Source organism: Citrus clementina, unplaced genomic scaffold, assembly GCF_000493195.1.
Source record: "Citrus clementina cultivar Clemenules unplaced genomic scaffold, Citrus_clementina_v1.0 scaffold_3, whole genome shotgun sequence".
Taxonomy (NCBI): domain Eukaryota; kingdom Viridiplantae; phylum Streptophyta; class Magnoliopsida; order Sapindales; family Rutaceae; genus Citrus; species Citrus x clementina.
In genome coordinates this window covers 45,928,841-45,987,154 of record NW_006262339.1, presented here as the reverse complement: position 1 = coordinate 45,987,154, position 58,314 = coordinate 45,928,841, and the positions used below count along the sequence as shown (strand labels likewise).

The 58,314-nt window shown below is 33.9% G+C and overlaps 8 protein-coding genes and 1 pseudogene across 8 annotated transcripts; 4 read left to right on the top strand and 5 right to left on the bottom strand.

Moving 5' to 3' along the window:
• Positions 1 to 9,432: 9,432 nt before the first annotated feature.
• LOC18050258 (protein ALP1-like) lies at positions 9,433 to 12,032 on the bottom strand. The gene is made up of 4 exons (XM_024189271.1): positions 11,818 to 12,032; positions 10,313 to 10,809; positions 10,001 to 10,226; positions 9,433 to 9,905 (listed from the first exon to the last, which is right to left on the bottom strand). Exons 2-4 carry the CDS (start codon positions 10,703 to 10,705, stop codon positions 9,466 to 9,468), a joined length of 1,059 nt encoding a protein of 352 aa, XP_024045039.1. The 5' UTR covers positions 10,706 to 10,809; positions 11,818 to 12,032; the 3' UTR covers positions 9,433 to 9,465.
• A 769-nt stretch (positions 12,033 to 12,801) lies between these two features.
• LOC18050257 (epoxide hydrolase A) lies at positions 12,802 to 15,890 on the bottom strand. The gene is made up of 3 exons (XM_024189272.1): positions 15,359 to 15,890; positions 13,848 to 14,086; positions 12,802 to 13,405 (listed from the first exon to the last, which is right to left on the bottom strand). The coding sequence occupies exons 1-3, from the start codon at positions 15,821 to 15,823 to the stop codon at positions 13,159 to 13,161; spliced, it is 951 nt and encodes a 316-aa protein (XP_024045040.1). The 5' UTR covers positions 15,824 to 15,890; the 3' UTR covers positions 12,802 to 13,158.
• Positions 15,891 to 18,762: 2,872 nt separating this feature from the next.
• LOC112100010 (alanine--glyoxylate aminotransferase 2 homolog 3, mitochondrial-like) lies at positions 18,763 to 19,882 on the bottom strand. The gene is made up of 4 exons (XM_024187576.1): positions 19,769 to 19,882; positions 19,059 to 19,365; positions 18,888 to 18,974; positions 18,763 to 18,806 (listed from the first exon to the last, which is right to left on the bottom strand). The coding sequence occupies exons 1-4, from the start codon at positions 19,880 to 19,882 to the stop codon at positions 18,763 to 18,765; spliced, it is 552 nt and encodes a 183-aa protein (XP_024043344.1).
• Positions 19,883 to 27,216: 7,334 nt separating this feature from the next.
• LOC18050256 (probable pectinesterase/pectinesterase inhibitor 7) lies at positions 27,217 to 29,234 on the top strand. Its single transcript, XM_006444331.2, has 2 exons — positions 27,217 to 28,250; positions 28,383 to 29,234. Exons 1-2 carry the CDS (start codon positions 27,251 to 27,253, stop codon positions 29,075 to 29,077), a joined length of 1,695 nt encoding a protein of 564 aa, XP_006444394.2. The 5' UTR covers positions 27,217 to 27,250; the 3' UTR covers positions 29,078 to 29,234.
• A 4,934-nt stretch (positions 29,235 to 34,168) lies between these two features.
• LOC18050255 (probable pectinesterase/pectinesterase inhibitor 20) lies at positions 34,169 to 35,996 on the top strand. The gene is made up of 2 exons (XM_006444330.2): positions 34,169 to 35,177; positions 35,302 to 35,996. Exons 1-2 carry the CDS (start codon positions 34,169 to 34,171, stop codon positions 35,994 to 35,996), a joined length of 1,704 nt encoding a protein of 567 aa, XP_006444393.2.
• A 4,850-nt stretch (positions 35,997 to 40,846) lies between these two features.
• On the top strand, positions 40,847 to 42,762 carry LOC18050254 (annotated as a pseudogene).
• Positions 42,763 to 46,052: 3,290 nt separating this feature from the next.
• LOC18050253 (probable pectinesterase/pectinesterase inhibitor 20) lies at positions 46,053 to 47,889 on the top strand. Its single transcript, XM_006444328.1, has 2 exons — positions 46,053 to 47,058; positions 47,195 to 47,889. Exons 1-2 carry the CDS (start codon positions 46,053 to 46,055, stop codon positions 47,887 to 47,889), a joined length of 1,701 nt encoding a protein of 566 aa, XP_006444391.1.
• A 2,070-nt stretch (positions 47,890 to 49,959) lies between these two features.
• Positions 49,960 to 50,316, bottom strand: LOC18050252 (putative invertase inhibitor). Its single transcript, XM_006444327.2, has one exon. The coding sequence runs from the start codon at positions 50,314 to 50,316 to the stop codon at positions 49,960 to 49,962; it is 357 nt and encodes a 118-aa protein (XP_006444390.2).
• Positions 50,317 to 51,978: 1,662 nt separating this feature from the next.
• On the bottom strand, positions 51,979 to 53,229 carry LOC18050251 (RING-H2 finger protein ATL64). The gene has a single exon (XM_006444326.2). The coding sequence runs from the start codon at positions 53,074 to 53,076 to the stop codon at positions 52,276 to 52,278; it is 801 nt and encodes a 266-aa protein (XP_006444389.1). The 5' UTR covers positions 53,077 to 53,229; the 3' UTR covers positions 51,979 to 52,275.
• Between the last annotated feature and the right edge of the window lie 5,085 nt (positions 53,230 to 58,314).

Genomic DNA, 58,314 nt, shown 5'->3' with positions numbered 1-58,314 from the left:
AACGATCAAAGGGCAAATTTAAAAATTCATATCCTAAATATTATTTGATGATGATAAATTAAATTTATTTGATAATTTAATTAATGAAATTATTATTAATTACCTTTAAATAAAATTTTTTAATGTAAACATTAATTATTAAATTAATATTTTATCTCATTTTATTTTTCTCTAATTCAAGATAAGGGGTATTTCGGATATTTACTTAAATTTCAAATAGCTCCATTAAACATAACGGTCAAATTAACGGAATTGAGTGTGGAGTGAGTATTTTCGAAACATATGGGTGCGTGGCGAAAAATGTTAAAACAGTTGGAGGCAGGACAAAATTAACCCTAATAAAAAAGTAAATAATATTATATTATATTTTTAAAAAAAAAAAAAATTAATAAGTAATGATTATATAAATTTTTTATATATGTACACACACATTAATTAATTATATTATCTCTAATATATTTTAAAAATTATTTCAATATATTTTGAATATTTTAATTAATTGCTTAAAAATATTTGTAAATTAACTGTCAACGATCGAGCGCATATATCTTTATATGTGGATATGTTAAACCACGTCCACCGAGCAAATTACATATGAGGACAATTCATTTCTTCCATATCTGCTCACAGATCAGCAAGGGCATAAATATCTGCGTTGTCATTTTACACTTCCTTTCGAACCTTGCGGAGGTTGCGTACAATTAAGACCGTTGCTAATAAAATTCTTCCGGTGTGCCCATTCCTGCAGAAAATAATAAAGTTTATTAACGAAAAGGGATTTATAAGTCCTTTTTAAAATGTTGAGGGGTTTTTTATCCCTTTTCTTAAATGTTGAGGGGTTGAATGTCCTTTTCCCATTATTTGGACACAAACCTCTCAATTTCTGACCCGTTATTTATGTTGTGTTTACTTGCTGGAGTGGGAGTGAGGAGTGTGGATTCCTCCCACTCCAGCGTTTACTTCATCTAAATGGGAAGGGAGTGGGAATCCCACTCCGTGGGCCCTACCCATTTTTGGAGTGGGAGTGGATTCCCACTCCCACCTCTCCCTTTTTTACCCTTTTATTTTTTTTAATTTAATTTAATTTAATATTTTATAATTAATAAAATAAAATAAATATTATTATATTTATTTGAATAATATTATTATATTTATTTGAATAATAATATTATATTTAACTAAATAATAATTTGCATTGATTCTAAGTTAAAATTATTTTAAAATAATATTATTATATTAATAGAGAATTAATAAATGTAATATTATTATATTTATTTTAAAAATAATAGTATTATATTTATTTAATATTAATAATAATAAATAGTTTATTCTAAGAAAATATTAATTTTGTACTAAATAATATTATATTATTATTTTATATAATAATAAATTTAATATATTATATTAAATAAAATAAAATAAGGTTTCATTTTGTATTAAAATTAATAATTTATTGTTCATAATTAAGAATATTAATAATTATAATAAATTTACAAATATAATAAAATAAATATTATTCATTAAATATATTTTTTATTAGTTTTGTAATTAAAAACTATAATTCTTTAAATAAGGATAAAATTGTAATTTGAAACTATTTACTCTCAATCCAAGACAAAGTAAACACATAAATTGGATTCTGATCTCTAATCCATACTTCCATTCCAGTGTAAGTAAATAACCTACTCCCACTCCCACTCCACATTCTCAATCCTAGGATTCCCACTCCTTAGGATTCCCAATCCAATCTAAAAAGTAAACGCTACCTTAGTGTTTTCCTTCACAGTAAAACATCTATCATTTAATACCCACTAAATTAACAACCTCTATTACATAATAGTTTTTTTGTTTTATTGACTTGGGCCGAAGAATTAAGTTAATAGCTTTAATAAATTAGTAAGATGATATTTTTTTTAAACTCTTACACAACTTAGTGGTCTCATTCATATTATAAATTAATAATTTACTGAAATTATAAATTTTATTATTTTATTATATTAAATAAAATGTAACTCTATTATTACTTGTTTTTTCTTTAAATATAGTTGGATCTCATATCTAGTTTCACTTAATGCTTATAGAAGCTTTGGAATTGAATTCTAAAATTGCAAGAACTTTATCTTTTTATTAATTTGATTTGTATTTAGTGGATTAATTCATTTTTAATTTATTAGGTTGGTAAAATACAATGAATTTTAGTTTATTATAATGTACCTTCAATGAATTGTATATACAATCTATAAATTATTAATTTATTAATTTATTGATTAATTAATACATCTTTAAATTAATAGGTTTTGTATGGTTATGAAATTATTAATTTACAGACAGTGGCGAACCCATATACTTAAATTGGGGGGAGGAGGTGAGAGGCGGCGCGGGCTTAGTTCCAAAAATTTTATTTCAATTTGAGAAATTTTTTTAATTGTTCATTTGAATATATTTAAAATTAAAAAATAACAACATAATTTATTTATTTTAAATTGGACTACCATGTTTCAAAAACCACTAAATAGAATTCTTATGATTGAACTATAAAAATTTTGTTTTGTAGAAAATGGGGTCAAAATTTTTATTTGACGCTTTTAGAAGGGGCTTAAGCATACTTACATGAAAAAACAATGGCATAAAAAGAGCTGAAGCACTTCATGAGCCTTGATGGATCTACCTATATTTATAGAACTTTCAATTTTAACGGTATCTTAAGCTCATAAACACTTAATTATTAATTGTTAATTTGATTTAAGAATAGTCACTTCAATGCACATTGATATTCAGCACTAAATATTAACTAAGGAAATTTTGCTATCAAATGCATAAATGAGTTCATTTAACGACTTTCCACACCCAAATGTCCTTTTGGTGTTCATGATTTTCAGGTTCCAAATTCGTAGTACTAAGAGTTTATTTGAGATTGAGGTTAGACAGACTAAGGTGTTTGGTAAACACAAACTGCTGTATCTTAGAAGTTATGTTGATGTGATTTTTTACTTGTATAATGAAAAATATATTATATCTTTAATAATTTTATCAAAATTATTATTTAAAATGTATATTTATTATATAGTATTAACTTTTGCTTCATAATTACAATTTTTTTTCCACATCAATTATAATTTAAAAGTTACACCACCTCAATTTTAAATATGACCTAAATGTTACAAGATGTTTGCATGCTAAAAATAGGCAGCCAAATAACTAATTTGTTGAAAAAGGCTTTTTCCTTTTTTTGGGAGTATTTAATTAGACTGAAATGACATATACAAGCTAAGTATTCTGAAATCTGAAAACGAATTAAGTAATTGCAATTGTAAATATATTAATAGAATAAAGGGGTGGGGTTGAAATTGTAAGTTTTTGATTAAAGGATTTGGACGCCGACAAGCCTTGCTCTGCTTCCTCTTATATACTTGGGGAGGTGATATTTTCACCAACAAACCGACCTCACTTTGAAAAAAAAAAAAAATTATTATAATTCTATGTTATTCTTTAAAATTATAAATAAAGGAAGAAACTTAGATATTTGATCAAATAAAATTAGATATCTATTTATTAGAAATAATAACATATGCTTTTTCTAAAGTAATTTGATTATTTTATATTGCTATGATAAACTAGTCAGATAAAACTTATCTTAAAGCAATAATAATAAGTAAAGATACCTATGTAAAACAAAAAAAAATGAATAAGAAGGATTTAATTGATTAATTATTATAATTTTTTTTGTTGATTTGTATATTTTAAAAATAATGTAAACTTATGACATTTATATTTTTAAATTGGGATGGATTTACATAAGTAGTGGGATAGAAATATCCCAACCCTTGTAATTGGCTATGAATTGATTGAATGTAGTATCAAGGAAATTATCAAATTATCAATGTGGATACCTGATTTGTTTTCTTTTTATTTATTTATTTATTTATGCAATAACAATATTTGTAAAGAAAATAGTATAAAAAATTAACACAAAAAAACATTATTGTTTCACTATTTTAGCAAGTGTGGGGATATTTTCACTGCACTACCTGTGTAAACCCACCCCACTTCTAAAAAATATTTACTGCAAGTTTATATTATTTTTAATAAATATAAATTAATACTGAAATTTTTTCATTTACATTTCTTTGACTATACAACTTGCTTTAATATAAGTTTTATTCCACTATTTTACCCTCGTAAATAATATGAAAAATTGGCCCAATAAATATATATTTTTGTATCTAACAATTTAGGTACTTAATTTTGTGACCTATAATTAAACATTTTAAAATAAAATATAAAAAATTATAATATCCTATATGTAAATTATATAAATTTGACAATTCAATAATTTACATGAGTATTACACCATAAGTCGTTATATTTTTTAATTAAAGATTGATGATCATACTAATAGTATTGACACATTATTTAGAAATAATGAGCTTTGTATAAAAAATAAAAAAGTACTATTAACGTTAAAAGCAAATTATTGGCACTTTTATATTATAAGGGTAAAATAACCAATTTCAACTTAGGTTAAAGCAATCGTAGTAGTCAAATATAATTAAATATCTAAGTTACAAAAAAATTAAGATAGATTTAATTAATTAATTTTCTAAAATTCTTCTTTATTTGAAAATTTTAAAAATTATTTGAACTTTTTATAATTATTTTTTATTAAAAGAATGCAATATATCAAATGACAAGAAAAAATATTGTAATCTATGGTTTTACAAATTTATTTTTACAAAACCGATCATTTTACTACATTTTTGTTAGCACTATTAGTTGACTAGTTAATTAACTAATAAAATAATAATTTTACCTTTTAATAAAAATTTTTGTCCAAAAAAAGCAAAGCACTACAGTATTGAAATATTAGTCAATTAATTGGTCAATTAAAGACACTAAGGAAAACATAATAAAATAACAGATTTTATAAAATATAATAATAAGATGATAAATAATAATATTTCTTGTACTAATTTGATATTTTATAATTGTTAGGGTAATTAAACAATAATGACACTCCCCCACACCGCACACCGAAAAGGACATTTCTTTTTATCTTTTGTTGAATTAAGGTCCACCCACCATCTTTCATGGTCCAGTAAATTATGACTTGGGCTTCTAGTACATGTGCGGATGTGCCCATGTGATGTCTTGTCGGGAACTGATTCCGCCACAATTAACTCAAGGATTTTGCCACCTTAGGTTTAACGTAAGACGCAAGGTACAGCCCCTCACACAACCGACCCGTGAACCCCACTCGTAAGGTAGCAGCTCCCGTCAGTCAATTGAGCAGTGATGGCCCTTCCCGGCTTCCCATTTATGTATTCAGGAACCAAAACAAGTACAATTTGCAGTTTTTGCCCATATACCACCTCCAATCTAATAGATTCTGACCCTAACCAAATATTATATTAGCCGAACCGATTAGAAAATGCATGTGATCGGATTAATTTCAGACTGAGTGATTGTATACATTCATGCATGCTTGATTGCTAGGATCAGGACACACTGTGTTCAAGAGAGCCATGGCGCAGCTGTTGTAACTTGCAATGAGACTGCTAGAGTAGGTAGCTTGGTTATTTTCCTTGTCTAGAATACAGCTATGATATGTACGAACTTTATTTAATTTGTTATTGTTTTCTTCTGTTATTTTTAGCCAAATTCCTTTTCTGGAAAGATGAAAAAGAAAGAGCAACGACGCAGCACCATTAGTTTGTGACCACTGACTACAATATATGCAATTAGATTAACATCAATAAATGCATGTGCATGGTACGATAGTTTGTTTTTAGCTATATTTCTTCTCAGTAGTAGATCCATCAATCAATATAAAAATATTAAGAATTACGTTATCATTCATGGCGTACTCCAGCTCTCAGCAGCTATATATATGCAGAAAGCATGTCAAAGTTATGTGAGCAGACTCTGGGAAGTGAACTGGGAACCCTATACATGCAATTACATTAGCATTGATCTGATCACTTCAGGTCTATACTCTGTAGTAGCTCTTTCCAATTGAAAGGGGCTCACAATTTGCCTAATTCGGTTTCTTTTAGGATAAATTATTGCGGGAGTTAGGACTGTTAGCACTTGCCTTAGTTTTGAAAATGCCCTTGTTATAAATTATAATTTCTTATGGGCCGAGCTACTTCAATTTTTAACTTAAAATTTTTACGTAAATTTTGAGCCACAAATTTTAAACAATTCAATGGTCGACAATGAAATTCAACGTAGTATTTAATCACGACTATCATCCACCGTTAGATTGTTTAAAATCAATGGTTTAAGATTTGAGTCTAAAATTTAAGTACAAAATTTAGGTTAGAATAATATATAAATCATTTCTTAATCTAAAAATACCTAGAAAATACAGTTTTTCTTCCCGCAACTATAATACAACTAATATGGCTTTGACATGCTAAAAGCTTTCTTGTTGAATACTGTTATGTTGCGTTTACTTTTTGGATTGGATTGGGAATCCTGAGGAGTGGGAATCCTGGGATTAGGAGTGTGGAGTGGGAGTGGGAGTAGAGTGTTTACTTAGACTAAATGAAAGTATGGATTGTCAATCAGAATCCCAATTATTTGTTTACTTTGTCTTGGATTGGGAGTAAATTGTTTTAAATTATAATTTTATCCTTATGTAAAGAATTTGTAGTTTTTTTTAAAAAAATGAATAAAAAAATATTTGTACAATAACCTATTTATTTTATCATTAATTTTAATTATATAAAATACTAATTATTTTTAATGACGTAAAATAAATTTTTTTGTGAATTTTATTTTAATTTTAAAACTAAAAATTATTGGTAATATTTATCTGTATAAACAAAAGACAATTTAAAATGTTAGATTATACTATTACATTGTGCCATCGTCAAGAAAATTATTTTTCACAACTTTAATTTTTCCATCCTGTTATTTTTTATTTATTTATTTTTTCAAATTTTATGTGCATACACAACTTGTTCTAAATATGAACATATCAAGGCATAGGGCAGCCATCAGTTTTGATGCCTGGAGCTACAGGCCATTTTGGCAAACAACCTTTCTATCTTTTCCAGTGGCTTTCCAGTAGCTAGTTTTGGTGGCTCTATTTGGTAATTTCGATCCCTAGGACAGAAGAAGAACCATTCCATATCTCGTTTTGGAAGGAATGATTTCTCTGCAAATTTACATTTTGTTGAATTCTCAAATCAATAAGATTAAGGTAAACAGAATGACCGAATATAAAACAGCTACTCACTGTTTTTTTTCTCATTATTGTACATGAAAACTTAAATCCCATAAAATTGGCTTTTAGTACAAAAAGTTAAGGCCCCATGTGAAGAAAGATTCTAACAGGAATCAAATAAATAAAACAAATGAAAAAGTGCTTTACAAAGCTAAAAACAATTCCTTGTTCACATTAACTTTCAACTGTCTTTGATCACTAAAGCTAATTCATGTTTTTCATGACAATTAGACAAATACAAACATTACACGATTAAAATCTGAGGTACTTGGTAACTCCCAAGGATCAAATTTGTACAATTAGACCACATGAATACACAACTTGTTCTAAATATGAACAAATCAAGGCATAGGGCAGCCATCAGTTTTGATGCCTGGAGCTATAAGCCATTTTGCCAATAGTAATACTTGGTAGAATGAAGTCCCCACCACTATGGTCCAAAAATATCATTAGACTGCAGTATAAAGTAAATCAATATAGCCATGAAAACAAAATTAAATATTGTTCATTAGTTCGATATAGTTTCGAACCCCAAAATATATTACATAGCACCTCAAGTCCAAGGTTCCAAAATAATATTATATAAGAACACATCTCTAAAGTTCCAAAATAGTGTGTTCATTTGACAAAACACAATCCAAATTTCCAGACTAATACAAGGACTGCATCTCACAAACCACGACCAATCTTTCGAAGGATATACCCCTTTTTTCAGCTCATTGGGCAAGTTAAAGAACACACGTAGCATATCATGTTTGGTTGCCAAAATATCAATCACATCTAATATTTCTTGCTCGCCTAAGCCTTCAATCTTACATATTTCACCATACAACTTAGCTTGTAAATCAGATAATTCTTTGTCAGCAGTAGAAAGTACGCTAATCAACCCATCAAGCTTGGGTACAATGGCTGAAATGGAGTCTGCCATTGCCCCCATATTTGAAGACATATTTTCAAATGTCTTGTCCTTGGTTCTTCTTTTCTTCTTGGGATGGCTGGAATTACTTGGAATGCTTTCATTTTCATTAGCATGTGCATGTGATTGTGGAGTGTGTGACATATCATCAAGAATATTCTCCATAAAAGTCTCATGAGTGGAATCATTTCCTAAGGTGAAATTAAAATTGTCTTCATGACGTACCTCTTCTTCGTCATCATCAGCATTGCCGGCATTTGCTCCATTAGCTCTATCACGACCAAAGATCTCACTCAATGTGTAATAATGGGGAAATGGTTTGAGAAATAACCACTTGCATCCTTTTTTTTATGGTTGGGGGAATACAAAAACAAAGGAACATGAACAGCACAACAACATAAACAGGGCAACAAATGATTGATTAATGTTAAACAATCAGTGCCCTTTAATCTTAAACGAACATAAACAACAAATATTTAACAAAGAAACAAGATCAACACATCAAAAGAATGAAGCCTAGAAATAATAATGGAACAAAGAAACATGAACAGCCCATCAACATAAACAGCCCAGAAACGGAGTCAAAAACAGAGCACGAACATCCAAAACAGCCCAAATGAAATAAATCAGATAGATAAAGGACATTATAAACTTCAAAACCAATTATGATCTACTCCCTAACTCTCAATAGAAAGAATAAAGTTAGGTATTTTACCTTCACATACTCATCGTAAACACTTTTATCACATACGATCATCGACTTCTCTGAATCCCAACCAAACCCACTTAGAGCTAACATGTCTGCCACAACATTATGTTTTAGCTTGAAATACTTAACTCTAGATTCAATATGGGGAGATGCTTTCAATCCACATCCTGGAATTTTCAACTCCAACATACTTTCAAGTTGATTCAAGTATCCAGTTTTGAACCCACAATCTACCCGCCACATTGGATTTTGACTCAATTCATACAATGAATCTACCAATGCATCATCTTGGGCTGTTGTCCAGTAATGCTTCGACAGCCCACGACCTCTTTGACTCATTCTATTTACAATAAAATAAATTTGTTATAAAAAAAGTATAACGTCAACTACACTTGATTGTATAGTTAAATGCAACATATAAAATGAAAATAAATGGCAAAAATAATTCATCATAAAAAATAATAATAAATTGCATAAACAGCAAATATAAAATAATACATTGTCAATTAAAACAATCACATTTTCATTGAAGGAACACACCAAACAAATACATTGTTAAATACCATTAAAAGTGATTTAACAAACTACAATGATAATAAACGAATGTCCTCATGCATTCCTCATGTTCCACATCTCTTGAGCTAAATTATCTCTCCAAGCAGACCACTCATTTGAAGTGTCAATTGACTCAATGAATTGTGCTTCGTCAACATTGTCCCCTATGTCATCATCTATTTCTTCTTCCATAACATCGATAGACATTTCCGTTCTTATGAAATTGTGCAACATACAACAAACGGATATTATACGACGTTGTGTTATAATATCATAAAAAGCGGGACTTCTAAGTACAGCCCATCTCTTCTTTAATATCCCGAAACATTGCTCAATCACATTGCGAGCACTAGAGTGTTTCATATTAAAAAACTCTTTTGGTGTATGAGGTTGGTGTCCATCACGAAAATCGCTCAAATGATAACGTTCCCCTCTATATGGTGAAAGAAAACCCATCCCATTGGTATAGCCAGCATCAACCAAGTAATAATAACCTATAAAAAGAATAAGATAACGTTGTATGAAAAAAAATCATTCGCCAAGTAATATACTCTCACAAGCTAAAGAAAAATTTGGTTAAATTTATTACCATGAGGGACTTTTAACCCATTTCTTCTAGTTAATGCATCTTTTAGCACGCGCATATCATGAGTTGAACTTTCCCAACCCGGTAAGACATATATAAATTGCATATCTTGTGAACAAACTCCCAAAACATTTGTTGCAATCTCATTTTTTCTAGTTCTATATCTTGGTTTATCGGCCTCCGAAACATGAACTTTTATATAAGTACCATCTAAAGCTCCTAAGCAATTCTACAATAAACCATTAAAAAAAATTAATGAGTCAATGTACAAAGTGTATTAGAGAAGACACAAATGAAACAAAATATTATACTTACCGTAAACCACTTCCATTTTGGGTCCGTTGAGTTGTTTGTAATTGGCTCAGGTTTCTTCCAAAATTCCTTTTGACATCTAATCATTGCCCTTAAACACTCATGAAAACATTTACTAACTGTTCTTCTGGATCTCTTAAAGTTAAAACCGACAACCCGATTTTTGACATGATGTGCTAAGATTGACAAAAACATTGCAACCATTTCCTCTGGAGACACCCTTTTACTTCTAACCAAACTCCCTTTCTCACAAAGAAGCTTACATAATTTGAAAAATGCTTGTCTATCCATTCTTAATTGTGACAAACATTTTATATCACTTTCAAACACCAAGCCATGCAAATGTGACAGTTGTTGGTAAACTCTATAAGCTGAATTCACAAGATAAGTAAACATAGGAATACATAGCAGCACACACAGCCATAATCATTTGCAACATGACAACTAGTTCTTGTATAATTACCAAGATTTTCTGCTTTCTTGCTAACAACCGTGCCATCCTATCGCTTAACAAAAAAGAAAACTCGATAAATAAAATGGGCTGGAAAATTAATTTTTATTTCTTTATGATGGAACCTCAACTAAATGAGCTGGAAAATATATTAACTAATCCATCAGTTATATAAAATAAGCCAAAACCAACAAGAGGAAATTGATCAAATCGAACAGCAGCAAAAACAATCTCTTTCATTCTCTTTCAATTACTTTTCTGTTAAAACACAGACAAAAATAGCTAATGCTTGGATGCCAGAGGCATAAAAAAGGTCAAAATTTTGCTAAAATAATAATAAGTCTAATTATTTTTCAACTTGTCATTGATCAAGTGTTTTCTCAATAGTCACAGCAAGAGGAAATAATAGCTTAAATAAGAGAACAAGAATAAAGTAGACTATGTAATTATCATGCCTTATCTTTCCCAGCATCATTATATTAGTCAAACATGTGGAGTCAATAACTAATCATTATGTCCAAGTAAGAACTGCAAAAAGTTTACATTCCAATATAAATATAAACTAATTATATTGCAAAAAGTTTACACTTGTTGAGTTCCCTTCGAATATGTTTACATATTGTAACCATAAATAGTTGTAAATTATGGACCCTAATCTTACACATGGCAAAATCTTAAATTGGCATGCATTAGACTAATTATGGATCTGCATGTACACGATCACTGCTCTCTTGAAAATGGGAGAAAAAAACCAAATCCATGCATTAAATTTTCACAACCCAGAATGGAGAAATTTTAAACAAAAAAAAAGAGCTTCCACATGACCACTGAACTGGCACCACATCTTGTCTCTATACGCAGTAGGAGCAAAAGCAGAGAAAAAGCACTTTCAACACACAAAAGAACTTCCTCTTTTATTTTCACTTTTTGACCAAAAAAAATAAGCAAATCGGTTCGAGCAACACATGTAACACAGAGATAAATTAATGACAGATCGTTGCATGTATGACTCAACAAAAACTAGATCAGCGGCATGAATGTTATTAGAAAACATTACCTTGGATGATTCGAAATCGACAAAAGAGAATTTTTAGCAGCGTGGGTAGTGATTCCAAAGCCGTGATTGAGGCTAGTTCATGTATTCTCTTTTCGCCGGCACTGGTGACCTTTTCCAAGTGAAGAAATCGAGCAATGATTTTGGGATTTCACGAGTTAGATTTTGGGATTTCACTGGTTAGGGTTTGATGAACTTGAAATTCGTTACCATTCAGTCTTTTTTATATATGGTACAATTGTAAATTTTGATATTGTTTAAGGGCGTTTTTGGTATCAAAGGAGTGGGAGTGGGACTCCCACCTCTCCCCACGGGAGTGGGAATCCCACTCCCCACTCCAAAATTGAGTGGATCCCACGGCGTGGGAATTCCACTCCCCCTTCAAAACTTGCAAGTAAACGCTGGAGTGGGAGGAATCCACACTCCTCACTCCCACTCCAGCAAGTAAACACTACATTAATGTGATTCTTGGTGATTTTATAGTAGAGAATATGACTAACCAAAATAATAGGGTGGCTTATGACTAGAAAATGCAATTCATAAACGGCGAGATCGGGATTGGAATTATAGGAGAGACGGGCCAACGCGGTTAGAAATTTCTGATGACGTAGTAGATGTGCGCACTGGTTTCGTCTGGCTTTTCTTGGTTGAGAAAATGACAGCACAACTTGCTGCAAAGCTGGAGCATCTTTCTTGAAGCCACCTGGTCCGATAAATGTAGCATCCAGATCCCCCACGATTGGGTATTTCGATATGAAAACCCGGTTCATGGAGCAATTGGCTCCCGGTTTCTGCAAGAACAGAAAATTAAGCCTTGTCTCACATGGTGAAATATATATCATAGTCTCATTAGTCCCATTCCTGTCTAATTGTCTCATATGGTGAAATATAAATAATAGTCTCATTAGTCACATTCCTTTGCAAGAAGACATCCTTCTTGTAACAAAATATTGAAAAAGGTAACATACTAGATAATTTGCAGTCTTTCTATTGGGTATAAGTTGATAAGCAATTCCGACAGATAAAACTGTAAGGAAAAGATTTACTTACGACCAACATTTGAGTTTCGATGTTTGATTAGACCGAAGCCACACTCTGTTAATGGTATTTTACATCTTCCATATATTCTCATTTAAGTCCAAACGGGCATATTCTTCCTTTGTCTTAGATATGGCAAGTCCTACAACTACAACACATTTATTCAGAGACAAACAGAACAATACAAGATACATAGTCTGGAGTAGACAAGGCCTAGACTGTTGGTATGGTGGAATTAATGAAACTTTAGATCATAACTCTTATGGAGATGCATGGCATGCTGAGATGGTCAATGACAAAGCTACATCAGAACTTCTTGATGAACTCATAGATGTGTGCACCGACTTCTTCTGCCTTTTCTTGGTTGATAAAGTGAGCTACCCCTTCCATGACAACTACTTCCTGCAAATATGGTACATATTTCTTGAAGCCACCATCGTGTATATATTCCTTCATACCTTTGTTGTTATAGACAAGATCCTGGTCACCCACGATAAACTTGACTGGTACTTCGATTTGTACCCCAGTCCATGGCGCCATCAGCTCCCAGTTTCTATAAGAAAGAGAAAAATTACTTAAATATACCGTACTCCACAATAGGCAGCATATTGTTTTCATATAAAGTATCCAATAACTACACTAGTATTAGTAAAATTATGTGCCACCTAGATACCAAAACAAGATTTGAAAATGGGACATCCATAACATGTCCTGATACTTCCAGCCATGAAAGTAGTCATGAATGTGTGAGTTCGGTGTTTCATATCAGTCTCAGACATGGATCAAAGATCACCAATTATACGTAGATGAAATAAGAAATTTCTAGAAAATAACAGTAAGGTACATGATGAAAGGCAAGATTGGCCCTACATAAAATGTATTCATCGACTACTAGAAAATACTGTCAAAAAGATTAATCGCCAATTTGTCCAGATAAAAGATTGATAACTAACTCTTTAATTATGATAGCCATGGTATAAGTTTTTGGAACATACAGATCCGAACATCGATAATAATTCACTGGTCCTGTGAAGCCTTTCTGGTTAAATTTGGAGGCATAATAATTGACATCTTCTTCTGAAAGCCAAGAGGGCAAGGCTGAAGGATCCGGTACAGTACTGAGTCCCGTATCTTTGGGTATACAAAGTGGTTTTGCAATGCGCAAACACAGAAATTTCTTCATAAGTCTTGCAGTATCAATCTGAGCAAACTCTTCTTCAATCTCTCCAGGTTCCTACAGCAGAAGTTAGAAATGTTTTGAACGAGAATCAGCTCATGAGATTTGAGAATGATGCACTCAAATAGATGCTTCTAGAGTACGAATACTGAAGATTAGAGCAACATTTGGGAACTATTCTAGAACCAAAATCAAATTACAATCTACTTCAGTGTCATTGCTTCCAAGTATAATGGTTTTGCTCACAATTTTAACACTGATCAAGAGGATACAACCACTGTTTTCATGACTGGAGGAAATCAACAATATATTGCAAAACATACCCATGGCACACATTTTGCAATGCTTGTACGTTTAATCTTCTTGGACTTAACTTTAGGAATATCACTCGTCAGTCAAACAAAACAAATTCACCTTCATTGTTACTACCATGCCTATCTGATTGAAAGAGAGATTTATTTGAGGGAATATCTAATTGGAATAGGGAAGGGATCTCTCACATGTGCCACCAGTAGGTTATTTGGTTCAAGATTTCTGACAAACTTCTGACATAATTTAGTGTTTTGGATAGATTAATGAGAATAAAGGAATAATGCCAAGTCATTCCTTGGTACCGACTGACGAGAGAGAATTTAGGTGATCCATCAATAATCAATTATCTGTCACTAAAGCACACTTAATGAGAATTTGGCATGTAGGACTTGTGAGGAATAACACTCTTGTTCATCTATTTTGGACACTCACAAAGACAAATATAGAAGAACGCATCCATCTACCTAAAGTATGCAAGGTACAAATTTGTAATTTCACAAACCCGCAAAGCAGATAATAGTTTTCCATGCTTCGAAAAGCAAATGCATACAGCAGTTTAGAATATGTCTAAATAACTTGCCTACAGTAACATAGTGCCATTGTGTCTTCTTTACGGGGTTTGGCCCCGAAAGCCAGTTTTTGTGTGAAAACACCATATTCAAGTCCATGCTTACAGCAAATAGTTAATGGTAAACAATCCCAAAACATTGTACATATTGAATAATCATCACAAACAATAACCAAGTGAACAGCTAGAAAATGGGTTCTTCCCAATTTCTCTTGCTCTTCGTAACTCCAGTGAAATTATGTCCAAAATTATTGACGCAAATCATTAACAAATGCATAAAACTGAAACATTTCATAGGCTAAAAAGATGAATTTAAGCAAAATTATAGCACAATTGTCAATGAAACTAAATTCAAGTGCATTACTTTTAAGGAATTACTAGAGCAACAATAAGAGTTATTTCTTAATACATGCACAGAAATGTTGTTAAAGAAAAAAAGGAAAAAATACCTGAAATCTGCAGATATAATAATCATCACCATAGACAGCCCTGAAGTTATTGAGAGGTCTGACAGCCGGGTTTCTGGGAGGAAAGGGGACGCTCATGTTGACTAAGGCCTTGACTCTGTCCGGCCTAAACAAACAAAAATACCAAGCAATCAAAGCACCCCAGTCATGACCCACTAGGAAAACTTGATGGATACCCAATTTATCAAGAAGGCCGATGAGGTCACCGACGAGGTGGAGTGCCGTGTACGACGTGACCGAGGGCGGGGCGTCGGTGTCGCCGTAGCCGCGAAGGTCTGGGGCAATGGCGCGGTAGCCGCGGGAAGAGAGATAGAGGAGCTGGTTGCGCCAGGAATACCAGAGTTCAGGGAAGCCGTGAATGAAGAGAACTACTGGGCCGGTCCCTATTGATGCCACGTGCATGTTTATGCCGTTAGTGCCCACTGTTGTATGCTCTATTTTCTCCATTGTTTGTTTGTGTTTTCTTTTGGTGCAACTCTGAAGTCTGAAGGTTTCAGGATTCGGCTCTGTTTTACTTGAATGAAAGGAACGTGAAAGAGGACGGCTCTTGTTTGACATTTATTAACTTTTATTATTATTATTATTATTATTATTATTATTATGGATAAAATTGTGGTGCAACTGTGGTACCGTGTCATAATTACACCCAACTGTTGAATTTTCACTTATTTAAGTGGACCCCACTCATTTGAGTGGATCCAACGGCTGGTGCAACTATGGCACGGTGCCACAGTTGCACTGTAGCCTGACCCTATTATTATTATTATTATTAAATTTTATTAACTTTATTATTTTAGTTATTATTAATTATTGTTATTATTATTTTTATTAATATTATCATTATTAATATTTATTATTATTAAATTTAAAAATAATAAAATGTTAATAAAAATAAAAATAACAATAATAAAATATTAATAATAAAATCTTAATAAAAATAAATATTAACAAAATCTTAATAAAAATAAATATTAATAAAATATCTAATTTTAATAATAATAATAATAATAATAAATGTTAATAATGATAATATTAATAAAAATAATAATAACAATAATTAATAATAACTAAAATAATAAAGTTAATAAAATTTAATAATAATTATAAAATTAATGATAATAATAATAATAATAATAATAATAATAACAACAACAATAATAACAATAAGGATAATATTGTTAATAATGATAAATTAATTATTTTTATTATCATTTTTATTGTTAATAATGATAATATTAATGAAAATAATACTAATAATTAATAATAACTAAAATAATAAAATTTAATAATAATTATTATTATTATTAATGACATTTAAAATAATAAAATTATTTATGATTTAAACAATGGTAATTTAGGAAATATAAAAAAATTAGAATAATAGAAAAATAAATTTATATTTCATTCTCATTCTCACATTTTTATTTTCAATCCCTCATGGAAATGAGATTCTAATTCTTTATTCTTAAATTATGTAAGACCCATATATTTTATTTTCATTCTCAAAATATATTTTATCAAGTTAATTCTCATTCCTTCATTCTCATTCCCTAAACCCACAAGTAAACACACCATTAGAGAATTGTAAATATTTAGTTAAAAGGTAATATAAAAAAAAGCCAAAATTTTTGGGAATTTCCTAAAAATGGGGGAGTTAGGGCAGCAAACGGTGCCGTTTTCGTCTCTGGGGAGTCGTGCGGCGGAGGATTCATTTGCGTCGCTCAAAGAGCTGGTGGAGAAATCGAAGACCGGCGAGGAGTCCGATACCGATAAGAAGATTAACTTGTTGAAGTATATTGTGAAAACTCAGCAACGCATGCTCCGCCTCAATGTTCTTGCCAAGTGGTGCCAGCAAGTTAGCGACTAATGAGTGGACTTGACTAGCTTACAGAATCTGTAAGCTACAGACTGCAGCATCAGCCGTTGGATGTGGAGTGAGAAACTAAACAATAGAAAATCGGATGGTGGGATGACGGGAGATGTTTGTTACAGAATCTGTACCATAGACAGGTCCCTAATGAGTTGGTTGGTTGGTTAGTTAGTTATTTACTTAGTTGCCGAGTCATTCATTAAAATTTTAAATACAGCTCTCTTGTGCTTACTCATTTAGTCGGGTGACATCTGTCCGTCTAATTCATCTTATCCATTTCATATTTAGCTGAATCATCAAACAAGAGCCGTCCTCTTTCACGTTCCTTTCATTCAAGTAAAACAGAGCCGAATCCTGAAACCTTCAGACTTCAGAGTTGCACCAAAAGAAAACACGACACTCCGCTAAATATGAAATTGGAATGACAAGAAAATCCAATTTTCTTGTCATCGGTAACGCAAGCACCGTGGTAAGTTCCGCATATTTTTGTCTTTTGCGACGCTAAATTTCACTTGACCCCTTGCTTCCTTTTGTATTTACAATTCATTTATAAGTATTACCATAATTTCATTTGCCTATTTCTTCTTAAAAAAATTCAGATTATATCATTATCATTGGTATGAAAATGTAATTTTATAAATAGAAATTTAAAAATACAATAGTAGTAGAAATAATAAAGAATGAGGTTATTTGAATTCACTAAAATACTTATTAAACTCATTAATTAAAAAATCCACCATAACAATTTGAAAATTCATATTTTACTCTACAAACCTATCTAGATACCAAATAAACCCTTAATAAACTTATGATTACAAGACTATTTTTCCTGAATAAATATATTTTATGTACTTTGTTTTCTAAAATGATAAAATTTCTTCTCCTTTTTTTAATTAATTGTATCTTAATAAAATATAAATTGGAATGGTGAATTAATTATTTTGGCATCAATGTTTCTTTTGTAACTGATGCATGGTGGTTACACATGTTTTGTAAATATTCAAAAGTAACTGAATATATTCGGTTGATGATAATCTTGTACTGGGTTTGAGCTAGGAAATAAGAGAGTTTTAATGAGTAATTCATTTGTCCATTATTATAATTTAGTCTGTAGACATTTTAGAAATAAAAAATTAGAATGAGTTTTTTTCCCTTTTTATTATCTTCTGCATTGATGCTTTCATGTGCTAATTATTTTACAGTGCTCACTTTCCATCCCGATATTCTCAACCAAATGCAAAAGAAATATGAGTTCAACAAGCGAGAAGCAAGAGAGACAATGTTCAGAAGCTAATTCAAGTAAAACCAAGAGAGTTTGAGAGCGAGAGACAGAGTGTTGTTGACTCATCGCTTTTTAGTATCGTAGCAACAAGCTAGATATTCAAGCAGTAACCTATGCGTACTAATACTTTTACTCACAACAGATATTAAGTAATACAATTTTAATACAGTTTTAATTTAGACCAAGTTGTGAATGATCAGATACACTCTTTTATCCACACTTACTTCGAAGGCTTCACTTCTTCGTCATTGAGCAGTCCATGACATCTACAAGGTAATCTGAAACCAAAGAAACACATGATATATTCACATTGGGCAGTAAATGATACGAGGCAACAATATGGGTATAAAAAGACCTACTAGCATCTTCTTTTGTGAAGCAAAGAGGAGGAGCAATTCTGAAAACATTTCCATAAAATCCACCTTTGCCGATCAATACTCCCATTTCTATAACAAAGAGGTCTCTATGTAGCTAGAATCTTAAAGCAATATGGCTGGATTATTGCTGAGAGAAGAAGAAAACACATATACGTTTCATTTTGTCCATTACATCTAGAGTTTCAGCCTTTCTCAATTGGCTATCCGTGACAAATTCAACTCCAAGCATAAATCCCCATCCCCTCGCATCTCCAATAGTTCCATATTTATCCTTAAGTGCAGTGAGTCTTTCTTTCAAATAGGATCCAACAACATGGGCATTATGCTGAAGCTTATCTTTCAAAACAGCGTGCCCCGTAGCTGTACATACGGGATTCCCACCAAAGGCGTTGAAGTAACTGCCACGAGTCAAGGCCTCTGCAACCTCTGGAGTAGTTACTAATGCGCACCAAGGGGAATGCTATTTCCAATGCCCTTTGCCATTGTCACAACGTCAAATAACCCTTCCAATAAGGAAAAAAAAAAAATCCTCTCTTGATATGAGCTCTTATGAATTTTTAAAAATCTTGTAACATATGTCTTTAAGTGATAGTGTATTGATAGAATTTAACTTTTTTTATTTTATTTATTTTATTAACTATCAATTACCACGTGTATGTTTGCTCAGGAGGAGATCAGATCAAGAGAAAATCATGATCCTCCAATAAGATAAAAGCTAAAATTTTGAGAGAAATTATAAAACTCTTACGCGAATTAGCATCAAATTGCAATAAAAAAAATCATCAAATTATTAAGAGCTAACCGAATGAACATTAATTTCCCAAAATCTAACTCAAATTGATCTCAATCTACCAAACCCTAACCCAAGACCGAATTGGTTTCAAATATCCAAACACTAACATCATCATTTTAATAGCAGCAGCAACAATAATTTGGAGAAGCAATGGTTGTCCCGCTTCATGGCTGCTCTGCAACATGTCACGGGCTCGCTTGGCACTCAAGGTGGATACACTTAGAAGTGGGGGTTAACTTAGAAATTGGGCCACCAAGACAACTAACTAGCTGGGGTGCACTTAGCAAAACCCCCACCAAGGCCCAAGGGTCTAGAACTCTCTACATATTATCCATTCACTAGAACTTTCTAGGACTCACCACTTGGGTCCCTTAGTGTTTTGCCACTTGTAATAGAATTCTCTAGAATTAGGCATTCCACCCCCTATAAATATGGGTGAACACCCATCATTCACACAACCACCAACACACCCACACAACACACCTAGCACACTAGCTCTCAAGCTCTCTTGTACAAACACTCTTGTAATTATTCAAAGTGCAATACAATCATCTTTGGCCATTCCACTCTTACTACCCTTAACATTTTCTCCAAGTGTGTGTGCTTGGCTTGTTTAGGGAGTAATCTATGCTTACTTGGCGACTCACACGCTAAGGTCGCTCAAGTGTCGCACGGGAACTTGCTGCGCAAAACTATCACCCCGTGACAAACAGCTGACTTTGCAGCGTGGTTTGACATTGTAGCAGCAGGTGCGCGTGCGGCATGGTTTTGCAATCTAGTGGCAGCCGACCGTTGATGTGGTTGGTAATAATGACTTTCTAATGGTACCAGCGTGTTTGATTATCTCTAATCAAATAAGGTTAAAAAAAAGCAAGTTAATGATTTTTAATTGTCTAATTGTTTATAATTTTAAAAAATCCAGACTTATATGTTAGAAATTTATCTCTTTAACTTTTAAGAATTTTCATAAGCAGTAGGGAGTATAATGTTAAAATTCAAACTAATACAATTCATCCGTTTTAACTATTTTTTTGGTGGACCCGATGGTGACGGATTGAAATTAGAAAAAGTTCAAATTGGTGGTACCTTGCAACAGTTGCAAGGTAGGTGAATCCATCCTATTTTCTTATATATATTAGCTGCGGTATTATTTTCTTAAATAATACACAATTTACATACTAGCTGTTTTCATATATAATTCTCTAAAATATAAACTTGATATTGGTAATATTTTCTTATCAGTCCCCTCAACCAAATCTCCTGTGTTTTTCACTTTTCACTAACAAATGTAAAGAGTTTGCAAGAAGTAAAAGACGTATATTACGCTCGTGGGTGGGCTTAGACGTGGACGGTAAGAGTTATGTGAGAAGGAGAACGGAGGGGTTTAAGAGGTCTGGTAATAGTACTGCCCTTATTACTGGGGACTGCATATTTTGAGTTCCTGAAGAGCCTTGGACCACATATGCCAGTTGCGGTCAACACTACATCTCTGCAATGGCCACTGTGAAACCAATGGGCCTGAAGTTTCTAGAGCCCAAGCTCTTGAAAGCTTCCAAAATCCAAAATATATATTACCTGCGGTATTCTTGTTTTCCAGTTCTTTTCCAACCCCACCGCACAGAAACAACGGACACGACATCAATTGAAACAAATTTCTCTGCAAGAAGGAAACATGATTGGTAATTAGTAATTACATTCTACATGCAGATGCAGAGAGGAACTAAGCGACAGTTGATTTACCGTCTTAATAGGAAATCCAACAGATGTACGACGGCAAAGGAAAAAACAATGGCATCAAATTCAAAACATGTACAAACAGTACCAATTGAAACTCGCAATTTTGAATAACAAGTTGTACGGATTGGCTTTCAGATTAATTACATCTAAGAACCATGCGTGTTGTTGTATCTTTGCTGTGAATTTTTGTAGCATTTATCAAATAAGGACCATCGCGGCAAAGGTTCCCATCTTAATAAAATGCGGCCCTACTTATTTCAAAGCAAAATGCTCGTAATTTTTTACTAATATGCACCAAATCGCACATGATTACCCAGAAATGCTCGTCTTTTTCTTCTATAAACCCTTGCGCTTGTTTTCTATTTAGCTAGATTAGTATTTAGAAAGGGGATTAAGAATTGTGTGCACACAAACAAAAACAAAATAATCAGATGAGAACAAACCAATGCCTAACTTTATATTAATCCACAAATTAATAGAGGGAGAATTACGGGAGGAGAATGCTATCTTGCTAAGTGGGCAGGATAGCATAGCAACGCATCAACTTGATTACTCAAAAAAATTAAGCAATTTGGTCTTTTGAGAAAGCCGCCAATACGTGGAAAAGTAAACGAAATAGTAAATTAGAAATTGCACGAGTCATACGCGTCGTCGGTGTCAAAATGTTAACAACTAGGCCCGGTGCTGCCTGCTGAAAACCACCAGCAAAAGAAATAGAATCGGCTCGCCAGCCTGTTCGTAGCTGTTTTTCAAAGTTTCACATACCAAATTTTCTTATGATTAATATTGTCTAATCGTTTAAATCCTTATACGCCTTCCCTTTGAATTCTTTCAAAATTTTGGCAGCTAAGAATATATATAATAGTCGAGACGTTTGACTTTGTTAGGCGAATTTATAGTTTCTTCAACTAATAGGAACATATTAAAAATTTTTAGTCAACAATAACCAAAGTATCGATAGTTGTTTAGTAATTAAATTATGAGCATGCAGATCAGATGCAGGAGACATTATAAGGGCAATACTGCAATATTATATATTCTAAAACAAGTTGGAAGTGTTGAACGAAGAGAGAGTAAATCGTTCCAAGAATCTTCTTCATAGTTTCGTAAGCACCGATTGTATTAGTAATTTCTAATTACTACCTTTTTGTGACAGTAATGATTGAAGTCTTTATAATATACTTTTTTATTAATTAAATATTAAGATAGAAATAGATATCTACTTTATTCATATGAGTGAAATAAATATCTAAAATATTAATAACGTTAAAATTTTAGACTATACTTTATAGTTTTGATTTAAGAATATATTTTATGATTGTAAATATTAATAGTATTTTTTATTGTAACAATGCATATTAGCATTAGAAAAAAAACAAAAAAAGCTTTAAATAATTTTACTTACCAGTCTGTTTGATCGAAATCGGTTCCCGAAAACTGCAAAATGGAAAAAAAATTTCACGCGCTTGTGGAACGTGTGTCATTGAATCAAAATATGCAGAATATATGACGTGTATTTCTAAATATGTCAACTTGGGGGAGGTAATCTTGAAATCAATAATAATTGAAGCAAAACGAAAGCGGCCTTGTGTCGGAGTTAATATACATTGAGTGAGATTCGATTCATATTAATCTTCGATCATTTAAATCATTTCCTAATATTTATATATTTGTTTGTGTTGTCGTATTATCAGACAAAGAACCAATCATCTAACAAATATTAGAAGTGAACGGGCTGGTTGACTATATGCTGGTTTTATTCCATGGCAAATCTAACTCAATCAAAATACAACCTTACCAACCGAAACCCGATCGGCCAAGAAGCAAACAAGAACTAAAAATTCAATACATATAATTAAACTAATAGTGGAGTGGTTGGGCTCAGCGTTAGCTTGACTTTCTAGACACATCTTTCCAATTGAAAAAAAATAATAATAAATAAATAACCTCGTCTTAACTAAACTTTCAGCTAAAATAGTTGCCAAAAAAAAAAAAAAAAGCTACAATAGTAATGAGGTTTGTGGTGTGTGTGTGTGTGTATCAATTCTGCTTGCTTTTTATTTTTAATTTTCAAAGTTTTGTTAATTGTCTCATTTGTTCGTGGATAAATTTGGTTAACCCAGTTTAAGAGCATCATGTGGATTAAAGGAAAGAAAATAGAACAACGACACGTGTTCTTAGAGAGAATTTTCTCCTTCACCTCACTCTTCACTAAAGGAGACTAGGGTGATATTGTAAATGGTTAATTTTAGGCCAACAATGGAAGAAAACATATTAATGATGAGAAGGATATGTGAGGGAAGCATCAGGTAGGTAGAATCGCTAGGCTTCAAAAGGGCCCTAGGTTCCACAAAGGATCCTGTAGGAACGCAATCAACAGACGAAGAGTAAGATACAAAGGGAATAAAGCAAATGGAGGAATGCCAAAGCCTGCATAGGTGCCTTATGATTAGGGATGATAATATTTTTTGGACCCGATTCAGATCCGGACGAATCCAGATAATCCGGACCGGGTTTACTTCGTACCAGATTTAATTTTATCCGGAATCTGGATGTAATTTTATGAACCCGTATATATCCGGGTCCAGATCCGGTTTTATTTGAACCTAAAAATTCGAAACCTGGACTCGTATTTCTTTATTTTTATATTAAGTTATAAAACTATTTTAAGTTATAAATAGAGAAGTAAAAAAAAAAAATCATGTGCCCTAATTTGCAAATTGCAATTCATAGCCGCATCGCATGTTTCCTCTTCCTTTCATCAAATCTTTATTGTCGTTACTCTCATCGCTTCGCCACCTTGTCCTTCACAGTTGTGTTCACTATCATCATCGTCATCAGCCACCTCTCTAGTCTTTTATGTCGCGATTGGCGACGATTGTGATATGGGTTGAAGTTGCACGTATATCATGGGAGGAAACGTTGGGTCAGATGCTTTGGAGGATTATTTATTATTATTATTATATTTTTTTAGGTGTTGTTGGGAGCTTTGGCTGTGTGGAATGGTAAGGCCCAAAGATTCCTTTTACACCAAAAGTTTATCTTTGTGACAACTTGCGGGTGGAGCTTAAGGAGAACTATAGACAGATTTGGGTGTGAGTATTCATATGTCTATTGTCGTTGTGTGTTCATCTGTTTGCAGCTAGAAATTCAGAGTTGTAAAAAATAATCGAAGATGATTGTTTTCCACAGCTAAAATCAAATTCGAGTTCGAAACCTAGAATCCAGAAATCTGATTTTTCCGGGTTCAACCCGTATCGAACCCGGAGTCAAAAAAATCGGGTATATATTTAGGTCCGGTAAAGTAAAATTGGCATCTTGGTCTGGAACCTGGAAGGCCAAACCTGGACCCACACCTAGATTTTGCCATCCCTACTTATGATTCAAAAGCTACTTTTTCATTTTCAAAAGTCAAACATTAGGACTCCAAAGGACATGAAACCATCTCCAATTAGAATCGCCCAACTCAAAGGAACCTCAAGTGTTAAAATGATCGCCAATTTAGAAGGAGGGATCTACAGACCTTATCTTGTGTCTCAAGTTTATCTTAAGGCTCTTATTCGCTATCATACAAAATAGTGATCCCTAGGGAACAAATAGGCGTGCCGCTATCAAGAAGCTCATGAGGTGCCTAATACACTTGCCAAATGTCAGGGCAAATCAAAATGCGCTACGTCAAAAAGGACTACAGGGTTCTTAGGTAAAAAAAAATCCTTTAATGAGAAATTGTCACGTGTAATACAAGATGAATTCAAAGGACTTTAAATATTTGAACTTCGACTAAAAATTATACAAATGCAAGGGTATAAAGAGGACCCGTTAATCGAGTTCCGTTATGTGTTTAGAGAGACTTGATGATGCCCTTAGTAACCTTATTATATAAATTAAGCTTATCCTAGGAAGGGTCTCCTTCCTTTTTTAATTCTTTTCTTTATCTTTTTCTCTTTCTTCATTGTATGTAAAAATATAGGTCTTTTACTTTTCCAACTTCTCCAAAAACTCTTCACTTCTTCCATTCTTAGAGCTTTCACATCTGAACATCATGCACCATACAAGTCCTTATTTTCACTACTCATCTCTCCATAAAGCCATTTTTTCCCTTAATCTTTATCTCGGGCCTCATCTTTCTAAGAGGCTAGTGCTACTTGTATGCTTCTTTGTGGTTGACACAACATAACCATCCTCCATATTATCCTCCACACTCAATGATACTCTTCGAAAGTGTCTTCGCAGAGAAACACAGAGCTCCCTTAAGGATCCTAAGAGGAAAAAGCACTAGGAAAATTCCTTTTATGTTATTTATCAATTATATTGTAAAGAATCCCTTGTAATATCATATTTAACATAATAGATAGGTTAACAAGACATTGCCCTTATAAGATATATGTCAAACCACGTAAATCTTATGTGTTATATTTATGCTTATGTATGCCTTATGCTTTTTCTAGGGCATCCTCGGATCTCCTCGAGCCCCCCAAAGCATCTTTAGAGTTTTCTCAAGACTCTTTAAAGGAACCCTATAAGTCTTCTAAGGCTCCTTTGGCTCACTGAGGCCCATAGAGTCTCTCAGGCTCCTCTAGACTCAACTTTTTAACTGATCTAGAGCAACACTTCACCCTCCCCAATCAAACAAATCTTGATGTCCCTTGGCTTGCATCGCTAAGATGAAAAAAAAAAAATGGCCTAAAACATTTGGCACTGTCTGAAAAAATTTTACTTCTACCCCATTGAGGTATTGTCCATCATTTTTTACTTGATTTTGTTCGCTGTGTGCCTCGTAAGCCTTTTAAGGCTCACTAAGTCCTATAGAATCCCCCAGGCTCCTCTAGACACAACTTTTTAACCGATCCAAGGCATCACTTCACCATCTCTAATCAAACAAATCTTTAATGTCTATCAGCTCGTACCACTCAGATGAGCGAAAAATGGGTCGAAACACCATGCATAATGCATCTACTGTATAGGAGAGCTTCTAAGAGCATCACCAAAAGACTCTTCAAATAAGATTTTATTACTTATTTGAAGAGTCACATCAATATTTAAAGCTCTAAAAGACACTCCAATTAAGATTCTTCAAATAAGAATTGATTCTCTCTCTTCAAATTTGGAGAGTTAATTTCTCACTTTTCAATTTATATTTTATTACTTTTCATTGAAGAAAGAGAGAGAAGTGTTTTAATTGCTATTGACTTTTCCTTTAAAAAAATAATTATTTGATTAAAACAATATTAATTTATTTATATTTGAAGAGTCTTTTGGAGAATATCATATTTTTTCACCTTTCTATTTGCCACATAGGTAAGTAAATAAGTATTTGAAGAGTAAAATTTATATATGTTTTTGGAGATACTCTAAGCACTTCACACTCTCTCATGATGGTCTCCAAAGTTAAGTATTTGTGTAATAATGGAATTAATTGGTCGTAACTTACCTTAATAGATTTAATTAATAAGCATAACCAAAGACGGTGAGTAATTCGACATGCATGTTTCACCTTTGAGTTTTGACAATCCAAATGTGATCAATTGCGAAAGCATGAATGTATAACTACGTTCAATCAAAAGTTACATGTATTATTAGAAGGGAAGATATATAGATAAATATAAATCAAGCCATACAAACGCGTTTTCTACCTAAAAGTCCAAGATGTTGACTTCCATGCATACTTCTCCATAATTAATTAATGCATCACAGTATGAACTATGAAGCAAAGCTAAGTACCCGTCTTTCCTATAAATACATCAAAGTACAAATTAAAGCCATTCAAAATAACTCCATCTCTTATTCAATCTCCAGTCTACTCCAAAATTAATTAATGGCTTCAAAGCTCTTCTTTGTCATAACAATACCTATTCTTATTGCACTTCTTCCTGTCTTTGCTCGTCCATCACATGCAACAGATGTCGCTCCAACGACTCCTGTTTCAGCTGGATCGGTTTGCAAATCCACTCCGGACCCATCCTTTTGCAAATCCGTGCTCCCTAACCAAACTGCAAATGTCTACACCTACGGCCGATTCTCCATTCGCAAAGCTTTATGGCAATCTCGTAAATTCTTGAACCTAGTTGACAAATATCTCACCCGCCGCGCCACATTATCAACTACTGCCATACGTGCTCTAGAGGATTGCCGTTTACTAGCTGGTTTCAACATGGACTTTCTTTTAAGCTCCTTTGAAACTGTCAATTCTACTAGTAAAACTTTACCCACCATGCAAGCGGATGACGTGCAGACTTTCCTTAGTGCCATTCTAACAAACCAGCAAACCTGTTTTGATGGCTTACAAGACACGGCTTCCGCTTGGAGCGTCAAGAATGGTCTCTCACTCCCTCTTTCCAACGACACAAAACTCTACAGTGTGTCTCTTGCTCTTTTCACAAAAGCTTGGGTCCCTAAGAAGAAGAAAGCAACCGCATGGCAGCCCACAAGGAAGCAACGTCTGTTCCGGAACGGACGGCTACCGTTGAAAATGTCTGAAAAAACACGTGTAGTTTATGAGACTGTAAGCAGAAGAAAACTTCTCCAAGCTGCTCCGGATGATGAAGTCTTGGTGAGCGATATTGTCACGGTGAGTCAAGACGGGAGCGGGAATTTCACTACCATCACTGATGCTATTAATGTTGCTCCAAACAATACAGATGTTACCAATGGATACTTCTTGATTTATATCACGGCGGGTGTTTACGAGGAATATATATCCATTTCTAAGAACAAGAAAAATTTGATGATCATTGGAGACGGCATCAACCAGACAGTAATCACTGGCAACAGAAGCGTTGTTGATGGATGGACTACGTTCAATTCTGCGACTTTTGGTAATAATCATACATACATATATACACACACACACTTCTATTTTATTTTTTTGATTTTAAATTTTGTTAATTGTAGTATTGGAAGATGATTATGTCATTCTAATGATTTTCTTTTGGTGATAAAAATTGCAGCCGTGGTGGCACCGAACTTTGTCGCAGTGAATATAACCATCCGCAATACGGCTGGAGCAATCAAGCATCAGGCTGTGGCACTACGCAATGGGGCAGATTTGTCTACATTTTATAGCTGCAGCTTTGAAGCGTACCAAGATACATTATATACACATTCTCTAAGGCAGTTCTACAGGGAATGTGACATATATGGTACAGTTGATTTCATATTCGGAAACGCAGCCGTTGTTCTCCAAAACTGCAACATTTATCCCCGGCTGCCGATGAGTGGACAATTCAACGCCATTACAGCACAAGGTCGGACCGATCCTAACCAGAATACCGGCACGTCCATCCATAATTGCACAATTAGAGCATCCAGTGATCTGGCGTCGGGCAGTCAAACGGTGCAGACATATCTGGGGAGGCCATGGAAGGAGTACTCTAGAACCGTTTATATGCAATCTTTCATGGATAGTTCGATAAACCCTGCCGGTTGGCAGATTTGGAGTGGAGATTTCGCGCTAAGTACATTATATTATGCCGAGTACAATAACACCGGACCTGGGTCAAACACTGCCAATAGGGTTACGTGGCCTGGTTACCATGTGACCATCAATGCAACCGATGCCGCTAATTTTACTGTGTCTAACTTCCTGTTGGGAGACGACTGGATACCACAAACCGGAGTGTCGTACACTGGTGCCTTAATTTAAAGCTACCACACAGTACTCATTCAATATCCGTTCTGGTTCTTCTTTTATTTTTATTTCAGAGAGTAATTGTTTTGTAAAAGCCATTCGTTGTAAACTGCCAGCTATTCTCATGTACAGCGTGGTATTAATTGATTCTATGCAATAATTGATTTGTCAATTCGAGCAAAGTGATCTCATTTTCTTCTTTCTCAGCAGTAGTACTAAAATAATATCATTATTATTGTTTTTCTTCATTGATTTGTTCTGATTTGTTATAGATAAGGACAGATCCAGAACTCTTTTCATTGGTCGATCATGTGAGATTTTGACACTTCATTGGGGATACTGGCGACCTTCCTGAACCAATAGGCAATAGCTCATGGTTTCAAATAGTTTCGAGACATTATACAATGGATTTGAACATGGAATAATAGTAGGTGGGCCACGAATTATTTTACTTTTACCCAAAGAAGGACGTAGTTCGATCTATTTTAGATAAATAGATCCACGACAGCATAACTGCTTTGTAAAACCACGAAAGACCCTTGTATTTTGGTTAATTTCGACCAACCACATTTAAATGAGAAGAGTTAACAAAATACTCATTAAACCCATTTATTCAATAAACATTCTACTAAGATTTAAAATTTGAAACTACGCTCTATACAAATACAACTACTTAAATACTAAAAAATACCCTCATATAATTAAATTCTTTTAGATATTGTTTGGAAAATAAAACCCACCAAAACTATTTACACAACTATTGATAAGCAATATTAAACCAATGAGAATAACAAAAATTCAATTGCAGCCAACCAATTAATCCTAAAATTTTCAGCTCTAGTAAACTGAAAACGTTTTGATTAAGAAAAAAAAAAGTATGCGATTAAAATGAATAGACGAATTAATAAATTATGCTTTAATTTATATTTGTGTTTAATCTTTCAGTTGTCCTTTCTCAGTTTCCCTATCAATTTCCTTGCCCAACTAAGATATAAATCACAGGTTGAAATTTTTACTCTTATAAATTAAATTCTATAGCCTCTTTGTTAGCAATCTACTTAGACCCTGTGATTTGCATTATAATTTGCTATGAGGCCTGACGTGATCTGGGATGACCCGGCTTGAATATTCGTTTTTGGATTTTGCTAGTAAAACTTGAGATTAAACACAATGCAATTAACTATAAACAAGAAGGTGTGGAGTGTACTTTTTATAGGTTCAAATATCCAACCCTTAATATCAATAATGATAGGAATACTAACATTTAGATAACAACTGAAATCCAAAGGTACATGTATTCCAATTATGCTTATTATTCCAATAAAGGTCACTAGGTCAGGGACCAATTTTATACAAAATTAACAAGTTATATGTTTACTCGAATAAACATAAAAACTCATGGCTCAAATGTTATTACTACTTCTTTCTTTTTTTTAATAAAGAAAACTGTGAGATAATTTTAAAATAGTCTAAGGAAGCTTCACTGTTTCGTCGTCACACAGTTTCCATGTTGAAATTACAATAATTAATACAATTAGTTGTAAGTTACACATTAAAACTCTGGTTCCAATCTCCAATGATCAAGTTGGATGGATATGGCGTATGTTTCGTCTGACTAATGTACTACGAAAATCAGTACATATTTTACGCGCTTGCACCCTTGTGAATCATTCAGCCAAGTGTGCGTGTGCACGTGTTGTCTATATGTATTTATAACGGTATTTCAAAATATATTACCTTGGGAAGTGAAATAATCATGCAATATACGTGACCGTCGTGCAAAACGGGGGCGGCTCGTTGTATTATTTATTCAATGGAGTGAGTGAGACTCGAATGACAAAATCCTTGATGATTCTGAGGTGAGATCATTGAAATCCAAGATGGCACGTCTTTGATGAAGCGAGAGAAATGCATAGTTCAAATATCAAAAGGAGCTAATTTGTTTGTTTGACCTACAAGCAAGGAAAAAGAACATGCCGTCTTCCGATTGGGCCGGTATACCGGGGCCAGGCCCAATCTTCATTCAATAGGCCTCTCCTAAGCTTGTCCCAAAATTCTGAAAGGACTCAATGAAGAAAGGAAGTTGGGGGAAAGGTTTCATACTTTCATTAACAAAATACCAAGTACTAAAACTAAACAGGTTAAAAGTACATTCCGATATAAATTCTGATCATAACGCTAGTTATAGTTTTAGCTTCTTCTTTTTTTTTTTCTTATTTAAATTGATGTAATATAATAAAATTGGTGGGTTGAAATCACCATATAAATTAAAAAAAAATTGTTATTCTTCTCTTGTTTAAGGGCTTAAGCAACATTCTACTTCACCATTGATCCACGCCCACGTACGTGTTTGTCTAAAAAATAACCCTAAACATTTTTTTGGATAAGACCCTAAACGTTTCAATTATATAGATCATTGCTAAAATCCAATTGTATCTTTATTCAACCCTCTTTCTCTCTCTATATATAAAACTCTATTCAATGAAAATCGGTGCCACTTGTCCGTTGGTGAAAGTTCTTAACTAGAAATAGGATTTAGATATTTGAACTTCACTACATGGGTGGAAAGAAATTATGTTGCAATTCAGCTATTAAAAAAAAAATTCCATTAGTTTATATAGTTAGATGATGTTAACTAAAGGTTTGTTTGGTAGCGTGTTCGGCAGCTCAAGCTTAAAAATTAGAGCATTAAAATGTTTATCCTGCTGTGATTTGCAGGTGAGGTTGATTTGATCATATACTTGTATGATAAAAATTTTATAATATTTTTACTATTTTTATTAAAATTATTATTTAAAAATCATATTTACCACACATTATAAATTTTTATTTCATAATTGTAGTTTTTATTTTACTACAATCAAGACACCTCAATGTTAAATGGGCCCAATTGATTTCTCTTTGGTTACGTTCACTTCTTATTAAACAAGGAATCAATCACCAAGCATAAGTTGCCTTCACATTCTTTGATATTATTTTATTACAACATAAGTGGGACGTGAGCATCACAACAATTGGGCGTTTTGACCATGTATTGTCTTTATTCCACGCCTTATCTAAAAACACACGTACCCACCGAACCTTGGTCGATCGACAAGCAGACAAGAATAAGAATTTCAATACGTCTTCGGATTGGTTGGGTTCAGACTTCAGAAGTACTTGCAGCTAGACACGTACGTGTGACTTTGAAACCATTGCATCTTCACTAAGAATAATTGATGTGTTAGTGTTGCTGAGGTTTCATACTATCGTTTGTTGTAGAACTTCTTGCCCGTCTATATCTACTTTAGGAGCTACCAAGCTCATCGAAAGATCACCAAAGTAAATTAATACCCACTTAGAAGACGAATCAGGATCTCAAAATTCATTCTGCGCCCAATGAAAGTTGTATTAATTCTGTGAGAAAATGTACATGTATTCTTTTAACCCAGTAAATACGCTAACTACTAAGAAGGAGTAATGATATTTGGGTACGTGGGTTCATATATATTCTTTTCATTTCAAGTCATAACAAACCATTGAAATTTTGCCCTTTTCATATATTCTCAATATCACATCCGCAACTAGCTACCTTATCAAGTTGTGATCATTAAAGTCTAAGTCCCGGTTTATTTATGTTGCCCGGCAGCCGGGTTGCTGCCACGGCGGTGTTTGGTAACCGTCACAATTGGACTGTGGCAGGTTTTCCCTCTCTCTCTCTTATTTTTTTTCAATTTCGTTTATCCTTGAGCCTTACGTAATGTATCACCGAAAACTTATGAAGTTAGTTTTTATTTCATAATAGCTCAAAAGTTAGGCTCCAACTACGTTAAAGATTTTGTAACTACCAGCAAAGCTGTTCTGATTTGTTGGATTAGACGACATAAATCTAATGCCAGATGGTGCGGAAGAAAAATGTAAGAATTTAATTGAGGAGGAGGGTAACCTGCTAATATATTGAAATTCATATTATCACTCTGTGACCTGCGGTCCCTGCAGACCCCAAAAAAGATATATATTTATATAAGCTGCATATTATAATTTGAGCTTAAGATATTGAGAATCTTGTATTTTGGCCCCAGTCAAGTTAAATGTTATACACTTAATCATTTACCCTCAGTTTTATGAAGTATTTTTCAGAATATGGCACTTAAACTTAACACCTTTGACAGTTTGGCCCCAAAGAATGTCAATTTTGGCTCCGTCTTTGACCCTCAACTTCGTATTTCACCCGCAATTCAAAGTTAGAAAATTAATTAGTTTAACATGTGCTCCTTTCCCTTTTTTAGTATTCCAACTAACACTGCTTCATAGCACAATTTGCACCCTATTTATCACAGTTTAATTCTAAGTATTCAACATCACGACGATACATTTTTTATGACTTATTTTAGTAGTGAAAATTGATGATGACGAATATATTTTATAATTCATAACTTAAGAGTCCTGAACGCGTGATAGTTAATAAAAATTTTTATAATAGTGAAAAAAATTAGTACTGGTAGTGTTAGCTATACTAATAATAATAGCTGTAGCAGTAATAGTAAAGACAAACCATACTACAATGTACCACCTTTTGCCGGTCATCATGTCTTAGGACTTTGATTAATTGACCAAGTGCCAATATTTGAGTGATGATCATGTCAAATCACTAGCTGTCACTTGCAGAATCTGTAACGTAGTCGGAACTCATATGGCCTCGTGCTCGGAATAACTGGTCAAAATTTGAAACCGCGGATCATATGCTTTGCTGGATTAATTAACCAAAATTAGTAATAGTGGATCACCGGTGGTGGGGGAATTTATGTCGCCGTTGACAATAATAGTGGGCAATATAAAGCAAAGTATTCCGAAAAATGAATATAAAAATGCAAGTACTTCCATCAAGGGAAAAAAGGAATAACAATTTTATTTTCAGATTTGGTTGCATGCATTAGATTATCAATTATCGAGACAAACAAGTTTTCTTTGTTTAATAAATTCTTACAGTTGACTTCCATATTTTTAAGCCCATCACAAATATGAAGCAATTAAAGCTACACTTGCCTCCTATAAATACATCACATTAACAACACCCAAATCATTCGAATTCGATCTCTTCAATTCCCTAGCCAGTCTAGAACAATTATGGCTTCAAAGCTCTTTTTTCTCATAACAATACCTATTCTCATTGCCCTTCCTTTTTTTGCCTATCCATCTTATGCAGCAGATAATGTTGATCCACCAACAACTCCTGTCCCACCAGAAACTATTTGCATGTACACTCCAAAACCTAAAGATTGCAAATCGGTGCTCCCTGCTACCCCTAACCAAACCGCAGATACCTACACATATTGTCGATTATCCATCCGCAAAGCTTTATCGCAAACTCAAAAATTCTTCAACTTAGTTGACAATTATCTTAAATCCGGATCCACATTACCACTCAGTGCAATCCGCACTCTAGATGATTGCCGTTTACTAGCTGGTCTCAACTTGGACTATCTTTCAAGCTCTTATCAAGCTGCCAACACCACTAGCCGAATTCTGAAAACCATCCAAGCTGATGACGTGCAAGCTCAGCTTAGTGCCATCTTAACGAACCAAAATACCTGTTTAGATGACATTCAAGACTCTGCTTTGTCCGAGAGCGTAAAGAATGGCCTCTCTGTTCCGTTACTTGAGGACATAAAACTTAGCAGTGTCTTGCTTGCTCTTTTCAGAAAGGGTTGGGTTGGTGAGAAGAAGATAGTCACCTCATGGCAGCCTTCAAAGACACAAAGTATGTTCGGCCACAATGGACGTTTACCGCTGATTATGTCTGACCGAATTCGAGCAATCTATGACTCCGTAAGAGGAAGAAAACTCACAGGTGGTGATGAAGGAGTCCTGGTGATCGATATTGTGACTGTTGCTCTAGATGGCACTGGAAATTTCTCCACAATCACTGATGCTATTAATGTAGCTCCAAACAATACAAATCCTGACAATGGATACTTTTTGATTTATGTCACCGCGGGCGTCTATCAAGAATACATCTCCATTCCTAAGAATAAGAAAAATTTGATGATGATCGGAGACGGCATCAATCAGACAATAATCACCGGCAACAGAAACGTTGTTGATGGATGGACTACTTCCAATTCTGCAACCTTCAGTAAGCTACCTACCTACCTATACATGCACAATTAGTCTTTTTTATGTTCTAGTGCCAAAAATATATTAATAAACTCGATTATTCTAATATTGACTTTATTGTCAATAAATTAAATATATTGCAGTCGTGGTGGCACCAAACTTTGTTGCATCGGACATAACTATCCGCAATACGGCTGGAGCAGTCAAGCACCAGGCTGTGGCACTGCGTAGTGCGGCTGATTTGTCTACATTTTATAGCTGCAGCTTTGAAGGGTACCAAGATACATTATATACGCATTCTCTAAGGCAGTTCTACAGAGAATGCGATATATATGGTACAGTTGATTTCATATTCGGAAACGCAGCCGTTGTTCTCCAAAACTGCAACATTTATCCCCGGCTGCCGATGAGTGGACAATTCAACGCCATTACAGCACAAGGTAGGACCGATCCTAACCAGAATACCGGCACGTCCATCCATAATTGCACAATTAGAGCATCCAATGATCTGGCGTCGGGCAGTCAAACGGTGCAGACATATCTGGGGAGGCCATGGAAGGAGTACTCTAGAACTGTTTACATGCAAACTTTCATGGATAGTTTGATAAACCCTGCTGGTTGGCACGATTGGAGCGGCGATTTTGCACTATCTACATTGTATTATGCCGAGTACAATAATACCGGCCCAGGGTCAGACACCACCAATAGGGTGACTTGGCCGGGTTACCATATCATCGATGCCACAGAAGCCGCTAATTTCACCGTTTCTAATTTCTTGTCTGGGGACAATTGGTTACCGCAAACTGGAGTGCCTTACAACGGTGGTTTCATTAGTTAATTTTTTTAATTAAGCTACTCATCTTGTGAAGCTTCCTGTTCGTCGATTTTTTTTTTTTGGGAAATTGCTTTGCAAACTCAATAATCATGTGTGATACACAAGCTATTCAAATGTACAATTGTATTGACAATAAATTTAATATTTGAACTGCTATTGTATTTTTTTTATTTTTAACTTTTTTGCAGTAGAAGTACTCCAATGACTAAGATGTTTAAATAATGTTGTTATCGAAATTGATGATGAAATATCCGCAACAGTGAATCGTCCCTACTGCTTTTTATTATGCTACTTATTTCCTAAATTTTGCACAACTCTATCATTCTGGTAACAAATATTAAAGTTTGTCAACAATTAATCCTAATTCTGTTAACGTTTTATTGTTAACACATATGCGCAAATAGCCCATTTGAAGAAGAAATTTTTGGCTCTCGAGATTTAATAAGTCAAAAATTCTATTAGCTAGCTAGACTTTTCTAAAACAAAATCCTTTAATTCCAACATTCTTCTTTAAAAATACTATATGTGAAGTAAACCATTTTTTCTCTTGTGTTTTAAAATCTACTGAAACCTCTTAGGATCCGTTTGGGATTGCTTTTGGAAGATTTAAAAGCGATTTTAAAATTTTAAAAGGTAATTTTAGTGTTAAAAAAAATCAAAATCACTTTTGTCAAAATCAACCACTCTTACAGTTGATTTTGAAAAAAATGGAAGGAGTATCTTTTAGATTCTGATTTTGAGTTATCCTTTAATACAATTTCATAAATATCCTTAAAATTATTACTTAAACCCAAAATTATCCTTATTCAAATTGAAAACAAAATCAATATTTTAATAAATTTTTAATATAATTTATAAATATCAATTTATTAATATCAATTTGTTGGTCGAATTATTATTAAATTTGTTTCACTATATTATAAATTTAATTATCAATTGTTTTAAGATAAAAAATAAAATCAATATATTATAAATTTTATTTTTAGTTAAAATTATTATAATACACAATTAAAAATATTATATGTACATGTTTTTATATGTATAAGTAAATTTTATCATACATTATGTACATTTTAGACATTTGTTTTCTCTCAGCAGTTTAATAGTAAAATTTACCGAACGTCCATAATTGCTTTCAAAAGTCATAGTACTTCTGAAAACAAAATTTATCAAACACTTAACTGATTTTTTTCACAGCTGATTATTTCTACAACACAATTAACATCAATTATTTTAAAAGTTACAGTATTTTCCAAACTGGCCCTTAATGGTCTAATGTTAAATAATCTAAAATACTTAATTTTTAGAGGACAATTTAAGATCTTTTTTGTATCATACAAATCCAACTGTTGAGATACATGTATATAACAATTTTAACACTTATTTTAATGTAAAAAATTAAAGTTGACAATTAACAAAATATTATTGACATAAAAAATATGCTGGTTGAAAAATATTTAATTTCACCAAATAAGGAGTGTTTTAGTTGTTTTCCGTCATTGCAATTTTTGCAAACAATTTAAAAAGAAAAAAAAAATGTCAACGCATGCATATGGGACTTAAGGAAAGGTCAATGCAACTAAACGAGGGTTCTATGAAATTTACTTTATGTCACACCCACTTCAAGTAAAGCGCAATTTTGCTGAAAATCAGAGACCAATTTGTAACTTATTGCTAATATTTAGATTGTGTGTGTGTTATTTTTTTAAATAAAATCGGAGTAGACGAATGGGTTTAAATTTTGATTTTTCAATAAAGCTAAATGTCTGAATTTACATGACATATTTCTATTAATTTGTTTATTTTTCTCAACTTAAAAGTTTGAAAACTATTATTTTTCCATTTATACTCTTACAAATTTAAAATGTTAAATAAGTAATAAACATTTCAACGAACATTAATAAGATAGTATTTTATAAGAACATAAATCAATCATGTTCAAGTCAATACAATCTTCAATATTCTAAATTAGAACATGTGAATCAATTTTATTGTTGTTTACAATGTGTTATACACAAAATATTCATAAAAAATTATAAAGATAAATAATGCTAATTTTAAAAAAATTAAAACAATGATTTATTATTACATTTACATATCACAAGTTATGAAGATGAATAATAATGATAATTAGTAAATTTTATTTAGTTAAGGATGAAAATAAATAAATTAGATAGAAATAGTTACAACAGTATAATAAGTCAACTTGTAAATAAATTATTTGACATAATTATAACTATTAAAATATGTTCAATATTGAAATTTACATCCCAAATAACTTGTATTGAGAACATAATAATAAAAAGTTCCATAAATACTTTAAAAAGAAAAAAAGAAAAAAAAAGGAGAAGAAGAAGATGAAGAGATGAATAAAATGAAGAAGAAGGGCCAAAGGTTTAAAAAGGTTGAAAATAAAAGTTTTAAGGTTTAAAGTATAAGAATTGTAAATTGAATAATGAGTGTGGTATATGGGTGTTCAAAAATAATTATATAATATTAACTTATAATATATTATTCTTAACAATAATTCACATAATGGGTGTTTTTTAATATATATTTTTATTGAAATTAGAGTATAAAAATTAATTTTTAGAGTGCAAATAATCTCACCCTCTTTAGAAACTGATGTTTTTGGTTTATAAAATGTTGTTAAATAAAAAGTAAAGTTTTTAATGGGTGAGATTGTTTGAATCCCACCAAATTTCTTTCTACACCCTCTTTTTAGTTAAGAATTTTATTGTTTAAATAATTTTTTGAAAAAATTACTTAAGAAACCCTTTCTTCTTTTTCTCTTCTCAATTTAACAAATTCTCATCAATTCATTTAAATTTATTTTTTTAGCTGCACATAATTGGTAATATTAACTAAAAGGAACAAAAACCACTATTTTAAAATGAACATCAGTAAATATTTATCAACCATGAAAGTTATTGAATATAAAGAAATTAATTTTTACTAAACACAAAAGCTAATGAGTATCAAGATAAAAAATTCCTTATATATAGGAAGTATGAAATATAGGTCATGATATACTAAGAAAAGCTTAAAAAATAAATTTAAAAAAAAAATAAAATTGTAAAGTAGAGACAAAAAGTGATTAACGAAGGGTAATTTTAAATTTAAATTTAAGTAACAATTTTATTTTTTAAAATAGATGTAGAGAGAAATTTTGTGGGTTCAAATAGTCCCACATTTTTCTAATTGATCCGATGTATGAGTGTTTTAATTTGATTCAACCTCAACCTAAGTTGATGCAGATTAATTCCTTCGCTTTGATTTTGTCCTCTAGTTATCACAGTTGTGGAACCAACACTATGAACTTAATTTGTTTGATTATTCAACCAAAGTGAGACCTACGTAAGCGTCACAACTATTAGGTCTGTTGACCATATACTTTAATCTGTATTCCAGGCACATTTATTCAATTTATTTGTGGAGATGGATAATTTTTTTATAATCGCGGACACTGGAAAAAACCTGAAGCTTAATTTAATGTCTGATTATTCTATTTGATCAAGATGTAAAATCATTTAGGCTAGAAGCCAAAAGCTTGGTATTAGAAGTGTTTCAGCGCTTGAGACAATATTGTAGTTGTTGTAAGGCATACGTATTTCTTGTATTGCGTTCTCTAATGCTTTGTACAAGTTGATAGTGTGATGATAAGTAAGAAGTCACAAGAGTAGACGAGATCTAGTGATATAGTTTAATCAAAGTGGGTTTAGCCAAAAATCATATAACATTGTTTTAAAATAATTGCCTTAAAGTTATTTGGTTTTCTGGCAATAAGTTTCTTCTATTTAGTAAACAGTCTAGTACATTCCATATGTTACGTTTATCGCATTGACATTTGCACCCTTTCTTTTTTAAATAGTATTGGCACATCAGAACCCATTAAAATTTTGTCCCCTACCGACTATAAACTTTTAATTAATATCACACACATCTATGCTCTTAGGATTTTAATTGATTATTGGCGATTATTAATTTTGTGAGCATATGACTAGAAATTATATCTCATCTCCATATTTGAGTAAGTTCAAATGCCAGACATCTTGTATAATTTTAGAGATTTTACCTGCCAAACTAATCAACAATTATATGTTATAACTTCTAGAAATTTATTCTGCATGTAAATGAGATATTCCAACATAATAATCAGAAAGATGTTGGATTAAATTTTCGGTATTTTATTTCAATTTCAATTTAGTTCAAACCTAATTGCTTAAGCTGGCTGAAAATTAGTAATGTGTATGTCACTGCAGATAATCTTGGTGGGTACGCCCACAAGGAACTTAGACCATGTTTGATGAGATGCTGTGGGAAAAAAAATGAAATTATGAAATAAATTAAAGGTCATGTAGAGACATGACTTTTAAATAATAATTTTGAGGAAAAATATAAAGATATTATAAATTTTTTATCATACAAGTGTGAGATTAACTCAATTTATCTTCTAAGCCATTATATCTAGTGTTTATTAAATACTTTAATTGCAAAACTTTTAAGTTATAACTGTCAAATCTCATTACCAAACAAATCTTAATTTACTCACCCATCCTTACTCACACATTGTCGTCCCACAAGAAAGATATGTTCAGACATTAATATACAACGCAAAGATTGTCAAAGAATGAATACAGCAGGCACGTTGTATAAGTAGATAAATTTAACAAACATTTTAATTCCAAATTTGGTTGCATACATTAGGATATTATGTTGAGACTGCGTGCTTGATAGTCTCATAAGCTGACTTCCATATTTGTAAAAGCTCCCTGTCCCTCCTATAAATTCACCTAAATCCTAATACAAATCATTCCAGCGTAGTTCAATCTGTTTCATGGTCTAAAAAGATTATGGCTTCCAAACTCTTCTTTCTGATCAGAGCATTTCCAATTCTCCTTGCCCTTCCTTTCTTTGCCTATCCATCTTGTGCACTAAGGTTAGATAATGCTCCAACAACTCGCTTCACACCAGAAACCATTTGCAAGTACACTCCAAAAATCGTTCTTATTGCAAATCTATGCTCGCTAATGCTAACCCAACCGCAGATGTCTACACCTATGGTCGCTTCTCCATCCGCAAAGCCTTTTCGCAATCTCGTAAATTCCTGCACTTAATTGACACATATCTTAAACGGCGGTCCACATTATCAACCGCCGCTATTCGGGCTCTGGAAGATTGCAATTCACTAACTGATCTCAACGTGGACTATCTTTCAAGCTGCTTTCAAACTCTCAATACTACTAGAGAAATTCTACCTGCCATGCAAGCTGATGACGTGCAAACTCGGCTTAGTGCTGTGTTAACAAACCAGCAAACTTGTTTAGATGGGCTGCAAGCCGCTGCTAATTCAGCTGAGAGCATAAAGAATGGTGTCTCTGTCCCTCTCTTTGAGGATACAAAACTTAGCAGCGTCTTGCTTGCTCTTGTCAGAAAAGGTTGGGTTGGTAGGAAGAAGAAAGTAACCATCACAAGGCATCCCACAAGGACGCAGCGTCTGTTCGGCAAAGATAGACATGGACATTTGCCATTGATAATGTCCGACGAAAATCGTGCAATTTACGAGTCTTTAAGCGGAAGAAAACTCAAAAGTGACGACGGAGGAGTCTTGGTGACCAAAATAGTGACGGTGAGTCAGGATGGGAAAGCAAAGTTCTCGACCATCAATGATGCTATTACGGCAGCTCCAAACAATACAGATGTTACCGATGGATACTTCTTGATTTATATCAAGGAGGGTGTCTATCAAGAATACATCTCCATTGCTAAGAACAAGAAAATTTTGATGATGATTGGAGACGGCATTGGTAAGACAATAATCACCGGTGACAGAAACTTTGTTGATGGATGGACTACTTTCAATTCTGCTACTTTTGGTAATTAAGCTATCTATCTATCTATCTATATCTATATCTGTATCTATATCTATATCTATATCTATCTATATATATATATATATGGCGTAAAGCTAGCTTCTATATATATGTGTGTGTTCTAGTACTGCCGCAAATATTAATGATCAACTTATTACTATTCTACTTAATGAATATATATGTACATTATGATAATTGCAGCTGTTATGGCACCAAATTTTGTTGCCGTGGACATAAGTTTCCGGAACACAGCTGGGCCAAGCAAGCACCAGGCTGTCGCTCTCCGCAGCGGGGCAGATTTGTCTACATTTTATAGCTGCAGCTTTGAAGGGTACCAAGATAGTTTATATACACACTCTCAAAGGCAATTCTACAGAGAATGCGATATCTATGGTACAATCGATTTCATATTCGGAAACGCTGCCGTTGTTCTCCAAAACTGCAATATCTATCTGCGGCTACCTATGAGTGGACAATATAATGTTATCACCGCACAGGGTCGGACAGACCCTAACCAAAACACTGGCATATCCATTCATAATTGCACTTTTAGAGCTGCCGATGAACTTGCTTTAAGCAATCAAACCGTACAGACATACCTAGGAAGGCCATGGAAAGAGTACTCGAGGACTGTTATTATGCAGTCTTTCATGGATAGTTTGATAAATCCTTCAGGCTGGCAGATTTGGACTGGAGATTTCGCGCTGAGTACATTATATTATGCTGAGTACGACAACAGGGGACCTGGATCTAACAGTGCCAATCGAGTTACGTGGCCTGGTTACCATGTGATTAATGCAACCGATGCCGCTAATTTCACTGTCTCTAATTTTCTGCTGGGTGATGTATGGCTACCACAAACCGGGGTGCCTTACACAGGGGGCCTAATAAGCTAATTATCACGTGATGCTTTTTTTTTTTTGCCCCCTTTTTCAATTGTTTTGATGATGCATGTTGTACCCAATCTACCCAAATGTTCAGCCTGGTATTCACTTCAAATGGATTTATTTATTCGTTAATTCCAGCAAATGATTGTTATTTTTCTAACTTTTATTATTATCCTAATTGATGGCGTCCAGTATCAATTCTTTTTTACCAAATAGTATTATTTTGTATAAACTATATCACACGCACTGATCCTGTAGTCCTGAACAAAACATGGCACATGTTTAGAGAGAAAACTCGCAATAAGAAATTAAATTTTCTTTCTTTAATTTCTTTTCTTTCTTTCACAACTATTTTGTTAATAAATATGTCTTATTTTTCAATTAGGATTTCCTATAATATTTTCTTATTTAGTAGGATTTCTATTTAAGGAATAACTAATTTCGCGTCTTGTTGGTATAACACATCAATCAGTTCTTTACAAGTGGACAATATTTAGTGTAAGAGAAATGATAGGTCTATTAAGAGATTAGGTGTTATTAGGGTTTTGAGTGTGAGAAAAAAATATTAAGTTCTTTGCAAGTAGACAATATTTAGTGTGAGAGAAATGATAGGTCTATTAAGAGATTAGATGTTATTAGGGTTTTGAGTGTGGGAAAAAAAATACTAAAATGATTGTCATAATTTTTTACATAGTAAATTTTTCTCTCGTTGTCCTTGGCGGCCTTGTTTTTTTTTATATACGAATTTTCCATGTAAATTCTTATATTACGTGATTGACTATATTCTCCATCTCTTTTTCATTTATTATTTGTTTGATATTTTTGCTTGCACGATCTTGAGTGGGATTAAAATTTTCTATTAAGTGGTATTAGAACTAAAGGTTGTTATGTAAAGCAATAATATATGCGTATAAATTTTCAAATCTTGTGAGGATTGAAGTTGAAAATTTTGATGGAAGAATTAATTTTGACTTATGGTAAGTTCAAGTCAAGGATATATTGATTCAATCTAGCTACACAAGAAAAGCAAGGTGATATAAACCATGATCCTATTGGTGGAAACCCATGGAAGTGTGTAGACAATCTGGGCACCTTAACGAATATTGTCGGAATAGAGCAAGTTTGGCTAGTAGTTCTAAATCATTAGATGGAAATACTGATAAAGTCAGTCCGTGGTGTGCCTCCTTTTACCCATCATAAAGTGATTCTAACAAACACTATGTGAGTGTAGTTTTAGGTAGAGTAAAGAAGGTGGAGACGACACAATTGTGTGGATACACGTGGATCATGTTTTGTGACATAATTTAAAAACTCGTCAAAGTGAAGATTATTAGGAAATATGTTGTATTAAATGATGGATTTAATAACTTGTAAAATTAGTTAATCACCATCTAATGGATGAATGCCACATCAATTAGGACTCAAATTCGGACTTAGATGTGATGGCTAGCATTGGTCTAAAATAAAACATTGGCATTCACAGTTTTGACAACAATGATGGTGCCTTCAATGGCGTCTATCAATGAATTCAAAGGCAAATTTGGTACCAGCGAATTCAAATTTTGATGATATACATAACCAAACTAATTTCGTCAACATTGATGTGTTTGGTGGTGCAAAAACCACCAAAACGAAGTAGCGACGTTGGAACACTACCATATAATGACGGCTCTTCTAGCTGAATTGTCATCTAATTTCTTGTCTTCAGTAGCCGATGAGATTGACGAAATCATCTCCAAATGGCAAAGTGACGGCAGCATCACCTTTTGGGTGGAGTTTTCACACCAATATGGACTATTTTTCTAATAATGTTACAATTGTTGGATGGATAGAAAAATCTAAAATCTACTTATATATTTATTTTGTAGAACGTTTGCAACTAATTAGCTTCACCAACAGAGTCGTAGTAATAGTAAGCCAAGGTAGTAGAAGTTAGCTAATTTCGCATAAAATCCTCTCTTAATTCATAATATTCTTTATTTGTTTAAAAAAAAAAGTTGTGAAATTCTCATGATGTGGGCGGTGCTGGTCAGCTAGCGCCATCGGCATCTCAAACTCAAAGCATGCATCAGCATCAAGCGTATGCCATGCGGCCTGGATGGCTGGAAGAGACTCGAGAGTCGAGAGGAATAGGCGGTAATTAACGCAGATGGTTGAAAAAATAAATAAAACCCGATTCTCTCCTTTTATGTTTTTGTTGGAAAAAGATAAATTAAAGCAAGAAAATTTCAAACAAAAATCGAAGTAATTAGTGAATATTTCAAACATTTGCTCATTTTTATCTATAATATCAAATTCTGTAAAATACTCCCGACTACGGTTCGGTCATTGTCGCCGATCAACTATGGCTCTGCCAATTTTTGCTTGACATTCTTAACTGAAACAGAGTAAATTCTATATTATCCAATCACCGAGCATTACATTGACTTTTATTATTATTGCTATTAATGTAATCTATCATAAGTGAGAGGTTCGTTGGTGCGTGCCACGTCTATTGGGTGCGTTGAGTGTGACCAGTATAAAGGATTTATTCCAGGCACATATAAAAACTCACTTCCCAACCGAACCTTGATCAACAAGCACACAAGAACAAACGTACCATACAACTATGGATTCGGTACAGGTTGACCTTGGAAAAATGTCTATTCGCTTGCATCCAGAAAGAGTAATGTAGAGTAATGTTTCTGAATTATTCATAAACTTTAATGTCGCAGATCTTAACATTGTAATCTTATGACATACTTTAACATAACTCGAGTCTTGACAACATATCAATGGTCATCATTTTTTTTTTTAACCAATATCATTAATGTTGTATTTCCTATTCTGTTCCTTAAGGTTCAAAGATTTGAATGTTGGTTACGTGAGAAATAATAATAATAAACAAAGAGATTGGATAAAAATTTTCATAAACCAAACTCAAGTTGGAGAATGATTGGAAGCTTGCATGTTATGACTTATGACACAGTTGAAAATCTAATTGGGGAAGGCAAAGGAAGATTGCCAAATCAAGAAATGTTCATACCACGTTCTATCAGTAGACAGATAAATAGATTAATGCTTTTATTCCAAATTTGGTTGCATGCATGATGCATAAGAATATCAATCTCAAAACGAACGCGTTCTTTGATAAAGCCTTACAATTAGTTGACTTCCATATTTCTCCTTCTGACACAAATTAAAGAAATGCATCATAATATGAAGCGAAGCTACCATTCACCTCCTGTAAATACACCCCATTACTGGCACAAATCATTCAAACTCTTGTCTCTTCTCTTTCAACCCTTAATCTAAAACAAATGGGTTCAAATCTCCTCCTCCTAATAACATTGCCTATTCTCATTTCCATTCCTTTCTTTTCCAATCCAACTTGTGCGGCAAATTTTGCTCGAAAAAGTCGCGTCACACCAGAAACTATTTGCAAGTACACCCCAAATCAATCCTATTGCAAATCTATGCTTGCTAATGCTAAGCAAACCACTGATATCTACACCTATGGCCGATTCTCCTTCCGCAAGGCTTTTTCGCAATCTCGAAAATTCTTGGACTTGATTGACAATTATCTTAAACGGCCGTCCACTTTATCGACCGCTGCTATACGTGCTCTGGAAGACTGCTATTTACTAGCTGATCTTAACATGGACTATTTTTCAAGGTCCTTCCAAACTGTGAACAACACTAGTCAAATTCTGCCTGCCAAGCAAGCGGATGACGTGCAAACTCGGCTTAGTGCGATCTTAACAAACCAACAAACCTGTTTAGATGGCCTTCAAGCCGCTGTCTCGGCCTGGAGCACAGCGAATGGCCTCTCTGTTCCTCTCTTAGACGACACAAAACTCAGCAGCGTCTTGCTTGCTCTTTTCAAAAAGGGTTGGGTTGGTCAGAAGAGGAAAGGAACCATATGGCAGATGCCTACAGGAACGCAACGTCTGTTCGGCAAAGACGGACGCTTGCCATTGATAATGTCTGATGAAAATCGGGCAATTTACGAGAAAGTATGCAAAAGAAAACTCAACAGTGGTGATGGACGTGGAGTGTTGGTGAGCAAAATAGTGACGGTGAGTCAGGACGGGAGGGGAATGTTCTCCACCATCAATGATGCTATTAATGCAGCTCCAAACGATACTGATGTTAGCAATGGATACTTCTTGATATATATCAAGGACGGGGTCTATCAAGAATACGTATCCATTGCTAAGAACAAGATAAATCTAATGATGATAGGAGACGGCATCAATCAGACAATAATCACTGGCAACAGAAGCGCTGTAGATGGATGGACTACGTTCAATTCTGCTACCTTTGGTAATTAATTAATTAATTTTACATGTGTGCGTGCGTGTGTGTGTTCTACTACTGTCCCCAGTGTAAACTTATATTGGATACGTATTCTAATGAGTTCATTCACTATTTGCAAAATGCATAAATATTACATGCGCAGCTGTGGTGGCACCAAATTTTGTCGCGGTGGACATTACTTTTCGAAATACAGCCGGTCCAAGCAAGTTCCAGGCTGTGGCACTACGCAGTGGGGGGGATTTGTCTACATTTTATAGCTGCAGCTTCGAAGGGTACCAAGATACATTATATACACATTCTCTAAGGCAATTCTACAGAGAATGCGATATCTATGGTACAATTGATTTCATACTTGGAAACGCCGCTGTTGTTCTCCAAAATTGTAATATCCATGCACGGCTACCAATGATTGGACAATATAATGTCATCACTGCACAAGGTCGAACAGACCCTAACCAAAACACCGGCATATCCATTCATAATTGCACTTTTAGAGCTGCTGATGAACTCGCATCGAGCAATCGAACATTACCAACATATCTTGGGAGGCCATGGAAAGAGTACTCGAGGACTGTTGTTATGCAATCTTTCCTGGATGGTTTGATAAATCCTGCAGGCTGGCAGATTTGGACTGGAGATTTCGCGCTGAGTACATTATATTATGCTGAGTACGATAACAGGGGACCTGGATCTAACACCGCCAATCGAGTTACGTGGCCTGGTTACCATGCGATTAATGCAACTGATGCCGCTAATTTCACCGTGTCTAATTTCCTGTTGGGAGATCAATGGCTACCACGAACAGGGGTGCCTTATACTGGTGGCTTAATAAGCTGATGATTACTTGATGCGGGTGTATTTGTTACTTTTTTTTCCCTTTTTCCACTTTCTTAAACTGTTTGTGTTTGATCATGCATGTTTTACCCAAGCTACCCAAATGTGCAACTCGGTGGTATTTCACTTTAATTGGATTTATTTATTAAATTTGTTAATTTGAGCAACTGACGCGCATTTTTTTAATTTTTTTTAGTTGACGTTTATAATTTTAATTCTTTTTCACCAAATGATGTTAATTTCAACGTACAAAACATGCCACAAACATTCTAGACAGAAATATATATATATATATATATATATAATAAAAGAAAATTTAGGAGTTATATATAAAGGTACACTTTGAACAAACAAAAACTGCAAAAATTATCAAGCACATGTTCATGTACTGAGACTCTATTTCCCTGCTAATTCTATAGGATGAGGATAAAAATCTAGAATAAGCTATAATAAACTTTATTTAAAACAATTACCATATTTTTTTATTGCAACATACACATCACTGTTAAGAAAATAGATATAATTAAATGAATTCAGCTTGTTTATAATTAAGAAAACAACATGCTTTAGCGAATGACTAATCATTTTTTTCCTAAGAATATCCATAAAGTATAATCTTTTAATCATGCGATTATGATGAGAATTTTTAGATAGAAACGGGATCATAAATTATTTACAAAAAAATAAAAAATAAAAAAGGCTAGATTACTTATCTAAGTTAATTAATCATAGTTTCGCAATTCGCAATAAAACATTATCTGGTAAATTAATGAATGTTACGCAGAAGAGTTTCAAATTTTTGTACCGTTTTCTTCTAAATCAATGTCCTCCTCACACAGGATTTTTTTCCTAAAAAATCCGCCCACAAGTTATGACACCTAAAATTTGGATTAGGAAATTCGGCATATAAGGTCGTTTGAAATTGTTTTGAAGAAGTTTAAAATTGATTTTGAAAAGTTAAAAATTAATTTTGGTGTTTGGTAAATTTTTTAAAAGATTACTTTTGGTAAAATCATCCCATCTTTTAGATTTTAAAAAGTAGCAAAAAAATAACTTTTCAAAGTCTGATTTTGTAAATCAGTTTTGTACTTACTACAATTTCATATATATATACAAAATTATCCTTATTAATTAAGAAATTAAATAATTAATTTTCAAGAGATTATTATTAATATTACCAATTCTAATGAGATAACAACATAAAGATATAAAATTAAGAAAATAAAATATTTATTTTAGTTATCAATTGTTATATATATATATATTTTATATACACGTTTATAAATATGTAAATAAATTTTATTTAATATTATGTCAAATTCAGTTATTTATATTCGTATAGCAATTTAACAAAAAGATTAAACAAGCACATATTATAGCTTTTAAATTTCACAGCACTTTTGAGAATTTGTAAATTTTACGAAACGTTTAACTGATTATTTTTACAACTGATTATACAATAATTATTTTTAAAGACCACTACATTTCCAAACTTACCCATAGTCAGTCAACCACATGTTTGTCTTTTTTTGTAGTTGGGGTTGGGGGCTTTTGTCTTGTTATGTTAATTGTATACTCTTAATCAAATTTATAATAATTAAGCGATAATGATGTTCAGCTTGATGAACATTATGATAATTAAAGTTTGGAAGATTACAAAGACTTAAGGCATATAATTGACAAAAAATAAAATAAAATCATGAGATACAAAATAAGATCACCGCGGCATTCCAGCCAATTGCTTGTTGGCAGCCAAAACATTTTTGCATAGTCTGATAAAGATTCCATTGTTCCAAGTGAGCTTGGCATCAACATTTGGATGTTGTGTGAAAGCTTCTTGGCATGCTACTGCATCAGAAAGGGCAGCTTCAACCCATGTTTGTCTTTTGTTGTAGTGGGGGGGCTTTTGTCTTGTTATGTTAATTGTATACTCTTAATCAAATTTATAATAATTAAGCGATAATGATGTTCAGCTTTGATGAACATTATGATAATTAAAGTTTGGAAGATTACAAAGACTTAAGGCATATAATTGACCAAAAAAAAAAAAAAATCATGAGATACAAAATAAGATCACCGCGGCATTCCAGCCAATTGCTTGTTGGCAGCCAAAACATTTTTGCATAGTCTGATAAAGATTCCATTGTTCCAAGTGAGCTTGGCATCAACATTTGGATGTTGTGTGAAAGCTTCTTGGCATGCTACTGCATCAGAAAGGGCAGCTTCAACCCAAGCACGAACATCTTTGAATGCATCTGCTTCCAGAGCAGCAATCGAATCATCAACCTGATCAACAGCGTCTTGATACAAGTTCGCGCAATCTATCAGCCCCTGCTGCACTAGAGGTTCCAAATTTGGCTGACCCATCCTTTCTTGGACGTACTTCAATATAGCTGTTGCATTTCCAGATGCCTGATTGAGCCCGATCATTGCAAGGCCATTTAGATCGGCTTTTTGGGCATTGTTATAAGTGCTGTAACATAGATTCTTGTCTTCCGAACTTTGGCAAACTCTTTCTATCAAATTACTGGTGCCACTAATTGCACAAAGCTGAAGGCCAATGAGAAATATAAAACTTGTTGTAGACTTCATTTTCTTGATTGAAGAAATATTAATTTGTGATGCTTCCAGTTTAATTTAAAGGAGAACAAATTAAATAAGAGAATTCGTTGTTGGTTAATTTGTTGAGACAATAAACATATATATAGCCGGTAATATTCTGTGAACTACAGTCTGTTGGAGCGCGATTTAAGAATCATCATTGAAGCAAGAAAAATTTGTTCGGCCATCCATTGATGTATACGGGTCCCTCCTATTAAACGGAAATTAATTGTTTTGCTTGTTTTATTCTGCAGTTAAGGGTAATGTGTTCAAGCTAGTAGGGGGACGTGTTCAGATTAAGAGGAATTTTAAAATACATATTAATTGATACATGTATTATATTTATAATTGTATTTAATGTAGCCACCGTTTACATGGTGGTCTTTTAAATTTAAATCTTCAATGGAGAATCGCATTAGAACAGGCCATGAAAGGATCACCATATGGTTCGAATGGATGCCCCTAGCTTGGCCTTTCTTTAAATTAAATACAGATGGTGTAGACAAATTTCAGGCCATGCAAGGGCAGGTGGTTTCATTAGAAATTACTACAGAGAATGGGTTCGCGGTTTTGGTACGAATATTGACCATTGCACTATTACTGAAGTGGAGCTTTGGGGCTTATTTCGAGGTTTGCAACTTGCGTGGAATATTGGGATTCGATAGCTTCAAATTGAAGTGGATAGTCGGTGCATCACTTATATCCTAACCACAAATAACAGTCATCCTAATGCTTATTCCCCTCTTATTCGGGGAATTAAAAGACTCCTCAAGAGAAATTGGTAGGTATCTCTATCATATAGCTATCGGGAAATCAATTTCACAGCTAACTACCTCGTCAACCACTAATGGGTCTTTGGTCCAGTGGGAGAACCCTTACACTTACAATGTTGAGTGCAATGGTTTGATCCTCCATAAAACTATTTATGAGGGTTATTTACAATCCTCCCTCAATTATCAAAATAATTGAGTGGAGCCCGTCTATCCTTCACGAAATGTGAGTGGAGTGGACAACCCTCGAATATTTGAGAGAGTTTAAAAGAATCTGAGCAACGCTTCAAAGGAGTACATGCCACGAAGAAAGTCTCAATTGTACAATCTGTTTGTAAATATTAATTATAATACCTGATGTAATATCAGTAACAGTCCTGTATGACAGTATTCCAAAAAAAAAAAAAAACTACCTCGTCAACCAAGCTATCATTTTACCTCTTGGGATCAATGTTTTTCCAATTCCTGTAACCGAAACCGAATGATGGATGTTGCATGATGTTTCCGGGTCTACGCACCCATGCTTGGTTGTTGCCTACTTTTAACTAGATCCTTTATGTATTAAGAAAAATAAAAGAAAGAAATATACATATATTATAATATTATTCACTTGTTGTATGATTGACTTAACATTAGTAGAATCAAAACATGAATGTTCGGTCAAATTAAATATTAATACATCAATAAATAGTTATTAATCATGGTTTAGTTTTCACCCTAAAAAATTAATATTTAATTCCTTTGATGCATCCCAACAATAATAATTTGTGTCGCTCGAATCATTGGTTGTTAGTGCCTCTGACACAATTTTAACGAGGTAAAAACAAAATTGATTTCAGTAGCACGATATCAAAACTGTATTTAGTACTTATCTGTGCTATACATTATTTGTACATAGGTGTTGCATTAATTTGCCACTTCTGCAAAATATCCACCACATGTTGGCAACAGACAGAATGGTCCGTCCTCTTGTGGTGATTCAATTTTATCTTTTCTCGTCAGTTGAACAGCAAAGCAGTCATATGCTCCAAATCCTCTTCAAAGTTAGAACCCGATTACCCGGAGACTTGAACCCGTTGCGTTCATTAGTTAAACTCAAACCCATATCATCCAAACCTCTGAAGTTCTCTCGAGCTCGAGGTATCTCCACCGACACACTCTCCAATTGCGGCAAAGAAGATGATGAAGAAGAAGAAGACGAGCAACCCATCTGATGAACAACACCTAAGTCCCTCTCAGTAGGTTCGATAACGGAGACAACCTCTTCGACTTGGACCAGTGGATGGACCAGAGTGATGTCAAGTTGAACCGGGGCTCTACAGAGTGGACAATTAGAGTGAGATTGAAACCACATGTCGATGCAATCAACATGGAATACATGTCTACACTTGGGCAAGACACGGCCATTTTCGTTGTCTTCAAATTCCGACAAGCAAACGGCGCAGTCTAGCGGCTCCTTGGGGTCTTCTATGTTTGGTGAGTAGACAAAAGCGGGTATCCTTTTGAGAATAGAGAGGTCCAAAGCTTGATGAGCGTGAGGAGGAGCTGTGTTCATGGTATTAGCACCGCTAGAGAGAAAGAAGAGCCGATGGGCACGGCGGTGACGGTGACGGTGACGGTAACGGTAACGGTGGCGGTGGCGGTAACGGAGCCAACTGGCATAACTGTGAAAGCAGACTAAGATGAAAACAACAACAAAGAGAAGAATCACAGAACAAAACATGATCTTTCCATTAAGAACGTAGCTGCTGGCGCTGGGATTCTGAATCTGATCGAGACCACTTGGTGCTGTTAACGTTGTCGAGTTAGAATCCATCATCGGATGAGACAAAGAGATTGGAGAGTGAATGGGGGCGCGCGCGCGCGTCTGTATATATACACATAAATATAAAAGGATATTTTTTGCATAGCTAGTTGTCGGACAGTGGGGAGGTTTTATTTGGGGTAGTAATTAAAGCGGAAGGGGAAGGGAAAGGGAGGGTTCCTTATCCTCTTGTGTGAATGCGAGTGTGAATAAATACTAAATTGAATAATTGAAAAGCTATACAGGATATTTCAATATCTAAATGTTTAATTCACTCATAACTGATGTTGAATTTATATTAAGACTTAGAATAAAACTTAAATATTTAAATTCGTAACATCATAAATAATTAAAATATGTGAATGGCGTTCTTGAGTTTTTTATAATTTACAGTAGCAATTTGCAGTTTTGTTTGGTGTAGGCTCATTCCTTACATTACAGTAATCTAAGGGGTGTTTTATTTTTAATCGATGTAAACGAATTTGGAATTTTAAATCCTCTCTTAATTTAATTTCTTTTTAAGTTTTATATAAGATCACTTGTCATCCCTTATATTACAGCATCAATATTAGATGTAGACGATTTAAATCCTCTCTTAATTTAATTTTTCTTAAATTTTTTTATTAGATCATGATGCATGTTTAAGGTTAGGATTTAATTTATTTTAGACTTTTCTCATTAAAATCAAAACGCATCGTTTCTTGACTAAATAAGCGTCTGAAACTTAACCGACGCGATCAAACTGCCGCTCCTTTCTCGCTTCTCATATCACAAACTTATAAACCTGAGCAAAGAAGAAAACGTTAACAATTAATTCGTAATTCTTTTAAGAATTTATGTCATTGAATGCATTATTGTTATTGGTAGCCTGCAACGACAATGACACTTGAAACAGAAAAATACCACTGAAGACAAGTTCTATTGTGATCGTCCGCAATTAATTTAACTCTATTTTACATACATGAATATAGTTCCATCTTTCTCATTCTCCATTGACTAAAAATACAATTAAAAAGAAAAAAAGAAAAAAAAAGTATCTAACCTCCTTGATTGATTATCCAGTGAACAAGAAAGGGGAATAGATAAAAAAAAATTTTTTTTAAAAAAATACTATACTAAACAAAATAGAAGTGGAGTTGAAGCTAAATCTTAGCTGTTGAATCTGGTTCGTTAGCTTTGCTTTGATGAAGAACCAGATCCTCCCAAGATTCTCAGCCAAGATTAATCAAGATGCAATATCAGCTTAGATCAACTTAAGAGAATCAACTAAACCCAATTAGACTCGTAACAAAATGGATTGATTACAAACTTAGAAACCAAAAAACAGCAAGAAAACCAATCACACAAAGCAGAGCACAAGCTTTAACGTGGTTCAGCCATTAATGGCTTACATCCACGAGTGAATTCCTCAGACAGCTTTATTGAATGATTCAAGAAGTTTGTTATAGAGATTCTAAGAACAAGAACAAGTAAGACACTTCCTCTCAGACTTCCCTCAATCTCTATCTCGCACGATGATCTCCGCACCAGAAGACTGTTGCTTATATACCAGTCTTGTAACAGCTCTAACAACCCAGATTGCACAGCTCCTTGACACGTGTACTATGAGTCTGTTATTTAACGAACTCAGCTTCAGTTAACCATCACGTGAAGAACCCGTGACTTCACTTAAGTTGAGCATATCCAAAACGAACTCATGTGTTGCCGTTTCGGAACAAGGATTGGATGTGCTTCTCACGTGATCACTTAAAGCTTCTAAACACTACTGGAAACGCTGTCGTTTGCTGGCAAAGGTGTTTGAATTCACCTTTCAGCCAACAATACTCCACCTTGAATCAAACACCCTGTAACTGATACATTCACCAACTGATTCATATCAGGTTTTGCAGATACCAACTAAGTCCAAACATTTCTTGAACTTAGTTGCAGGAACCACCTTAGTGAGCATGTCAGAGGGGTTGTCATCAGTATGTATTTTAACCATCTTGATAACTCCCCTGGAGACTTCATTTCTTATGAAGTGAAGTTTAATATCAATATGTTTGATCTTCTCATGGTGAGCTGGATTCTTACACAAATGCAGTGCACTGGAGCTGTCACAGAAAATTGGTACAGACTCTTGTTTTAAACCGAGCTTAGTGATTAAGCCCTTGAGCCAAATGGCCTCCTTTGCAGCTTCAGTGGCAGCTGTAAATTCTGCTTCTGTTGTGGAAAGTGCCACTACATGCTGCAAGTTTGCCTTCCAATTAATCAGGCAGCCTTTTAACATAAACAAGTATCATGTGAGTGATCTTCTTCTGTCCAGATCTCCTGCATAGTCAGAATCTACATAGCCCCACAACATTTCTTCTGTTCCAGAGTTCTTTCCATATACCAGACCAACATTCAAAGTACCCTTTAGATACCTTAGTATCCATTTCACCCCTTTTCCAGTGTTCTTTGCCTGGAGATGCCATGTATCTGCTGACAACACTCACAGCATGTGAGATGTCAGGCCTAGTCAGCACCATGGCATACATAAGGCATCCTACTGCCTTTGCATATGGAATATTGGTCATCTCAAGTCTTTCTTCTTCAGACTTTGGACAATATAGGTTGCAAAGTTTGAAGTGTGCTGCTAAGGGGCCTTGTACAGGTTTAGAATCCTCCATATCAAAGGTTTCCAGTATTTTCTTCAAGTATTTCTCTTGAGATAAAAATACCAGCCCTTCACTTCTATTCCTTCTTATATCAACTCCTAATATCCTTTTAACACTTCCTAAATCATTCATGTCAAATGTAGTGCCAAGCAATGTCTTCAAAGCATCTATTTCAGACCTTTCTTCACAAGCAATCAACATATCATTTACATATAGCAGTAGATAGATATGTTTTTCATGACTTAGCTGTTTAAGGTAGACACAGCAATCATAATTACACCTCTGAAATCCATGAGTGGTTATAAACTCATCAAATTTGAGGTACCATTGCTTGGGAGATTGCTTCAGGCCATAGAGGGATTTCTTTAGCAAGCATACATAATCTCTTCTGTCAGGAGCTTCATATCCTTCTGGTTGACTCATGAAAATTTCTTCCTGAAGATTTCCATGCAAAAAAGCAGTCTTAACATCAAGCTGTTCCAGCTCCAGATTCTGTGTTGCTGTTATAGCCATCAGTACTCTTATGGAAGCATGCCTTACTACAGGGGAGAAAACTTCCTTAAAATCAATACCCTCCATCTGAGTGTACCCCTTTGCAACTAACTTAGCCTTAAACCTCCTTGGTTCAGCTGCAGTTATACCCTCTTTGATTATGTATATCTACTTGCAACCAACAATCCTCTTATTCTTAGGTCTTTTAACCAGTTCCCAGGTACAATTCTTGTACAGTGAGGTCATTTCTTCATCCATAGATTTCTTCCATTCTTTTGCATACTGACAGTTAATGGCTTCTTTGAAATTCTGTAGTTCTTCAGCATTTATCTCATGAGCAGAATGTAATGCAAAAGCAATCAGATCAGCATAGCCATACCTCTTAGGTGCTTTGCTTTGTCTCTTATGTCTATCTCTTGTCAACTGATAATCCATTACTTGTGATTGAGTTGATCCAGCTTCTTGAAGTGACTCCCGTCTTCCAATATCATCAGCACTTTCAGCTGATTCTGTATCATCATTATGATTCAGGTTGCCAGGTGACTCCACCTCAAAATGTTTCTCATGAACTTAATCAGCTCTCACACTGTTTCTTTGAATACTATCCACTGCTGCTTCTTCATTGAACTTGACATCTCTGCTTACTATGCACCTGGGTGGAGAGAGATCAGTACACCAAAGCTTATATCCTTTGGTTCCCTCTGGATACCCAATGAACACACATTTCAGTGCTCTGGGTGCTAGTTTTCCTTGGCTTATGTGAGCATAACTCAGACAATCAAACACCTTAAGGTCTTTATAACTGGCTTGTTTACCATACCAAAGCTCAAAAGGTGTCTTGAATTCAATGGCAGTGGAGGGGCTCAAATTCACCAGGTAGCAAGCTGTGTTGAGAATCTCAGCCCACAAATTCTTAGGTAGCTTGGCTTGAATCATCATGCACCTCACCTTATCCATGAGAGTCATATTCATCCTCTCAGCTAAGCCATTCTGCTGAGGTGTCATTCTTACAGTTTTATGCCTTGCAATACCTTCCTTTGCACAAAATTCATCAAACACCTGGTTGCAAAACTCCAATCCATTATCAGTCCTCAACTTTTTCACTGTTTTTCCAGTCTGTTTTTCAACCAAGACCTTCCAATTCTTGAATTTTTCAAACACCTGTTATTTACTCTTAAGCACATAAATCCAGACTCTTCTTGAAAAATCATCAATTATAGACAAAAAATATCTTGCACCTCCCAGTGATGCTACTTGTGCAGGTCCCTACAAGTCTGAGTGTATGTAATCCAGAATGCTTCTAGTAGTGTGAACTGATGACTTGAAACTGGTTCTTGTAGATTTCCCTAGGACACAATCTTCACAAAACATCATCTCACCAATTGTATCACTGCCTAACAACCCCTGTTTTGACAACTCTTTAAGGCCTCTCAGACTCATATGTCCAAGCCTTAAGTGCCATAGCCTAGTTTTGTCAACACTAAAGCTAGATGACACTGACACCATCCTTGTCACAGTTGTCCCTTCTAACACATAGAGACCATTCTTCTTGATTCCTTTTAACAGAACCAATGACCCCTTTACAACACTCATTATACCCTGCTGGACCTTAACAACACAACCTATCTGATCCAACATCCCCAGTGAGATCAAATTCCTTTTTAAATCAGGTACATGCCTCACTTGTTTGAGTTCAAGAATTGAGTTATCATGTAATTTCAGTTTAATAACCCCAATCCCTATAACTCTACAGATTGCATTATTCCCCATCATCACCCTACCACCATCATATTCTTGATACTCAAAGAAATGATGTTTAAAAGGGTACATATGAAAAGAACACCCTAAGTCAAGCACCCACTTACCTTCCTGATCAACATCAGAGGCAATTAGGACTCCAACTGACTCATAACCTTCTTCTTCAACTACTGCTGCATCACCATTTTCACTTCTTTGCTCTTTGTGCTGTTTGTTCTTCCTTTCTGGACAATCTCTCTTAAAGTGACCTTCCTTATGGCACTGGAAGCACTTAAGAGTCTTATTCTTGTCTTTGGCCTTCCCTTGCTTCTTTTTCTGGTTCTTGTAATGCTGACCCTTTGCAGTTAACCCTTCCCCAGTTTCT

Coding starts and splice junctions, on each gene's coding strand:
- LOC18050255 (XM_006444330.2), top strand. CDS start 34,169: ATGGCTTCAAAGCTCTTTTTTCTCATAACAATACCTATTCTCATTGCC. Junction 35,178..35,301: donor TTCCAATTCTGCAACCTTCA/GTAAGCTACCTA, acceptor AATATATTGCAG/TCGTGGTGGCACCAAACTTT.
- LOC18050253 (XM_006444328.1), top strand. CDS start 46,053: ATGGGTTCAAATCTCCTCCTCCTAATAACATTGCCTATTCTCATTTCC. Junction 47,059..47,194: donor GTTCAATTCTGCTACCTTTG/GTAATTAATTAA, acceptor TTACATGCGCAG/CTGTGGTGGCACCAAATTTT.
- LOC112100010 (XM_024187576.1), bottom strand. CDS start 19,882: ATGTTGCAGAGCAGCCATGAAGCGGGACAACCATTGCTTCTCCAAATT. Junction 19,366..19,768: donor TGAAACCAATTCGGTCTTGG/GTTAGGGTTTGG, acceptor CATTGGAAATAG/CATTCCCCTTGGTGCGCATT. Junction 18,807..18,887: donor CTTCACAAAAGAAGATGCTA/GTAGGTCTTTTT, acceptor CTTTGGTTTCAG/ATTACCTTGTAGATGTCATG.
- LOC18050257 (XM_024189272.1), bottom strand. CDS start 15,823: ATGGAGAAAATAGAGCATACAACAGTGGGCACTAACGGCATAAACATG. Junction 14,087..15,358: donor ATTATATCTGCAGATTTCAG/GTATTTTTTCCT, acceptor CTTCTGCTGTAG/GAACCTGGAGAGATTGAAGA. Junction 13,406..13,847: donor TATTATCGATGTTCGGATCT/GTATGTTCCAAA, acceptor TCTTTCTTATAG/AAACTGGGAGCTGATGGCGC.
- LOC18050252 (XM_006444327.2), bottom strand. CDS start 50,316: ATGATCGGGCTCAATCAGGCATCTGGAAATGCAACAGCTATATTGAAG.
- LOC18050256 (XM_006444331.2), top strand. CDS start 27,251: ATGGCTTCAAAGCTCTTCTTTGTCATAACAATACCTATTCTTATTGCA. Junction 28,251..28,382: donor GTTCAATTCTGCGACTTTTG/GTAATAATCATA, acceptor TAAAAATTGCAG/CCGTGGTGGCACCGAACTTT.
- LOC18050251 (XM_006444326.2), bottom strand. CDS start 53,076: ATGATGGATTCTAACTCGACAACGTTAACAGCACCAAGTGGTCTCGAT.
- LOC18050258 (XM_024189271.1), bottom strand. CDS start 10,705: ATGTTTACTTATCTTGTGAATTCAGCTTATAGAGTTTACCAACAACTG. Junction 10,227..10,312: donor CAAAATGGAAGTGGTTTACG/GTAAGTATAATA, acceptor GGTTTATTGTAG/AATTGCTTAGGAGCTTTAGA. Junction 9,906..10,000: donor TGGGTTAAAAGTCCCTCATG/GTAATAAATTTA, acceptor TTCTTTTTATAG/GTTATTATTACTTGGTTGAT.